This window comes from Canis lupus, chromosome 10, assembly GCF_011100685.1.
Source record: "Canis lupus familiaris isolate Mischka breed German Shepherd chromosome 10, alternate assembly UU_Cfam_GSD_1.0, whole genome shotgun sequence".
In the NCBI taxonomy this organism is placed as follows: domain Eukaryota; kingdom Metazoa; phylum Chordata; class Mammalia; order Carnivora; family Canidae; genus Canis; species Canis lupus.
Window position 1 is genome coordinate 15,705,498 of NC_049231.1, and position 72,089 is coordinate 15,777,586.

A 72,089-nucleotide genomic window follows, 5' to 3' on the forward strand; every position below is an offset into this window, starting at 1 on the left:
CCAAACCAATGTGTCTAATGTACTGACAGCACTTTTTGGTTTTCTTGGAAGAATGTATTTTCAAATTCTGTGGGAATTATTAATTAAGCAAAGATACAAAAATCCTCAAAATGAGGGCCACACTACTCTAATTAAATCGTGTGGGTCTAGACAGAAATATGCAGAAGAATATACTAGCAAGATCTTTAAAATTTCCTTATGGTATCATCCCGCCTGAATAAAAAACAACGGCCAAATATGTCAAGGAGAAGAAATTATGACTATTGCCTGACCCAAAGGATACAAGTCTTAGGTTCTGTTCTATTTCGATGTAATGAGATAGACTTTGAAAATAAGAAACATTCCACGTGCAATAGCCTTGGGGAATAGACAACTCAGGGAAACAGAGCCCCGCGCCTTGAGATCGCTTTGAGCTCAAGCAATGGACTTGGGTCAAGGCTGCAGTTCCAGGGCTGTGGGGAGATGCATGTGTAGACGGTGGAACCCTGACTGTTGCGGAGCCCGACCGTAGAGACACGTCGACCAGGTCTCTGCTGTCAGGCTCCTGCAGGAAGAAGTGATCTCATTACAAGACGAACATGAGATTATGATGGTCAGGGTCTTCCCTTGCATCTGTTATTACCCTCCTGTGGTAAATAAGACTTCACTGTCTATTTAAGTATATGCTCTAGAGTATATTTTCATTGTTCTCAGAGCCAGAGGACCACTTTGGCTACTAGCGAAAAATTCCTTGGGCCATCCGTCATGCGTGTTAAATGAACAAAGTGGAGATCTCAGAAATTAACAGAAGTTTTCATTATATGCTGCATACACAGAGGCATATTTAAAATCTTTAGGGTGAAAAATATAAATAAATAAAATAAAATCTTTAGGGTGGTGATGTTAAGATAATGCATTAAAGCTGGATTCCAAATAAATAAATAAATAAATAAATAAATAAAATTTAAAAATAAAATAAAATAAAGCTGGATTCCCAGTCCACTGCTCATTCCAAATAAATTTCACATTCATAAAAATGACGATGATAATATGAGAACACCACAAAAATATGTCAGACATATTTATATCGATGGATAGTAAACACTCCAAAAACAAAACCAGAAACAATGTAGCTGAATGCCAACATATTTGAGAATATGAATGGAAAAAAACTTTGATTAGCACAGTAAATAAAAGAAGTAAAACTAAAAGAAATAAAACTAAAATGCTAATAACTAAGTAGTAAAAGAGTCGCAACACACATATAAATATCAAAGAAAATATTAAAATCCTCATATAGAGAATTTTCACAAATGTATTAGAAATTTAACTTAGAACTGACAAAAATGGGCAAAGGATAAGACAGGAAACTTCTAAATTAAATCAATTAGATAACAGATATGAAAAGAAATTATTTTTGCTAACAGTTAATAAAGCAAGTAAAATGCGTTCGCAGAAATTTCAATTAGTATCATCTTAACGGTAGGTATTCTGATAACTTGTCTAAAAATGTAAACTGCACAGACTTTCTGAATCGGGGACCTCACCTAGGAGAATACTTTTAGGAGAATCATACTAGTGTAAAAAGACGTATGTCATACAGCACAGTCTCTTATCATAAAAACCTAGAAAATATCTAATGCCCATGAACAAAGAATTGATTAAAGAAATGAGACTGTGAAGATGCAATGGAACCATCTAAAATACTGTCCATGCAGGAATTTATGATCCTACTCGAAAAACAAGATCAAGAAAACATTTTTCTTAAAGGAATTAATGAAAAACTGGCTTTCGGGTTGTCATCTGATAACATTGCAATAAAGAGACGGCGAAGAGGAAGCTCCCTTTGGAGAAGTTTGCCTTCACTTCCAACAAGAGCAATGGTAACTTGAAAGTCCAGCATCAAAGATATTCAAGCCAGACACACCCACATGCACACTTGCACACACATTCCCTCTCCGTCTGCTCCGCAGTTCCTATTTGCATAAATTTCTGCAAAGATTCTGAATTCCTAGCTGCTGACTAGCCCAGGTCGTCTGTGGCCTGTATGTCAGCTCAGTTGCCCCTGGCCCGGCAGCTCTGAAAAGGCCCTGATTTGCAGCAGATGCCACCCCCGCCCAGGCCTTCGAGACAGGCTTGGGTGTCTGGATGCCCGTGAGGGCCTGCAGGCCTGCTGGCCTCTGCCGCCTCCTGTCGCTCCTGCACTGCCTGCGCTCTTCCACTGCACCCTCACGTCGGGCCGGAGGCAAAAGAGAGACTCTCTGCAGTTTCCACAAGATTAAATTGCAACAAGCATCTTGTGAATGTAGTGACTTGACTCAAATCTTCAAGATTCATGCGAAGGAGCCCCTTTCTCGGGGTTGGTACCGTGAGGTATCTCTGACTCGCCCCTTCCTTAAGGAGTTAAAAACCTTCTTCTGGTGCAGGGTAGTTTGGCCTCCTTGCTGACATCTGGGAGCAAATTATTATCCCAGATAGAGCACCTACTACTAAAAACATTCCTTCCCTGAAATGAGTGTTTGCACAGGAGCCACTCATCTGGATGCGGCGTGCCCATCGCTCTGTTGCTGCAGGAGGCTGCAGCTCTGGAAGCCCTGACCGGTGGCTGCCTGAGCTTGCCACGGCCGCAGGGCCTGTGCTTCGCTGCTCGGCACCAGGAGCACTGCCTTTCTCTCTTTGGCCTCCTTCCTGCAGGTGGGAAGGTAAATACCGCCTTCCCCAGACTTCCGAGCACCGACAGGCAAGCACCTGGCCCAGTTTGCGCCCTGAGATGAAAATCTTTTTTTTTTTAATGAATTTATTTTTATTGGTGTTCAATTTGCCAACATACAGAATAACACCCAGTGCTCATCCCGTCAAGTGCCCCCCTCAGTGCCCGTCACCCACTCACCCCCACCCCCTGCCCACCTCCCCTTCCACCACCTTCAGTTCGTTTCCCAGAGTTAGGAGTCTCTCATGTTCTGTCTCCTTTTCTGATATTTCCCACTCATTTTTTCTCCTTTCCCCTTTATTCCCTTTCATTATTTTTTATATTCCCCAAATGAATGAGACCATATAATGTTTGTCCTTCTCCGATTGACTTACTTCACTCAGCATAATACCCTCCAGGTCCATCCACGTCGAAGTACATGGTGGGTATTTGTCGTTTCTAATGGCTGAGGAATATTCCATTGTGTACATAGACCACAGCTTCTTTATCCATCATCTGTCGATGGACACCGAGGCTCCTTCCACAGTTTGGCTATTGTGGACATTGCTGCTAGAGACATCGGGGTGCAGGTGTCCTGGTGTTTCATAGCATCTGTGTCTTTGGGGTAAATCCCCAGCAGTGCAATTGCTGGGTTGTAGGGCAGGTCTATAAAGAACTTATTAAACTCAACAGCAAAGAAACAAACAATCCAGTCATGAAATGGGCAAAAGACATGAACGGAAATCTCACAGAGGAAGACATAGACATGGCCAACATGCACATGAGAACATGCTCCGCGTCACTGGCCATCAGGGAAATACAAATCAAAACCACAATGAGATACCACCTCACCCCAGTGAGAATGGGAAAAATTAACAAGGCAGGAAACCACAAATGCTGGAAAGGATGCGGAGAAAGGGGAACCCTCCTGCACTGTTGGTGGGAATGTGACCTGGTGCAGCCGCTCTGAAGGACTGTGTGGAGGCTCCTCAAAGAGTTAAAAATAGATCTGAGATGAAAATCTAAACAGGCAGGTGGAGCCTTTGCCTCGAAGTCTTGTTAATGGGATGGAGGGCACGTTAGCCATCAGCTCTCTCCCTCTTCCTCCTGCCTGAAAGGCACACACGGCACCTGGAGGTCAGCATCACCTGTGATGGTGCCACGACAGCCTCACAAAGGCCGCCGGCCAGGACCACGGGCCCCCTGAGTCCCCCCCGCCAGTGCTGCACCACCCGGATCCCGGGGCACCCTGGCTCCCCCCTCCAAGTGAAGGCAACAAATACCTGCCACCGTAAGTCCACAGGAGCCTCACTCGCACCATAGGCTTCCATAAAGATGTGATTATCAGGATAAATGGGTCAATATTTATAAAGCAATTCCTAGTTGCTTTTACTTCATAGTTAACCTGGATACTCCATTTATGTGTATTATTTTATTCATTTTCCTCCTCGTATCCCTAACGAGCACTGGTGGCCTTATTTCTACCAGTTTGCTTAGTTACTTGTGTCATTGGTGATGTCAGCCTGTAAAAGTATTGATAAACATATTAATGACACAAAATCACATGTGACAATTACATAATGGTCCGTTCTCATTTTCATTTCAGAATGTGATGAACTGCGCTGACCTACAGGACCTCATAAAACCGTTCCCAGCAGTTAGCATATTGTGTGTTAGTTATTCCAAGAAGCAAGGATTGTAACAGAAGCAAGAATAAATCAAAGTCTACTTCGTTATAAGATTCTAATGACATTTTACTTCTAACTTCTCAAAAATTCTGGGAGTACGAGTTATAACAAGGAGAGGCCAAAATCACAATGGGAAATCAGGCCTCCTTTTCACCTCTGGTTTAAAAAAAAAAAGTCATCATCAAAACACATATATGCACAACACAAACTATGATGAATTAGCTCAGATGTGCAATGTGTCAACGCTAGGATTTTTATCTCCTTTCAGTTGATTATATTATAATGGTTCATTTCTTAAAATTGACATTAGGAAATCATCTTTAGAAAAGGAAGTCAACACAACACTCATTTTTCTGAACTGTATTTATCAGAGGAAAAAAGCCAATATATCCTTAGAATTCATCACACAGTTAAACTGAAATTAAGGCGAGGAAGTGCATCATCAGGTCATGAAGCTGCTCTCCTTTAGTATAACTAGCACCACCCTTAACCGGATAACACTTTAACCTCCCAAAAATTTAATGTTAGGAACTATTTCTAGTTTTGTCTTTTTGTTTTTGTTTTTTGTTTTTTGTTTTTTTTTTAATCTGAAATGCATTCTAGTTGTTCCTAAATAGCTGAATCCTTAGGTTTCTTCCCTCTTATACTAAAATTTCCCTAAGTATATACATGGTGAGATACAGAGACGGAAGTTTTCACGACAGATACTAAATTAGTTTTGCTTTCCTGATCTCATTTTTTTTCTCTGTTTAAGGCAGGTAATACCCATAAAAGTCTATTCCTGCAGTGTATTCCAGGCCCCTAAGAAGAATCAACATGACTCTCAGATGGTATAGTGTGTACATAAACTGAGAACAGGAAACAGTGGTCTCTGTCCATGGAATATTGAGTCTCGAGAAGTGATTGGTTTACCGGATAATATTTTAATTTATTTTCCTATGTAGTTTTCTTGCTCAGTAATACCTTTACTGTGTGTTCCTTTTGCATTTAAATGAAACTTTGAGGTGATGCTCCCTTACACAAGGGAAGGGAATACCCAAAAAAGTATTTTCTTGGTGTCAATTTATTGGTCTTAAAGTCCAAAATAGTCTTGAAAACAGACTCAGCTTCCCAGACTTTTGTTCATTTATGGGTGACTATTTTTCCCCCCCAGGATTAGGTACTTGCAAAATATAATTACTATTTGGGATTCCAAAAGTTTGGCTTAGAAAGCAAAAGCAAACTTTAGCATTAAGTTTATATGGTAAATAAGAGCTTCCCAAAACCTTAGCAAACAACACAATTATATTCCAAAAATGGGTCATAAATATGCCAGGAAATATTATCGGCTGTAAAAGTTTTAGAGTGATAAACGACTAGTTACATTTACTTTTCAACCCATTCAAAAATTTCCAGCATTGAAATAATAGTTTTAAAAGTCTATTTAATGTGGCAATTCAGTTTCCAATTACCAAAAAAAAAATAATAATAATAATAATAACTGGTATCTCACTTGCCTTCCAACTGTAAATAACCATAAAATTGGACAAAATATATAAGGCTATTCTTTTAATGCACTGAACAATAGGTAAAGCACTGTGACTCTTAAGAGAGGGGAGCTGTACAGGGGAGTAGTTTGTTTACTTGGGAAATGGAGCCCAAGTTAAGTAGTGGCATTGTTGAGCTGGGGAAGCAGTGACCGGAGTGCACACTGTTGAAGTGGATGGGATTTTCAGGAAAAATCCTGAAAAAGGATTTTTCAGGCTCCTGAAAAGAAAGAAGTTGCACAGGAGCTCCAAGAGTCTCTATGAGGTCTTTGGGAGGGGAGGGGATGTGCTGTGCATGGTCACAAAAAGACCTACTAAAATTGGCAGAAGGCAGATGGCACTGGCCTAAGATTGAGTGGAGAACAGAGGCCCCACGATGATGAAAAATATTGCTGTCTTGGTCCATCCAGAGAGGAGAGGTATTGCTGAGGATTTCAGATGTTTAGTTGAGAGCCCAGGAAGACATACCTTTGGAATAAAGACATCACCCTCTAACGAAGGACAGATCAAAACAGGCTTACCTTGACAAAGACTAAAACCAGCACTAACAGGATCAATAAGAATCCACGAGTAATTTAACAGCTCTGCCCAAATAAAACCAGCAGCGTATTAATAAAGAAAATATAATCCAGACATGCAAATTAGCAGAAAAATGTGACCCATAGTTTTTTTTTAATTTTTTTTAGTTTTTTTTAATCAGTCTATAGAAACAGAACCCAAGACTGCCATGATATTATAATTAGCACACAGGAATACTGAAACAGCTATCTGAAATATGCTAAAAGACTTAAAAATGTGATTATAATGAGTGAAGTGATAACAGAATCACAATAAAGAAAAACAATATAAAAAAGAACCGATAGAAATTCTAGTATTGAGAAATGGAATACAATCCTTGTTCTTAAAAATAATTCTATTTGCAATGGTATAAAAAACATCAAATACTAAAAAATACACTTGACAAAAAACATTCCTTTACTATAAACTATAAAGAGACAACTAATAAACAGAGACATAATATGTTCATGAATTGAAAGACCTGATATTATTAAGAAGTCAGATGTAACAAAACTGACTTATCATTTCTATGAAATCCCAATCATAATCCTATCAGGTGTTCTCAGAAAAATGGACAAATTGATCTTAAAATTTATATGACAGGGCAATGGACACAGAGTGACCAATGCAATGTTGAAAAAAAAGAATAAAGTAGAAGGATTTATATTTTCTGATTTCTAAAATTGCTGCAAACTTAGCATAATTAAGCCCATGTGATATTCTATAAAAAAATAAAGAAATAGATCAATAGCACACAGTGGAATCCAGAAAGGGAAGGAACTCAAACTCCTAATGATTCAGAAGCCCCAAGTCCAGTATGGCACCAAAGACAAAGAAAAGTCATGGATAAGTGAGTTGTTTCAAGTGGATCATATAGAAGAATCTCAAAATAGAAGGCCACGCTTTAAGGAAGGCCACGTATGCCCCAGAAAGAGCGAAGAAGGGCTTGAGCGTGTCCGTGGAATGGAAGAAGCCAAGACATCTTGACGGGTTCTGCATCAGTAACAAAGCGTAGTATTTACAAGCCTGACCCTGCAAATCAAAAGCAGAGGCATGGACCAGTGAAAACTAGCAGGTAGTTGTTGCCAGGGGTATGGGAACAAAAGGGGAAGAGTTGAAGAGGTGAAGTACAAAGGATCTTTTGGAACCATGATCCTATTCTGTATGGTTCTCCAGTGGGACATAAGCAACTGTCCACTTGTCAAAACCCATAGAACTTTACAGTGCAACGGGTGAGCTGTATTGCATAAAAACTGAAAAGAAAAAGATGAAGTAGAGGGTGGGGGATGGAGAATGAACTACACACTGGGACAAAAGGATAATTATATGAAGGGACACCTGGGTGGCTCAGCCCCATAAGTGTCTGCCTTCAGCTCAGGTCATGATCTCCGGGTCCTGGGATCAAGCTCTGCATCGGGCTCCCTGCTTGGTGCGGAGTCTGCTTCTTCCTCTCCCCCTGCCCCTCCCTCCCACTCATACTCTCTTTCTTTCTCAAATAAATAGATAAAATCCTTTAAGAAAAGCATAACTGGATTAAAAATATATGACATAACCTGACTATAGGGGATGGATAAAAAGAGATGCTGACCTGAATACCTTTGCAAATAACTAGACCGTAAGACTAAAGACAGAAGAAAATGTACATGAACTTTAGTCTAGTTGGTGCAGTTTCTTTCCCAGGATGGCAGAGGTTAACAATTCTCTAACCACTAGACAGGCAGATTGAAAATGAATAAATAGGGATCCCTGGGTGGCTCAGCGTGATACTGGAGTCCCAGGATCGAGTCCCACGTCTGGCTCCTTGCATGGAGCCTGCTTCTCCCTCTGCCTGTGTCTCTGCCCCCCTCTCTCTCTCTCTGGGTCTCTCATGAATAAATAAATAAAATATTTTTTAAAAAATGAATGAACAAGCAATATGATAGTGGATAGTGGGATCCAGGTTTCTCATTGTTGGAGTGGGAACTTATAGATAAGCAAGGGGAGAGGTTAGAGCGAACCAAGTAGTCCTGGACTAGAGTTAGAAATATCAGTTTAAATTCATATTTAGCTTAATCTAGGTACTGATGAGTTATACGTGGGTTACTATAAGGCACATATTAGCAGTGAGCACACCTAGAACCCCGATCTCAATTTTTAATACCATTGCCCAATAAAAGGAACCAAAGCTCCTTGAAGAAATAGCTGAGTCTAACAGAACTGTGGTGAGGAATATGCAAAATGAGCCAGGAGGATCGTATAGTGCCAGAAATGAAATGCTTAAAAATCCAAAATATTGGGTTAATTCACAGGGACCCTAAAAGCTCTCTTAACAGCCAAAGATAGAACAATGTGAGCAACTAAATAAATGCTTAAAAATCCAAAATAATGGGTTAATTCATAGAGACCCTGAAAGCTCCCTTAACAGCCAAAGATGGAACAATGTGAGCAACTAAATAAATACAGTATTATATTATAACCTAAAGCATAAAATAAATATCCGTGAGTCAATCACTGAAATAAGTGATTGAATAAATACACAAGTAGAAAAGGAGAGACACATCTATCAGGAATCCAAATAATTTATGTGGATTATCCCTTCTCAAAGAGAACGGCTTACTTACAAAGAGTAATGATGCAGAAGTGTTTGCGTGCACGGGTCTGAGCGTGTTTACAGTGGAGACACTTGGCAAACACTGCCTTAGGTGAGCAACGTGAACATGGCCGGGGGTAAAGCACGTTGATAGGATGTACCCTTCACATGATGTGCTGTAGCTCCTCTGCAGAACTCAGAAGCCTTGTTTACCCATAAAAAAACCCATGAGACAAATCCTGATTGAGGGACAGTCTACAAAACAACTGACCCCCACTCCTCAGGGACACTGAAAGCAAGGAGTCTGAAAAACTGTCGAAACACAGAAAAGCCTAAGGAGAGATGATGATTGAATGCAAAAACAGGGATATATGAGAGGAGGGTATTTTGGTAGAAGGAACAGCCAAAGGAGAGACACTAACTCAAAAGTGAGTCTGGTTTGTTCAGATAACTGCAACCAGGACAGTGTGACATGAAGGGAGCAAGCAATCCTAGATAAGATCCTGTATCAGAAAAAGGATATTAGGGCAAAACTAATGACATCTGAAAAAAGCATAGAGAGTAGCTGCTAATAGCGGATCAATATTGGTTCCTTAGGCATGACAAAGGTCATATACTAATGGAAGATGTTAATAATATAGGGAGACTGGGTTTGGGATACTTGGGAGCTCTCAGCACTATCACTGCAACCTTTCTGTAAATCTAAAACTATCCAAAAGTGGAAAACATGAAAATATTAAACAAAAATGAGTACACAGCAGGAGCAGTGGCTGCCCATGCCGTAGACAGATAGGTCACACCACGGCTGAAATCAATGAAAACAGAGAATGGACCAAAAAGCAAATGTCCCTTCCCTTAGGGTCACCTCCGCAAACCCATCCTGGAATTAGATGGCCTTTAGAGAAGAAAGAAAGAAGAATAAGAGAAAATCATATCGATTATAAAAGTCACTACTTTAAATCAGGAGAATATAATTTACTTTGCTTGGCAAGATTATGATTTCCACAACTGAAGCAATGGGGAATCCAAAGCTGTTTCGTCCGCTCATGGGAGATAAAATAAGATTCGTTTTGGATTTTGTGGACAGACATCAATTTGCAAGTATATGCTTTCTACCCAGATACCGAAGGAAAAATTGATAAAGCGTGCAAAATGGAAAATGGAAGGTGACACAGAATCAGAATGCAGAGCGTTAACCCAGTCTAGCGATTCAATAAGACTCTTTCCTACTCACTGGGAGGAAGAATGTGGGTTAGCCACAGACGCACTGTAGAGACAGTAACGGGGATATATGAGAGGAAGTTATTTTGGTAGAAGGAACGGCCAAAGGAGAGACACTAACTCAAAAGTGAGTCTGGTTTGTTCAGATAACTGCAACCAGGACGGTGTGACGTGAAGGGAGCAAGCAAGAGGAAGGAGGACGAGACGACCTTAGAGCAATGATGGAGGCTAGGGACCGCAGGGTTCGGAGGGACAGAGTAGGGATGTTAGCTTTTACCCCTCGACGGAAAGCTACTGGAAAGCTTCCTCCGGAGGAGTGATGTGATCTACATTCCAACAGAATCATTTATCCCAGAAATAATTTATCCTGGAGCCATTAAGGAGATGGATGAAGAAAATCAAGAAATGACCACAGCGGGTTCCTGGAAAGAAGAGCGCATAGGATATAGGCAGTGAATATATTAAACTATATGCATACTAAAAAAAAATAATAAAAAATAATAAAAAAAATTAAAAAACTATATGCATCCTGAGATGTATAATATGTAATTTCAAGGAGGCACATTTCTAGGAAATACGGGGAGCAACTACTTCTATGGATATCACATTGCCCCCCCCATCAGTTTTCCACCCTTCTTTGACTCTACTAACCCTTTTCACTATGCAAACATTTGCGTATCATCATGGCAAATCATGCTATTAAAAATTAGATTCTTCTCTGGAGGCTGTTAGTTGCACCACCATATATGGATTATACTAAAGGAAGTTGGCAAAAATATTAAGCATATATTAGGGATTGAGATTGTACCCACATGTGATAATCACTGAAAATAATAAATAAATAAATAAATAAATAAATAAATAAATAAATAAATAAATAAAAATAAATAAATAAAATCCTCTAATACAGCCAGGGGACAGAAATGCACAGTAAATGGGTATTTGGGCGGCTCAGGAATATAGGATTACGCATTCTGAGCTATAAGGTTGAGATCGGGTTCTAGTTCCTCTTTATCTTATAAAATCCATTCCCAACTGAACTGATAAAGTCTTCAGGCAAGACGGTCCAGGACAGAGCATCTCTGCAGGCTGCTGAAGGAACCTCTGAAATTCAAATTCGAGACATAGCTACGAGTGAACAGATCTATTAAAAAAAAATACAATGAAATGATGAAATGTATTCTAATAAAAACGTTTATGTAGCACGTTAAGACCTATAAAATTTTGTTTTATATTCTGCATTTAATATCTATCACAATACCATGAGTACAATATAGCTGTATCAGATTTTAGATGATGTTATTGCCACTCTGTCTAAAATTGTCCCCTTACAAGATGAGGCTCCAAGTATCATTTATGCCCTAAAATTAAATGTATTTCCATCAGCCTAGGTGGCCTTGCCAGCTATATTCAGAAATAATAAATTTAATAAGTTTAGCTCAGTATTTTAAGTTGTCACCATAAAAACAAGTCCCAACCTCAATATCTTACTAAAGTATCTCCCTGAAGTTCCTGAGATAGCCAAGAATTATTTCTTCAGTATTTTCTCCAAAAAAAAGAAAAAGAAAAAGAAAAAGAAAAAAAGAAAGAAAGAAAGAAAGAAAGAAAGAAAGAAAGAAACCAATACTTTTCAGTGTATGTTGTTCCTTGCTTCAGTCTTAAGGCTGAACAAGGGTAATTGATATAGGAAGCAATGATCAGGATATAGAGAGCTAGATGAACCTTCACCTGAAATTTTATACAGATAAACCATCAAAGGTTTCAAAGGGTTGATATGTATGTTTCCTTGTGGATCAATTTTTAACTCACAGAGAAAATGATTTTTTTTTTTAAAATAGTGAGTCAAGTCATGACAGGCTAAGGTAATGATGCCTAAGACCAGAGTCCCCTTTTCACAAATTCTTTTCATTTAAAAAAATTCTCGGAGAGTGCTTGCTTTGGCAGCCCATATACTGAAATATTCTCAAAGAGAGCAGTTTGCAAAACGTGTAAAACACTAAAATTTGCAGCGGGATTGAAGTTCATAAGTGCTTGGAGATTTGGGCAGGCCCCCAGGTGGCTCCGTCGGTTAAGCGTCTGCCTTCAGCTCAGGCTGTGATGCAGGGTCCTGGGTCCTGGGATCGAGCCTGGGTCAGGCTCCCTGCTCAGTGAGGGGTCTGCTTCACCCTCTGCCTTTTCCCTCTGCCTGTGCTCTCCCTCTCAAATAAATAAATAAAAATCTTAAAAAAAACCTGAAAATTCATAATTGTTACAAATCTTCCTTCTAAGAGAAGAAATGTGAGCTTACAGAGCTGTTAGCATTTTCAAGAAGTAGCCAATGCACTATACAGTCTGACATGTGCTTTTGTGACAGAGTGCTTTATTCCTAAAAAATATTTTAACGTCTCATTTTCTTCATTTCTCATAAACACAAAATTGAATGGTAATAATTTTTTGGATCTAGACCTGCTTTAAAAAAAAAAAAGACATGCATTTTAATACACCTTAACCTCAGTATTACTGTTCGGTGTTCCCCATATATATTCAACTTTTTTTAATAATAAATTTATTTTTTATTGGTGTTCAATTTGCCAACATACAGAATAACACCCAGTGCTCATCCTGTCAAGTGCCCCCCTCAGTGCCCGTCACCCAGTCACCCCCACCCCCGGCCTCCTCCCCTTCCACCACCCCTAGTTCGTTTCCCAGAGTTAGGAATCTTTATGTTCTGTCCCCCTTTCTGATATTTCCCACACATTTCTTCTCCCTTCCCTTATATTCCCTTTCACTATTATTTATATTGCCCAAATGAATGAGAACATATAATGTTTGTCCTTCTCCAATTGACTTACTTCACTCAGCAGAATACCCTCCAGTTCCATCCACGTTGAAGCAAATGGTGGGTATTTGTCGTTTCTAATGGCTGAGTAATATTCCATTGTATACATAAACCACATCTTCTTTATCCATGCATCTTTCGATGGACACCGAGGCTCCTTCCACAGTTTGGCTATTGTGGACATTGCTGTTATAAATATCGGTTGCAGGTGTCCCGGCGTTTCATTGCATCTGTATCTTTGGGGTAAATCCCCAACAGTGCAATTGCTGGGTCGTAGGGCAGGTCTATTTTTAACTCTTTGAGGAACCTCCACACAGTTTTCCAGAGCGGCTGCACCAGTTCACATTCCCACCAACAGTGTAAGAGGGTTCCCTTTTCTCTGCATCCTCTCCAACTTTTTCAGATATATTCTTTTTTTTTTTTCAGATATATTCTTTTAAAGCAACTTTGAAACGGAGGTTAATGTCTAATCTCTTAACTGTATCTACACTATTCAAAAATGAAGAAAATAAGGCAAATAGATATAATTGATACACCTAAAAGATCAAAGCAATATAGAGGAAATAATATCAATGACACTTATTCATACTCCACACATCCTACCTGCCTGATTCATATGTTAGAGTATAAAAATAGGAGAAGGAAGTTGAAAAAATGAATTCCAGGTAGTTTTAATTATGCATTTTATTCATGCGTTCAGCGCTTATATTTTAAGTAAGAGGTATGTTCCAGGTATTGCTCTAGGTGCTGAAGATATAGCAGCTACTAAGACAAAATGTCTGACTTAGGTACTAATTCTCATGACAGAGATAAGAGATAAATATATAAACAGGTAGATAGTATAGTTGCAGGGGCACCTGGGTGGCTTGGTTGGTTGTGCATCTGCCTTTGGCTCAGGTCATGATCTCAGGGCCTGGGGATTGAGCCCCGAGTTGGGTTCCCTGCTCAGCGGGTAGTCTGCTTCTCCCTCCCTGTCTGCCCCTCACCCCCTCATGCTCACTCTCTCTCTCTTAAATAAATAAAATCTTTTAAAAAAATTAAAAAGTAGTATAGCTGCAGATAGAAATGGGTTATATAAGGAAAATAAGTAAGATAAGGTGAGAGCAAGTGAGGGTACAAAAAATGGTGAGAAGGCTATTCTAAATTATCTCATTGGAGATCTCTCTGATGAGATAGTTGAGAAGACACTTGAAATATTGAGAGAGAACCATGTAAAGTTGTGGGTGAAAAGTATCTCACACTAAGTAAATAAGTAGTTTAAACAATCTGAAACGAATGAATAAATAAATAAGATCTTTAAAAAAAAAAACAATCTGAGATGAAGAAGAGCTTGTCAAGAAAGAGCAAAAAGGCCTCTATGGATGGGGCATATTGGGTAAAGTCAGAGGAGATGGGATTGGAAGGGGAACCAATGATCAGATTATATGGGACATCGTAGGCATAAATAAAGAACTGGAATTTTTCACTAAATATTAAGGAAAAATATCAGAGTTTTAAGTGTAAGTGTGTGTTCACATTGGGTCTAATGAGTATAGAGAGGAAAGGATGTAAGCAGAGATACCAGTTAGGGGGTTGATGACGGGGGACAGGACGGTGGCATGGGCGTGACGGCGGTAGTGGTTCAGGAAGCGAGGAGTGATATGATTCGGGATGTATCTGTATGTTCACGTCTCAGGGATGCCAACAGATGGATACAGAAGTAACGAATAAAGAGAAATCAAGATCGAGTTCTAGATTTTTAGATTGGCTGACTGGCTGAACAGTAGTGAATAAGCGAGGATAAGAAAAATGGAAAAGCTGTTTTATGGAGAGAGTGGGGAAGAGATGAAAATTGTTTTTTGTTTTTTTTTTAAGACATGTAAGAATGTTTGAGGTGTCCGATAGATAACCAAAAGGGGGTGTCACGCAGGCCAGCAGATGCTCAAGTCTGGAACTCAGTGTAGGGGAGAAATCAGATCCTAAGTCTTTTAAACACCTGCATAAGAGTTGAATGTATTTTAAAATGCATAAGTATGAGGTATTTAGAGAGGAAAAAAATACAATCACTATTTGGAATGCTCCTGAGTTTTAAAAAAAAAAAGTTTTATTAAATTCCAGAACGGCATGTTGACCTGTTCACTAAATATAGGGGAACTGTTTCATTCAAATATCTCTGGGACACATTCTATTTCTTCCAATGATGATGGATGTTTTTCGATTAATAATAATATATTTACATTATTTTACTGTTGTGCTTCCTTATACTTCCTCAAGTAGCATTTTACCACAAATTTTAAAAGATGTTTGTGTTATTATTTTAAGACAGAAGTTCATTTCTCCACTCAGAGTCAACACAAAAAATAATCTGATTTCTATGATACATATATTTTTAATGAAATGATGTGAATATGAATTCAGGAAACATGTCTGTAGAGGAAAAGCTAGTAGGTTTTTTCCCAAACATGCTACCTTCTTCCAGTAGATCGAAAAGGTGTTAGATTACTAAGGGAAAGAAATTTAAGTAAGTGGGATTTTTGACCTGTGGACATTAAGTGTCCCATCTAGACATTCTTCTCAATAGGATAGAATCAATCTCCATCAGTAAAAAATCATGGTTCCGACACCTGTATCAAGGAACCATCACACAGAATGTTTTAGACAATTTGAACAAAACATTTGTCGAAACATTTTTTTCTCAAAAAAAATCCCCATCAGCTTTAATTTTCCATGTCACCTTACCATATATGTGAGGATATTGCTTTGTGTAAACTCCAAGAATTTAGGATATGTGCCATTCTATTCCTTAAGCCAATGTATATAGTATTTTTTTTTGGTCTCATATGAAGACTATTGTTTATTGGGTAACTGTTAGCAGACAATCAATCTTTATTTAGAAAGCTGTTTTTATTCACATCACATCTTAAAGGCTGTGGAATAAAAGGCATAAAAATACCAATGACAGATAAAACAGAGAAAACGACTCTGAGCAAACTCTTCTAGAATAGTGAGGTGCATATAAATTATGAAAACACTAAAACTTGATCAAAAAAGAAGGTCTTTAACTTTCATTTAAATGCATGAACAGATGTGGCAGGCCTAATGTCAATGGATAAATGGCCCCAAAATGTGGAATATAAGAGCATGATCTCTGAATATTTTTGAGCTCATGCCAGGCATGGCTGGATTTCCCCAACAGTAGAGGAGTCCAAGACCCAGGGAGCATGGGGGATGGTCTTCTCTCAAAGCCCATAGCACCTCGACCACCGAAGGCTGTCGCTGGCTCTACGAAAAGCATGGTTATGACTTGAAAATGGGGTCGACCCCTCTCAGTCACTTGTGCCTCGGCTCAAAAACGAACACCCTGCGAGGTGATTTGGAACCACAGCTCTAATTCTTATACACTTTACTCTTATTGATAAAACTCTATAAAAATCTATGACTCTGTTGCCTCAACAGCTCATGTGGTTTGATCCAGTTTGTGTGTGTGTGCATGCGGGCGTGTTGACACCGAATTTCTGGTAAAATGTTGAAGTCGGGTCCATCTGCCGGATGTTGTAGATACATGACAAGCTTGAGCTTTATGGAAACCACGTGTCACGGTGGCTTGTGATCTCACAAGTGTGTGAGGGTGCTAGGGACGGTCTCTGAACGACTGGAAGGTTGTATGTAAAAGGCAGTTTGAAGCCTTGCAAACTTCAAGAACAGACAATAGTTAGACTTTGTAGGTCGACATATTGATTGTGTGTTTAAAGTCATTGATTATACAATCTTGAACGCGGATAACAGCTGAAAATCATATAGAGCTTTACAGCTTACAAGGTACTTATATTTAAGTAATCTCATCGGGGCGGCCCGGGTGGCCCAGCGGTCTAGCGCCACCCTGGGCCTGGGGCGTGACCCCGGGGTCCCGGGATCGAGGTCCACGTGGGGTCCCTGCATGGAGCCTGCTTCTCCCTCGGCCTCTCTGTGTGTCTCTCATGAGTAAATAAATAAAATCAAAATAAGTAAATAAATAAATAAAATACTTAAAAATAAATAAATAATCTCATTTCATTTTGTCTGTCATTCTTGGAGGTTTTTACTATGACCCAAACAAAACCTACCAGTTTAACTTCTGTGTATTTACTGTACTTGTTTGCTCTCTTTCCTCTGTATTTCTTGTTGCATTCTTTACGAATTTACAACCTCTCACCTGGACTACAAATAATCTGTGAGTTACCTTCCTGCCCGTCACATTCCATTTCATCCTCCACACTGAGACCAGAAGGACTTTCTAATATAAAATCTCTGAAAAAAACCTTTTGCTGGGGCGCCTGGGTGGCTCAGTGGTTGAGCATCTGCCTTTGGCCCAGGGTCCTGGGATCGAGTTCCGCATGGGGCTCCCTGCATGGAGCCTGCTTCTCCCTCTGCCTGTGTCTCTGCCTCTCTCTCTCTGTGTCTCTCATGAATAAATAAATAAAATCTTAAAACAAAAAGAGCCCTCTGGTGATCACACATTTTTTTCCAGCCTCTCCTCCGTCCCACCCCCGGCTTCTACACACCTTTCCCCCACTCAGGCTATAAGGAATCACTTACCAGATCATGATGCAACATGTTATTCCGTACCTCTGTCTTCTTCATCATGCTTTTCCCTCCCCTGAAATGCTCCTCACTGCTCCTGTACGTACTACAAGCTGTGCCCCTCTTCCAAATCCTAAGTAAAGGGTCAAATTCCCACAAAAGTTGCCCCTCTCTGCACGCAGACCCCGTGACCACTCTGTGTGGGGTATGCCCACTGCGCTCACAGCTCTCGTGTTCAGGTTTGTCTCTCCCCCTCCCCTAAGCAGGTCCTTGAAAGACGGGCTGGCTTCCTTTATCACTGTGCCTCAAGTTCTAAACAGAAAAGAAAAAAAAAAACCTTCAATATGTACTGAATATAAAAATAAGAAAATCACGATCATTTGAGTTCCAAGACTAGTATTTCTTCTACATCATATATATAAAAATATGTTTACTGATTACGTATGCAACGCCTAATGTTTTTTAAAGCAATTGACGTTTTATTTTACTTCTGTAATTTCTTACAAGGATAGAACCACTTTAATGTCCATTCTACGGACCATATAACTGACTCTGAGGTGTTAATTGTCTGGGGTCATACAAATAATAAGTGGCCCAGGGTCTTACTTACTCCAGAGACTCTGAATTTAACTGCCGTGTATGTTTTTATAATAAAAGTAAATGTGGGGAAAGTTATACTTGAGTCACAGCAGAACGTAGATGTAAGGATTTACCTTTTTGAGACCTTAATTCAAGGAGTTATTAGTGTCAATCGGAAACCAACAGGATCTCTCCCTCCTTTCTCCCATTCCTTTTCTTCTATATAATGCTCCCCACTCCCCAAAATCTACAATATACAAGATTTGTGTAGAATTATAATGGACTCTGTGCAGGGAAAAGTACATCTAAAAAAAAAAAAACAAAAAAGAAAAACAATGAGTAAATCTTTGTCAGCTTACACACTGCCTAATTTAAGCCTGAAATTCTTAAGCCGACTTGTCTCCCCTGCAACCCCAAGGGTAAAAAGTCCTGTGCCAAAGATAGACTTTATCTCAAGTGTCAGAAGAGAAGTTTTTTTTTTTTAAAAGTTGACCTCTCTCTGAGCTCATCTTGATACTGAAGGGTTTTTTTTTTTTTTTTTAATTCCGTGTGGTAACCTGGTTTTGCATATAAGATTCATGCGAGCAAATATTTTGGGGCTAAAAACAGCAAAGCTGCCTTACTATTTTCTTTAAACTCCCAAGGAAAAATTAATAGGAACCAGATGTAGGCATACGGAAGTATATCTGCAGAAACACCTTTCTGAATCAAAACTGAGAGGAAAAGGCAGGCAAACAAAGGAAAAACTACAAATCAAATTAACTCCAGGAGCCTGACACCTGGTCTACAGGGTGCCAGGAGCATTTATGTTTGACCAGAAAGGATTTCAAGGCCTCGAACTATTTCAAGGGCACATGCCACTTGCATGTTTTGGGAGACAGCTTTTTAAATAAAGGCCAACAAATTCATTTATATATGAATACTTGAGATTTTGTGTGGGATTCAGACACACACAAAGAGTTAACATAAAATAACACTGAATTTACCTTGTCAAAGTTTACTCCTTTTTTTATTATTATTTCTTGTCATTTAAATCTAACTCTCAATGTATCAAGAAAATTGTCACCGTTTTTTGCCATCTGGGTCCAGGGGATCTGTTAAAAAAAAAAAAAAATTGTCACTTAATGATTCACTGAAGTAAGAATAAAGAGTGGAAAACAACTGCCAGAAATTTTGAAATACATTTAAATGTTACAAACGTCACTTTTGTGACAAGTAAATTTGGGCACATGCACATCATAAAAGGTGAAAAATATGTCACACCTCCTTTTAGCAAAATAGAAATAGTCCAGGTTTTACGGCAAAGCCTTGCCCAATGTGGTTTTCCCTGTTTTATGACTGGCTAGATGAACTTCCCATAGTCCTTTTTGTTCTTGGAAATACAGTGCTCACTAGAGATTCTAGAAAATCCATCCAGGTCCTGCATCTGAAGACTCTTCGTCTCAGATTCCACTGACCGAGATTCCACTGACAAGATCCACTTCCTATCCGTGATCCAGTTCACTATCATTAGGGTACTGCTATCCGTCCCTTTGAATTTATCTCCTGATTCATCTGATAATCGTAAAACATCTCTCTCTGCCAATTTTCTCCTCTATGCCATTAAGAACAGAAAATGAAAATTTCTGGGTTCTCAAATGTCCCCAATAAAAGCTAAACACAAAGGACAGTGATGGTATCTCCAGGCTTCCCTTACATCTTCTTAAAGATGAGGCAATATTTTGGGAAGCAGATTAGTAGACGTGAACGATAATAGTTCTTTCACTATTGTCCTAGTCATTTTTTTTTGTCTTTGTTTGTTTGTTTGTTTGTCCTAGTCTTTTAAGAGAACCATAAACATTAGGTAGACGTTTTCTCAAAGGGCTATTATAAATATTTTAGGCTTCGGAGTTACATGGTCTCCACTGCAACTACTCACTTCTGACGTGGAAGCGAAAGCAGCCGAGCACAATACATAAGTGAAACGCGCCTGTGTTCCAAAACAAGGGTTTTTGCAAAAAGAGACAATGACCTTGAGTTTGCCTCTAGTTTACATGCCTCTTTGTGCCTAGATAATTTCATCATTCTTGTTTCTTCATATTTATGCCTTTAAAAATAATCGATAATTATCAATAAAACAGTCCTTCTAATGATGAAATAGAAAAATGTTTCAAGATAAAGAAAAAATAAGGTCACCAAGATCCTATGATGTAGCTTAGATTTAGGCATATGTCCAGTGAATCCATAAGATACAATGAACTTTATTCTATTTTAGAATAATTAAATTTTCATTTTGTTCTTTGAGGAATCCTCAGAAAAAATACCTAAGTTAAGAAATACCAATTTTACTAGTAGTTGGTATTACTCAAAAATAAAATTTGATCCTAAAATTTGGTGCGGTAAATCCTGATGATATATTAAGGATCTTTTATGTATGTGTCATTGCGTTAAATGCCAGTGATGGTACATTTACTCACGTTTATATTTTTCTACAGAATGCAACATCTAGGTACCAGGCACAAGTAAGAACGATGCAAGTCAGGAAGTGTAAAAAATGTTTAAGGGCTATGTTAAGGATGTATTCACAGTTGACTAAAATTTAATATCAGTGGCGGCTGGCTTTAAAAATATAAATAAATAAATAATAATGTGTGGCAAAAATAGATGTCGATGTTCATAAAGAGTGAAAATTGGCAAAGTTAGGGTGATATCATGTAAAAATGATGTTTTAGGAAATATTTAAAAAGTGAGGTTAGCAGGCAACGTATAATACTCTGAGAATGGGGACAAATCAAGGTTCAAAATTTCTTTGAAAAATAAAAATTTAAGAGCAGTTCCAGATAAATGAAAGAAAAGGAGAGGTAAGAGAAGATGAGGTTAAGTGCAGAAAGGAAAACTAGAGTTACTTTAATAAAAAAAAATTATAATTAATCTGCAAAAGATTCTGAGACTCCCTTACTTTACTGCCTAAATTTGCTCTCACTTTTACATTTACTGAGATTTTCACAAGAAAATTAATCTCTCACTTGGTGGCAATTGCCAGATGCCCATCTGTGGAACACAAGGAGTAAAAGCATCCCACCCACCAATTTAACAGCTTGACTTAAGAAAATATGAGACAGCTCTTGATGGGAGAAGACAAACAAAAACAAACCTAATGGACATTAGTCAGATTAGGAAAAAAAAAATATGTTCAATTGAACTTCTTTATAACTTGAATGCAAAGAACTATGGGAAAAAGAAAGCAAGAAAGATGGAAAGAAACTCGATTTTGCACTAAACAACTTAAAACCAGTTTGGCGAGAACCTCTAATGAGGTTTTTTTTTTTAATTTAGTATCATATAATATTCAAATTGCCAAGGGTTTTCATTAGACTCTAAGACACTTTTCTTATCATAGGAATGGTAAATCCTAACACATTTAGGTGTGCCAGTTACAGCTCTATATTTGTGTAAAGATTGTTTCAACAAAGATGTTTCTAGAACAGACTTTGTATGTTTTGGGTTAATGTGCCATCATATATACATCTCCAGCCCCAGAAGCTCCTTGAACATAAATGCTGAACAAGACAGTCAAGAGCCTTGTGTATATAACAGTACCTAGGATCCATCTCCTTTTAATCACACAGAGGCTGCGTGGCCTAGTAATTAGAGCATAGATGCTGGAAGCTTCCAGTCCACTTCAGCTCAAATATTAGCTTTATTACTGTCCCATAATGTTTTCTTCTGTAGGCTTTATATGCTTCAGTCTCTTAAATATAAAATGGGGATATTATTCATACTTCTTCATAGGATTGTTGTAAAGAGGAATTGAGTTGATATCAAATTCCTTGGAGTTAGAACAGCCATCTGGCCCAGATGAAGTGTTTGATAATGATGATAGTGACAGCAGCGTCACCTGAGGAACTTACATGGGTTAGGAATGCGAACTGCAATGGAGACTCAAAAGAGACTTGAGGGTAGAGAGAGACATTCAAGGCTGAAAGGGTGTTATGGATTAACGTGTTTTGTTCAGAGAACCAACAACGGTTCACTGTTGTCAAAGCTTAGTTAGGAGCATTGAGAGGCAGTAAGAACTTTTATATAAAGATTTGATGCTTAAAATCCTCTCAAAATACATTTTGAAATTAGGTTTATGATCTTTCTGTGGAGTGCATGGCTTGCTAATCTGAAAAAAATTTTTTTAATTAATTTTTTTTAATTTTTGCTTTTAAAGCTAGAACTTCAAAAAATTCTTAAAAACTAACATTTAAAGATTTAAAAAATTTAGGAGTACATCGTGTAAAAGTACAGAGCTTCATTTCATTAGTAATATTATCACATTTCAGCACCTTTTCGGGCAAGCAGAGTGCTTACGCCCTATTACATGCCTTCGCCATTGGTTAAAGCTACACTGGCAGTAAGATTTTGATGTGACACATAAAAATGCCAACTCTAAAAGTGTTTTAGAGGTGCATTATGGGAGGTAGCCATTATTGATGGTTTTGCAAAACAAAAGTACATTTTGGAGACACTGTGTAACAGAGAGAAAAATCAGAGTCAGAAGCTTTGATGCCCTAACTCTGTCACCGATTAGTTGGACAATTCACTTAACATCTCTGGCCTTTGTGTTTTTATCAGACCTGAAGATATTATTTTTTATTCCTCCTTTAAGACTGGTTAAGCGTTAAAAAAAAAAAAAAAAAAAAAAAAAGCCCTGGGTTTTTCGAGTCTATGTTCAGCTGCCCAGGTTTACTCGGATGTGTACCAGCAACCCAAAGGCCTGTTTTCCTCGTCAGGACAGGTCCAAGCCAAGGAACCAATATTACTGCCATTAAATATATTTAAAGACTAACATAATAGAAGTTCCAGAAGGCATCTGTGTCCAAAGGAAACTCGAGTTGTCAGCACCGTAAACTTACTTTAGTAGATGAGCTTTCTTCGGAATCATCTGCATTTTCAAGCAGCACTGCTACAGCATCCGGCCTGATCTACTAAGATAAATTTTTACCGTAATTAAGGCTTTAATTAGAGAAATTGCATGTCTTTAAAAAGATTTTTATCATGTTGAAATTGAATGTCCTCGAATTTACGCATGTCATTATTTTCAAATCTTTCTGCGAGGTAATTGTTCTGGATTAAAAGAGACTAGATAAGGAGACATGACAAGTAAATGCAACATGTAATCCTTGATTGGCTCCAGAAAAAAAAAATGCTAGAAAGGACATTATTAGGACATTTGACAATATTTTAATATGGATTGTATATTAGACAATAGTATTAGCCAATTCCTAAACTACTGAAAACCCTAAATTTGATTATTGTATCAAGTGATGTAAGAGAATATCTGCTCTTACGGCTACATACATGGAAATATTTAGAGGTTACAGGGTATGATGTTTGTAATCCATTACCCAGGAAAAACAATAGTTCAGATTACTTTGTGATATGGAAATTCCAGCGGGAGAGGGAGGGATGGAGGGAGGGAGAGGGAGGGTAAACGTGGTAAAATGTTAAGTAAACTTGAGGAAGAGGAGATCTATAGAAGTTATTTGTTATATTCTTGCAATCCTCCCATAAATTTGAAATTTCTTTAAAATAAGGGTTTTTAAAAGTGTTAATTCTTGCCGCGTCCATATTGCCTAATCAGGAATTATTTTCTGTGTTCAAGTTTACATTTTTCTGGCCCTTCCTTATGTCCATATATAAGGCAAACATGCCCTTCTCTGCACCACCCTGCACATCCTCCCAGACAGAGAGGGTCCAGCAACATTCTTATATATATAAAATATATATACATTAAGAAATAGCTTATAATCCACAGGGCAGTGTAATCTTAAAAGTATTAAGATGTTTTCTAAAACATATTTCTGTATTATAAATATATAGAAATAACTTCAGAAAGCCTCTGGAGCCCTTCTGTAGATCAAACTGGCTCAGAACAATTGATATATAGAAAGATCCACTGTTTTAAAAAGGCTGTATTATGTTAAGCACCAAAATCTGCATTAGTATCCTACACAACTTACTAACTGTAGTTAGCTCAGGATTACAGTGTCTGTCCCTCTAGAAGATCATAAGCCAAAGTTGTCATAAATGCCAAAATTCACTGAGTTACCTTGATTCCACAGTTTAGCAGGGAAGATTAAAATTGTAAATTTATTTTAGACATTGCAATTTGAGCATGACATCCTTATCTAATATCAAACTGTGGCATCTCCGAATCTCATGCAAGGCATGATAATCAGTTTTTAAATGCAAATCCTGAAATACGGATTTTGGTAGAGAATGAATTTGAAACTTCAAGCAAACATTTCTCCTAGCAAACTGCTGGCAAGAAGGCATAGTACTACATAGCTTATTTCTGACATAAATCATGGTCCAGGGAAAGTAAGAAGACCCTACCTCCATATGTTGCCTCCTTCTCTGATTTACTATTTGCTTATTTTTAAATACCTGAGTAAGTAAAGAAAAACAAGTAAAATGCTAATTTTTATAAATAAAAGTGGATTTCGTAGGCATCAAAATCATTATAGAAATTAAAATTTTCAACTAAAATGAACATCTACAAGTAACATCTCAGATATTAGGCAAGATAATTACAATATCCAGCTGGCATTCAGTAGATGAATAATCTTCCTAACCCTCAAGGTGCTTCAACAAGATGCCCTAGGCAGTGGAGCAGATTGGTTTATAATAACAAAACCCTCAGTCACCCAGTTGAGGATCTAACATTTGAACTTTGCAGGCCAATATATATGAACTTACTTGACCCTTAACTTGAAGAAACCTATTTTCTCAGATTCCTCAATTCATGGAAATTTAGTTTTAAAAGAAACATTCAGAAAACATGAATCTAGCTGTTTTTGCAAATGTGAATTCACCTTCTCGCCCAAAGTCACCTGATAAATTAGTGGCAGAAGTGGGACAGCAGCTCAACTCTTTTGGCTCCCAGGCCTACCCCTGACGCACTCTGCTATCTCGCTTTCCTACTTTATGGGAACACAAAAAAATGTGTGACTGTTAAAAACAAAAAAATTGTTTTGTGGATTTTCAGTCCTTGGTAAAAACCATTAGATAAATGTAAAATGTGTTCCTCTTTGAAAGAGCCGGTCTCTCAGTATGTATGTTACAAGTAAATAGGAAGAAAATTATCAAATAATCAAAGACAAAATGCCTACCTTAATTAGTACAACATATATATTCTAAACCTAAATGATGTACGTATTCTTTGAAGATCACTTATTTTTGAAGAATTAATTCCTGTTATTTCCTTTGCACTGAAAAAATAGAGTATCTATTTTATTTTATTTCATTTTTATAGCAAAGGCTTAAGTATCTTCGACGCTGTGAATTGCAACAGGACTTCTAACTTCTGGTTCCTTCTAACTTCTTTTTGTGGCATGGCCCTGATTGAACAAGACTTTGAGTACATTTCAGTAAGTAAGGCCACCTAGTTAAATGGGACAAGTAGATGAAAGGTAACAAGGGGATGACGAACTTCAAAGCAAACTTTCGACAGCGTGATAATGTCTCCATTCTAAGAGTAAATATAATAAAATACGGGCAGGAAAACCCAGCTACGGTCCTGATTATTTGAATTTCAATTAATGTGATGATCTGCTTGTATATATTTTGTAGTATATTTTATTGATGACCCTTCCCCATTAAGTAGAGGATTTCGGTTCCAACTCGCACAACATAAGGAGGATTTAAGGGGCAGAGAAACAATCTCTCACTCTCTTCTGACAAAAATCAAATACGCAAAGGTTCTCATGATAATTTCCCCAGCGCAAATTACACGGGAGCCAATCACCATGAAGAACACTGTCCACCATCAGGCCCTTTTCATTCCTTGCTACTCAAAGTGGTCTGTGAACCAGCAGCTTCCTTAGAAATGCAGAAACCGGGGCCCTACTTGAGACCTACGGAACCACAGTCTGCAGTTTTAAAAGGATCTCTGAATGTTTTATATGCACATCAAGGTTTGAGAAGCATGGTCTTAAACTAGATTTTCAGACACTGTGATAAAAGATGAGTGGAAGCAATTCTATTTACATCTGTATTTCCCCCCCTAACTAAACGTATCACAATAGTAGGTATGCGATACAGTATTATACACAGTTGGATACTTTGTGAAGACTTTTCGATTTACTGTCAATGTTTAAATCTCACAAGGAATCTCTGTGATGAGAAAAGTCACTGCAATAAGAAAACAGATTTACAAAAGCTAAGTATGTAGGGCAAGTTCCCACAGATAGTAACTGATAAGAGGCAGTCTGATATCATTACATTTTATGGCTTAGCATATGACTATAGGCGGATTTTTTTTAAAGATTTTATTTATTTTTTAATGTGAGACACACAGAGAGAGAGAGGCAGAGACACAGGCAGAGGGAGAAGCAGGCTCCATTCAAGGAACCCGAAGAGGGACTCGATCCTGGGACTCCAGGATCACGCCCTGGGTAGAAGGCAGGTGCCGAACCACTGAGCCACCCAGGGATCCCCTATAGGCAGATTCTAATTTATGTCAGAATATGATATCAATTTTTGAATGGAGAACATATAATTGATACAAAGGCCGCAGGGAAAAAAATTCTGCCTATATACAAAAAAAAAATTATCATGCATGAATCTTCAATAGCGTAGGCTTTCAGAATCCTTTAGATCTGCCAATTTGTGATTTTTAGGATGATAAAATACACAATCAGAAAATCTGGATGGGTACAACTACTGGTTAACTACTCAGAAACCAAGTAAGTCTAACTGGTACTTACCCCTCTCCTCATAAAACTACGAAGGGAGCTAATGAGAATGAATCATAGTTTACGAGCGATTGATAATCATAAACATTAGAAAATACTTAATTTGTATCTGCCAGAAAGATATAGGCCCATTTCTTTCCCCCTGTATCCTGGAAAAGAAATAGAATCAGAGAGATACATATCTTTTTTTTTTTTTTTTTTTTGGTAAATTATGAAACACAAGATGCTACCGTATTTCAGAGGTTCTTGGCAAGAACCAAAAAACTAGCAACAAGTGAAGGAAATGCTATAGTGTCTTGATCATAATGTAGTGTAGCCCGGAACTAATGTGATCAGAAGGGCTGGCATTCAGTGAACGCTCGCCCTGTAAGGTGTGGCCTGGCAAGGATGGTTCGTGCATCATCACTTCATCCTCAGCGTGCAAGGGAGACTCGCTATACTTGGAGGCAGATGGACAGAGCTGCGGCGGGGCGGACGCAGGGCAGACAGGACCCTGGCAGGTCTCACGTTCATGCCACAGGATTTTAGGAGGCGATTTGACATTTCCTCCCTCTTTCACAGACGCTGCAGGTATACATTTTCTCTTCGCAGGAGTTTTGAGGTGTATCCGGTGATGCACCTGTGATCCCATGGACGTGATGCTCCTTATCTTTAGGTTCACGGATCAGTGTATGTGGATCATGTCTTCAACAAGAGTGCCCAGTTCTTCCTTAAAAACAAAAACTAGGGGCGCCAGGGGGATGGGCTCAATAGGGCGCCTAGGTTACCAAAGATTCATGCATGATAAATGTTTTTTATATATATAGGCAGAATTTTTTTCCCTGCAGCCTTTTGTATCCTTTATATGTTCTCCATTCAAAAACTGATAATCATATTTTGACATAAATTTGAATCTGCCTATAGCCATATATGCTAAGCCATAAAATATGATGATACCAGACTGCCTCCCATCAGTTACTACCTGTGCGAACTTGCCCTATGTACTTAGCTTTTGTAAATCTTGAGCACCTGCCTGCGGCCCAGGGCGTGACCCCGGGGTCCTGGGATGGAGTCCCACATCGGGCTCCCTGCACGGGCTCCCTGCGCCTCTGCCTCTCTCTGTGTATCTCATGAATAAATACATGAAATCTTTAAAAAAAAAAAAAAAAAAAAAAGGGCACGGGGGGGGGGGGGGACTCAGCGGTGGAGCACCTGCCTGCGGCCCAGGGCGCGACCCCAGGTCCTGGGTTAGTCCCACTTCCGGTCCCCGCAGGAAGCCTGCTTCTCCCTCCCGCCTGTGCCTCTGCCTCTCTGCCTGTCTCTCATGAATAAATACATAAAAATCTAAAAAAAAGAAAAAAAAAGAGGGGCGTCCAGGGATTCAGCGGAGGAGCACCTGCCTGCGGCCCAGGGCGGGACCCGGGGTCCCGGGTTAGAGTCCCGCTTCCGGTCCCCGCAGGAAGCCTGCTTCTCCCTCCCGCCTGTGCCTCTGCCTCTGTCTCGTATGAATAAATACATAAAAATCTTAAAAAAAAAAAAAAAAAAGAGGGGCGTCCGGGGGCTTAGTGGTGGAGCACCTGCCTGCGGCCCAGGGCGTGACCCCGGGTCCCAGGTTAGAGTCCCGCTTCCGGTCCCCGCGGGGAGTCCGGTCCTCGCGGTGAGCCCGCTCCCCCCTCCGCCTGCGCCCCTGCGTCTCGGGAATCTCTGCGGAAGACCTCGGCGACCCAGCAGCCGACCGAGGGCAGTGGAAGGTGCGGGGGTGGTGCCCGGCTCCGCAGCAGCCGCGCGCTCGGCTGGGGGGTCCCTCCCGTGCCCGGGAGCCCGCGGCCCGCCCCGGCCGCTCCGCGCCTTCCCGGCAGCCCGCGCGGGCCTGCGCCGGGCCAGTGCGCAGGAGTGGAAGTCGGGGGGCGGGGCTGCGGCGCTGGCGGCGGAAGAGGCCGGGGGCGCTGGCGGCGGCGGCGGCGGGTCCCGGCGGCGGGTCCGAGCGGCGCGAACTCACGGTCCCAGCCCCCGGGAGGCGCCGCGACGCAGCGAAGGCTCGGGCTGCGCGGCCCCCGCGCCCCGCGGACGCCCCGGCCCCGCCGCCCGAGGAGCCCGGCGGCCGCTGCCGGCGCGGGCGCGGTAAGATGGAGGACGTGTCGCTGGCCGAGCTGGACACCAAGCAGCTGGAGGCGCTCGCCCAGGAGATCTACGTGGACCTCATCGAGGACTCGTGCCTGGGCTTCTGCTTCGAGGTGCACCGGGCCGTCAAGTGCGGCTACTTCTACCTGGAGTTCGCGGACGCGGGCGGCGTGAAGGACTTCGGGCTGCCGCCCGTGGAGGACGCGGGCGCCCGCCGCCTGCCGCTGTGCGCCCTCCCCGCCGAGCCGGGCAGCGGCCCCGAGCAGCCGCTGCAGCGCGCGCCCCCGGACTTCCAGTAGCCGCGGCGCGGGGGCCACGGCAGCCGACACGGCCCCGCGGGCGGGACGCAAGGGCCCACATCGCCGGGCGGGGAGGGGGCCCCCGGGGGACGCGGACAGACGCGGCAGGTGACACGGCCCCGTGCGCGCTGAGCATCCCAGCCTCTCGAGGCCCCGCGTGCAGGACCCAAGGGCCCGGATCGCCGGGCGGAGGTGACCCCCGGGGGCCCTGCGGGAGACGGGGACACGGACAGACACAGCAGGTGACACGGCCCCGCGCGCACTGAGCATCCCAGCCTCTGGAGGTCCCGCATGCAGGACCCAAGGGCCCGGATCGCCGGGCGGAGGTGACCCCCGGGGGCCCCGCGGGAGACGGGGACACGGACAGACACAGCAGGTGACACGGCCCCGCGCGCACTGAGCATCCCAGCCTCTGGAGGCCCCGCATGCAGGACGCAAGGGCCCGGATCGCCGTACGGGGGTGACCCCTGGAGGCCCCAAGGGAGACGGGGACACGGACAGATACAGCAGGTGACACGGCCCCACGCGCTGAGCATCCCAGCCTCGAGGCTCCGCGTGCAGGACGCAAGGGCCCGGATCTTTGTGCGGGGGGGACCCCCTAGAGGCCTCACGGGAGACGGCGGGCAGCCCAGTGCAGAGCGCAGACGGGGACAGACGCGCAGACGCAGCAGGTGATACGGCCCGGCGCGCGCTGAGCATCCCAGCCTCTCGAGGCCCCGCGTGCAGGACGCAAGGACCAGGATCGCCGGGCGGAGGTGACCCCCAGAGCATCCCTGCGAAAGACGGGGACACGCACAGACACAGCCAGTGACACGGCCCGGAGGGGAGCGCAGACGCGGCAGGTGACAGGGCCCCGCATGCTGAGCGTCCCAGCCTCTGAAGGCCCCGCATGTAGGACGCAAGGGTTGGGATCACTCTGCAGGGGTGACCCCCAGAGTCGCCCCGGAGTCCCGGGCGGGAGGAGCCGCGCTGTACCGGGCTGCCTGCCTGGGGCCCCAGGCTCCCCAGAAGACGACGAAGACGACGCGCTGCTGGGGCGCAGCGGGTGCTCAGGTCCCCCAAGCCGCCCTGGGGAGGAGCCCGGCCGGGACTTCTTGCGGCGCTTCCTCCCGGACGCGGGACGTCAGCGGGCGCGAGGTCTGGGCGTTGCCAGCCCCAACACAGGGCAAGCCAAGGAGAAGGACCGCCGCGCGGTCCCGGAGGGGAAGCCTCGCGGCCCCGGCTGTAGGCGGGAGAGGACGTCCACGCTAGCCACGGCCTGGGGTCCCCGCGCCCGCAGCTCCGCGGACGCCGTGGGGACCAGGGCCGAGCGCTTGCCCCCCGTCCGGTGGGCAGCCTGGTGGCCCGGCAGGCCGAGGCTCTGGTCCCGGTGCCTTGGGGAGGTAGCGGGGCCTCTGCAGCGGTGCACGACCCTACCCCCCCACCCCCTCCGCAGGTTCGCGCCCGGATATGCGCTGCTGTGCGCGGCCCCCCTGTGCTCACTGAGCCCCTGGCCGCCCAGCCCGCCCGTTCGGGTGTCTGGCCCGGGCAGCCCACCAGGTCCCCACCGGGCTCCTGCGCCCCCGGGGGCGGCCCGCAATGACCAGTGCCGCAGAGGCTGTGCAGCAGACCGATTGGACGGCGGGGCCCAGGGTGGCTTCTGCCAGCGGCCCTCCAGGTTGACGGCGTAGTCCCCGGAGCCGGGGGGCAGGAAGGGGTCGCCTGGCCTCCCACTGCAGCATACCCGGGATGGGGGGGCAGGGAGGGGTCGCCTAGCCTCCCACTGCAGCATCCCCGGGCAGCCCAAGCCGTGTGACTGCGAGCATCTGTCTAGACCCTCACCGCCACCCCTGCCCCTCGGGAGGGGCGGCCCCTTCCATTCAGTCCCTTTTGGACATTCCTGACAAGAGCTGCCTTCTTGTGGGCAGTCGGGGTCGGGACAGGCCAGGATGGGAAACGTGAGCCACGCCTCAAAGCCACCCTCCACTTTGCTCCCTGCTGAGGACTTAGGAAGTGTAGAGGGGCGAGAACCCCAAAGTGAGCGGGAACGGTGCTGCTTTATTTGAAATGTTTTCTTACCTCATTCTGTGCCCCAGCACGGGGCCCAGCCTCATCCGTCCGGCCCGCCCCGTGTCCCCACTGTCCCCTGCTCCCCTGCCCGTCCAGTGCAGCTGGACCCCAGGTGCTGCCGGCTCCCCTGCTTCCACACCGGCCAGCTGCAGTTCATCTCTCCATGCTCCCGCTCCAACCTGCCCAGGTGCCCTCTCATCGGCTTCTTTCAAGTTTTTCCTTTCTTTTTTTTTTCTCTCCCCTTCCTTGTTCTGGGAGATCCAGAGAAGAACCTTTCAGGTGGTTTCCTCTGTGGGGATGAAGATGGGAGAGACGGTAACGATTTGTGCAGGAAAGGCAGGGCCCCGCCTAGGCATCTGCCTGCAGGACTGCCTTGGATGCCTCCCTGCGGGTCTCCTTTCGGGGGCCCCTGCACCTCCCCCCTTGCACTGGGATGCTGCCTCTCGGGGCCTAAGCGGAAGAGCAGGGACGCCTAGCGACACGCAGGGGTGGAGCGGGGCCTGGTCTGGTTTGCCAGCCCTTGCTGTGCAGGTACCGTTCCTCATCCCGGGAGGACCTGCTTGGACCCTGCGGCCGATGGGTGTCACGCAGATCCCTCGAGGGAACCGTAGCGATAGGGCCGCGAGACTGTCGGTCATTGCGTTCCCCCCAGAGTTGTCCTGGCCGAGGTTGAGGTGTCCTTACCGGTTGGTCTTCAAGAATTTTGCTGACTTTTTAGGAAGTTAAAGCTCGGCAAGAGTTAAAACGATTTGGGGTTATCTGCCCTTGGCTTTGTAGCCATCTCCTCGCAGGGGGCTGCAGAGGGGCAGAAGGGAAACCAGCTGTGGGTAAGGTGAGGGGGGAGCTCTGACGGAGACCCCTTGTACCCTTGCCCCTTGCCGGTCAGCCTCCTGGTTAGGGAGGGAGAGGTGGAAAGCAATCCTCAGTAACCGTTGCTTCGCTTTCCCTCCCTCTTGGTCATGGTTTTCGTTCTCTGCCTTCCCGTTATTGGGGCAACGGCCTGGGTCCAACAGGAGCCCTGCGGGGACACACGGACCCCTTCCTTTTCTGGGGCAGGAGTGCTCCCGGCCCGTAGTTGACCGTGGTTAGGAACTCTCCCTTTCCCTTCCTGCCTTCCCTCGAACAGCAGAATTCCTGCCCTTCCTTCCTCCCTCAATTAAGTATATCGATCACCCTGTAATTCTATTACGTATCCGAGTGTGTGTGTGTGTGTGTGTGTGTGTGTGTGTGTATGGGGGGGAAGGGGTCCTTTACAGACGTCTGTGGTTCGTGGCTTTTTCTTCCGTACATTAGTTCCCGCCACCGCATGTGCAGGGGCCAGTGCCTGGCGTTGTCGCATGCTGGGGTCATGGGAAAAGTGTAGTGAGGCTCACCTCTGTCCCTTGTTTTGGAGATTATTATTTTTGCATAAGTGGTCCATCCTATACAGATCGCTGTGTATTCCCCTTGCCCCTGTGGCTGCTGGTGTAAATAAACTGCATCTCCCCATTGGTAAACAGTACTAATAAAATTTTAAAAAAATGACTTTACTTAGACCCAGTATGTTCATCTTTCAAGATCGTACATGTTCTCCAGGAACTGGCATAGTAAAAATGTTGAATTGCTGTTGAATCCCAGTCACTGTCTCCTGAATGGAAGTTTTTATCAAAGTAGAGGAATTTTGCCCAACTTTATTTCTCCATCTAGTCCTGCAAATTGAGCTTTCTGCAACCTCCGGTGAGAAACAAACTAGGTGGTAAAATAAATATGATCCGAGCCTGTCACTAAGACCAATGTGAAAGCTACTTCTATTTAAGTGGAACTCAAGATACCTTAATATATACATTTTGCCAGCTTTTCAGGCTAAGATCCTTGCTCCCAAGACAAAGGGTTAAAAATAATAATAATAAGACACAATTCATAGAAAATGAGGCAACCTTTCTAAAGGCGATTTTTCCTTAATACTTTTCATTTTTCTTTTACCCCAATTCTTTAGATCTCTTAGTTTGTCTTAGAGTAATTCTGAGAATTTTTATTCCTCCCAATTCCCAACCCATAGCTGAAGCATTTCCCTTAGAAATTGTACAGTTGCTGAGTACTGTTCAAAATCATTTATTTGCTACATGTTCTACTTAATTAAAGAAGCAGTCTCCAATTGGAAGTAATATTTAGATGAATAAAAATTATCATATAAGTGAGACCAGCAGGAAAACCACCTCAGCACAATACCCCACGACGTTACAGACCTGCACCATGGCCTTGGGTCCCCTAATGTTTAAGTGCAGCTGTAGCAAATACTTCTGGATGGTACTTTTTTTTTTTTTTGTATGTTTAGATTTGAATTAATGTATTTGGTGCTGATCTGGTTTTCCGAGATGAGGTACTGGCAAGGTCTTCTCAGTATTTCACTAGGCACATAGGAATTTGAGACTTTAAGACTTTCATGTTTTCTAATTAATGATCTTTAAATTTAAAAGCAAAAAAAAAAAAAATGCATGCCTCTTAACCCCCTGGACACTGCGTCCTAACTACAGCGCGTAGCATGAGGTCAGGAACTTGATTAATTATTTAATGATGCCTTACATGGGGATCTACCCGAGGTACTTTAACAGGTTTCTATACTTTTTCAAACGGTATTTTATGAAATGAAGAGAATATATTAATGTGCTAATGCTAAAATCCCGACATTTATACTTTATTAAATACCTTTTCACATTAGTCTTCAAAACAGTTACTCTAGCTAGTGAGTGGCTGGTTCTCCGATGAGCTACAGGCAGCTCATAACGTCAGACGAGAAGTTTCACTCCGCCCCAGAGACTGCCAGCCATTTAATTCTACTTCATGTTCCAGAAGATGCACGTGATGCTTTGGATGATAATGTTTGTTACAAGCGATGCACTTGTTCAAAAAGGTCCTGCAGATAAACTTGCAAATTCTTGGGTGGGTTTTTTTTTTCCCAATTTTTTTTTAGTCATATGTTGCATAAGCCTCATTGAACATAAGTGAACTGAAAAGGAAATATTAAATTGATTTTAGAGATAAGGAAATATGTTCAATATTGTGATTTACTAAAAAAAAATAATAAACACACACAGAAGCAATAGAAGCAGAAGTAGAATTCTGATGCTAGGCCAGGACTTTCTGTTGAAGCCATAGAAATTTTAAATTAATAAAGGACTAAAAGACAAAATAACAAGAATTAAAAATTGAGATGCTAAAGGCCATGAATTTGAAAACATTGAAAAAATGGAAAACATTTAAAAATATAACTGCAAGGAATTTTTGGCTTTTTAATAAATGAATACATCTGGAACTTAAAGCGGATCCCATCTCTACCCAGATATACACACAAAACACTAGGTACTTGGAATTTTATAGACAATACAGCAAAAAATAAATTATTATAAGCTAAGTGTATTATGAAGATAGATTAAAAAAAAAGACCTTAGCAAACCCCAACTCCTTTTGACTAAATCCAGATCCCGTGTATTATCATTGGTGGATTATAAGCCAAGATAATGTTCTGGAATGGGTCACCCATAAATAAAATTTAAAAACTTATGAGAATTATCATGTGGATTTAAGACTTAGTATGGGAAGATAAAACATCAAACTTTTACAGAGAAATATAGGAGCACATGTTTATAATTGTAGGCAACGGAAAATTTGTTAAACCAGTAAAAGCACCAGAATGAAAGACTGACATATTGGACAATTATCACAAATGTAAGACTTTCTGTGCGTTATACTACAAAAACAAAAAAAGCAGTGAATGCTACAGCTCGCTGGAGAAGTGCTGCAGGTCCTATCACTGGAGAAGACTATTAACTAATTTAGTATACAATTGACAAATGGACAGAGTTAAAAAAAAAAAACTCATTTGAAGAAATTCAAATGGCAAAAAAGGGTGTTAAAATCTTAACATTCAGAAAAATACAAACTGAAATCGAAATACCAACTTATACCACTCCGATGGTTAAAATTTAAAAAGTATACTAAAAAATGTCAAAGTAGACTCCTCCCTCCGGGGGCGCAGAGCCTGGGTATGGGGGGCACCTGCTGCTGGGGCGCAGAGGGAGTCGCAGCAAGGACCCTGTGAGCGCCGCCCCCCCCCAATAGGTCCCGCGCAGCTTCCAGGATAGAGAGGCGCAGGAGCCGCCCGCAGGAGCCGCCCGGGGGGGGGGGGGGCGGGGGGGGAGCGCACTTTCGTGGACCCCGCATCACCACGAGCTGAGCCCATCACACCCACATCAGGGCGACACACCTGGGGCCCTGGTGGCCCAGCCGAGGAGCACCTGCCTGCAGCCCAGGGCGTGACCCCAGGGCCCGGGTTCGAGTCCTGTGCCCGGTCCTCGCAGGGCGCCTGCTTCTCCCTCCGCCTGGGACCCTGCCTCTCTCGCTGTGGCTCACGGATAAATGCATGAAATCTAAATAATGGTAATAACGGTTCTCCGTAGTGGGAGGCAGCGGTTGTCACCCCGGAGGGCGTCTCTTCTGCTGAAGCTCTGCAAACGCAGAAGCTCTGCAAACACACTCGCGTGTCCGCAGCAGAACGGACCTGGGGGTAGAGGCCGCATCGAGTCCCCAGGGCGCGATGGCAGCACGGACGCCGAGGAGGAGGGGCAGGGGGGAGGGGGCGGGCGCGGTACGGACCTGGGGACTGGGGCTCTGCAAACCGAAAACGACGTGCGCCCCCAAGTCAGAGACGCCCGCGCAGCAGCCTCCGAAGTCCTCCCGGCAGTGGCAAAGGGCCGGGGAGCGCAGTCGGGGCGCACCGTCACCCCCATAGCTTGCCTGGGGGCCGGGACACGTGGGCTGTGGGCTCCCGCCTGGCTGCACCTGTGCAGTGGCCGCGGGTTGTGGGGGGGGCTGTGCCGGCGGACGGGGGGGGCTGAGGGCCTGAAACCCCGGAGGCCACGGTGCGAGGCGCGGAGGGGCCCGCCCTGAGCAGTGGACGGGACGGAAGGAGCGCAGGGGCGGGGCGGGGCGGGGAGCGGAGGGCCTGCAATCCCGGAGGCCACGGTGCAAGGCGTGGAGGGGCCCGCCCTGAGCAGTGGACGGGACGGAAGGAGAGCAGGGGCGGGCCGGAGAGGGGGCAGAGGGCCTGCAATCCTGGAGGCCCGGTGGAGGCGCGGAGGGGCCCACCCTGAGCAGTGGATGGGAGGGAAGGAGCGCAGGGGCGGGCAGGAGAGGGGGGCGGAGGGCCTCCAATCCTGGAGGCCGTGGAGGTGCAGAGGGGCCGCCATGAGCAGTGGACGGGACCAAAGGAGTGCAGGGGCGGGCAGGACGGAGGAGGAAAGGGAGGGGAGGGGGAAAGGGGGGCAGCTGGCTGTGCGGGCGGAGGGCCGGCAACCCCGGAGGCCATGGTGCTAGGCGCCGAGGGGCCCGCCCTGAGCAGTGGACGGGAGGGAAAGAGCCCAGGGGCGGGCAGGAGAGGGGGGAGGAGGGGAGGAGTGGGGGGGGAGGAGCAGTGGAGGGAGAGGGGAGGAGTGAGGTGAGGGGGGAGGGGGGGCGGAGGGCCTTCAACCCGGAGGCCCCGGTGGAAGGTGCAGAGGGGCCCGCCCTGAGCAATGGACGGCTCCCCCCACTGCCCAGTGACCCCGCGGACGCCCCGCCACATGTACCCGCCTCCCCCCCACAGCACCGAGATTCGCGGGGATACCTCGCAGCCCCGAAAGTGACAAGTGGGGGCCCAGCCCTAAGGGCCCACCCGCAGCGACGGCCACGCAGCAGGATGAGCCCACGCAAGGCCACGACGCGTCTGGAAATCGGGCGGGTCCGTTCTCTCTGACTTGGACTTAGTCCAACAGGAGCCGAAGCGGCTTATTCTCGGGTGTCCGAGGTCTAGGGTCACGGCCTACTAAGTAGACACTGGTTTTCCCATTTTTTTTAACTTCCCCGTCCATTTATTCCCTGAAAATAAGACTTTCTAATATTCCCATAAGAAAGATGTTTTTCAAGCTATTCTTTTTTTTTTTTAAAGATTTTTTATTTATTTATTCATATGACAGAGAGAGAGAGGCAGAGACCCAGGCAGAGGGAGAAGCAGGCTCCATGCAGGGAGCCCGAAGCGGGACTCGATCCCGGAACTCCAAGATCACGCCCTGGGCCAAAGGCGGGCGCCAAACCGCTGAGCCCCCCAGGAGTCCCCAAGAAAGATGTTTTTAGGCTCCCGGATGACCTGAACGCTTCCCCTTTCCGAGGCCCTTCCCCTTCCCGGCCGCACAGCCGGGGAAGCCCCCGGCCCGCCCCCCTGAACCTGCCAGCAGGTGGCCGGGCGTTGGGGGTGGGGGGGAGCGCAGAAGGCCAGTGGCCCGGGGCGGCCACCTGGGGGCTGCGGCCTGGGGCACACAAGTGCGGCCATCAGGAGCATCAAGCCCGCGGGGAGGAAGGGGAGCCGTGGGCCGGAGGCGGGACACACAGAACTAGTGGCTCAGACGTCGGGGAGGTTTAAACAAGACCCGGGGTTGGGGTGGAGGTATGAGGTATGGGGGGGGGGGGGGCGGGTGTCCGCGGCAGGGCACCTGCCCCTGGCTCAGGTCATGATCTTAGAGACCCGGGCTCCCTGCATGGAGCCTGCTTCTCCTTCTGCCTGTGTCTCTGCCTCTCTCTCTCTCTCTCTCTCTCTCTCTCTGTGTCTCTCAGAAATAAATAAGTAAAATTTAAAATAAATAAATAAGTAAATAAGGCCCCGGGGACTGGGGGTTCAGCAGTGGAGCACCTGTCCCTGGCTCAGGTCATGATCTTAGAGACCTGGAATCAAGTCCTCCCTTGGGTTCCCTACAGGGAGCCTGCTTCTCCCTCTGCCTGTCTCTGCCTCTCTCTGTGTGTCTCTCATGAATAAATAAATAAAATTTTAAATAAATAAATAAATAAATAAATAAATAAATAAATAAATAAAGCCCGGGGGCTCAGCGGTTGAGCACCTGCCCCTGGCTCAGGTCATTATCTTAGAGACCCAGGATCGAGTCCCACTTGGGCTCCCTGCATGGAGCCTGCTTCTCCCTCTCCCTGTGTCTCTGCCTCTTTCTCTGTGTCTGTCATGAATAAATAAATAAAAATCTTAAAAAAAAAAAAAGCGCCTGTGTTGTGTCTGCTTGGTATTGGATTTAACAAGGACCCAGCAATTGATTCAGACTTTGTGTAATAGTTTCTTGGGGGAAAAAACCAAACCCATTAAGCTCAATCTTAACTCGGTGATGCACTCCGGGACCCCAATCACTAGAGGTCTTTCCTTCGTAAGTTAATAAGCGTGGGGGAGCCGCCCTGGGGGAGCCGCCCTACTGGCTCCAGGCCCCCTGGAGGCCCGCAAGTCTGCAGAGTCCACCCGGTGCCCGGGGGCAGCAGGTGCAGCCTCAGGTGCAGCCTCAGGTGCCTGCATCCCTGTGCCCCAACCTAGGCCGGCGGTTAGCCCGCGTGAGTGCATGTTCCTGTGCAAGCCGGACCCTGGCTTCGAGCTCCCACCGGCCAAGTCCTGGTGCCACTTGCTGCAGCCCCTTCCCTACAGCCCGGTCTGCACTGTCTGACCTCTGGGTCGTCCCAGGGGCACGTGCCTGCTTCTCCCTGTGCCTCTGCTCCCCCTCCCTCCCTCCTCCCTCCCTCTCAAACACAGAAATAAAATCTCAAAAGAACAAATAAATAACAATTAAGAAAAAAAATACCTCTCCGTTGTTCCGTGGGCTTCACGTAGGTGATGCTGCGGGTTACTGCCCAAAGCCTGAGACTCCTGAGCGGACAAGGAGGTCGCGTCGCTAACACCTGAGCTGCGGCCCTAAACCAAGACTCTCCCAAGAAACCTGGAGCCTCTGGCACCTCCAGGAATAACCCTTGGGGCTTGTGAAGACGCCAGGTCCCAAAAATACTTTCACACACTCGCAGGATAAAGGAGCATAGGGATGTTTTTCAGTGTGAACCTAACCACCGTCCCTACTATCCCCCTCCCGGTCCTCTGGGCCCCAGAGGCCTGGTCCCCAGCAGTAACCACCATGAGCACTGCAGACCAGCCCCTGCTGTCCCTGGGGTGGGGGTGGGGGTGAGCCCACCTGGTCCCCCGGCTCACCTGGATCCCCCTCCTGGTCGTCTGGGCCCCGGAGGCCTGGTCCCCCAGCAATAACCACCATAACCACTGCGGACCAGCCCCTGCTGTCCCTGGGGGTGGGGGTGGGCACTACTGGTCCCCAGGCTCACCTGGTCCCCCTCCTGGTCCTCTAGGCCCCGGAGGCCTGGTCCCCCAGCAATAACCACCATAAGTACTGCTGACCAGTCCCTGCTGTCCCTAGGGGTGGGGGTGGGTCCACCTGGTCTCTCAGCCCACCAGGATCCCCCTCCTGGTCCTCTGGGCCCCAGAGGCCTGGTCCCCAGCAGTAACCACCATAAGCCCCTGCTCTCCCTGGGGGTGGGGGTGGGGGTGGGCCCACCTGGTCCCCAGGCCCACCTGGATCCCCCTCCTAGTCCTCTGGGCCCCGTAGGCCTGGTCCCCAGTAGTAACCACCATGAGCACTGCGGACCAGCCCCTGCTATCCCTGGGGGTGGCAGTGGGCCCTCCTGGTCCCCAGGCTCACCGGGATCCCCCTCCTGGGGGAGCAGAGGAAGCACCCGCCTCGGGAACAGCTCCGTCGGCCTCCTCACGGCCCCTTGGGTCTTCTGCGAGGAGGCACCTGTCCTGGGACCTGAGCAGAGGGTCAGGTGCGCTGCTCACCCCGGGCCTGGGTCCTCATAGGCCTCCAGAGGTGTTGCTAGGATGCCCGTAAGTGAACGAATGGATGACGTTGTGTTAGGTCATCACGGGAGTGAAATGGATTCGTTTGGTTCTCAGCAAGGGATGAAGTCAATTCTCTTAGGATTGGGCGCCGGGTGGCTCCGTTGGGGAGCGTGTGGGCCTTCAGCTCAGGGCGGTTGCCAGGGTCCTGCCATCGCGCCCACATCCCCCGGCGGAGCATGTGTCTCCCTTTCCCCCGCTGCTCCCCTTGCCTATGCTCTCTCTTTGACAAATAAGTAATTTTTTTATATCTTAAAAAAAGAATTCTCTTACCATGATTTCCATTATGAAATCAGTCTTCTTTCTAGATAGTTATATATTCCAGGTTTTCATTTATATTTTTTTAAATGTAACATCTCAGTCTTTTATTTTTTTTATATTTTTTATTTTAGAGAGAGAGAGAGAGCATCATGCGATCGTCACCTGACGATCAAACCAAGAGTCAGCCGCTCAGCCAAATGCACCACCCAAGATCTCATGCCTTTAAGCAAGTCCGATATTTCTAAGAATCAAGAATTTTTAAAATTATCTTTTAGAAAGGTATCAAGCTATTACTTGTCCCTTTTTTTGCCTCGTACGTTGTTCATCCAAACAGTGAAATGGGAAGGTTTGATGTTTGGCTGCAAAATGCATATAAGATGGATTAATATTCATTTCATCGCGTCCATTTCCTAGGAAGCACCTTGGCAATTAAAGTTTGATTAATTTACTTTCTTTCAGAGCAGCATGAATGAGGTCATCACAATTCCCGTAAAAAGCTAAGATGCCCAGGTTTGAGGGTGGACTATTATGTGATGATTTAGTCACAAATTCTACACCTTAATTTTACACAGAAAAGCAGTCCTATGAGCAGGTAACTTAGCATAGCAAAACTAAAGTTTATGACAAAACATAAAATACCACAACAAGAGCATCCAACAAATCTTAGAGAACTGCGGTTAAATTTAGACTCTAGAACAGAGAAAACCCTTCGCTTTGAGACGTTTCTCCATTTGTCTGCGTTGCTCATATATTCCATCATTTATTTTTTCCCATTGTGTTTGCTAAAATTAAATTCATCCACTCTGGCATATCTGTTCTCGCTGTGACGGACACTGAATAAAATTTTAAATCTCAATTAGCGTCTTTCAGTGACCAAATAATGGTGGCCAGATCTCAGGTCTATTCACAGCAGCAGATGATTTCATGTGCTGGATACGCGTCCTGTTTGAGCAGAATTTTTTAAACAATAACTTCTCAAAAGAGTCCACACACCGGAAACGTCAGTTTTGTGAACTGACGTGTGTCAGATACAATTCATTGGCTAGGCAAATAACAACTGGATTAAAAACCACTTAAGCTATAATTTAGATGCCAACCGCTTTCCCCCAGCAGTTTTGCTCTTTGTTTCTATGTCTGCGGGTTTGCTACAGGTCAACCAATTACTCAACAGTTGGGCTAGGGAATCGGAGAAATGGCTTCTGAGTGTCATTGAATGAAAAGAGCCTTGGGTCTAAAAAATAATAATAATAATTCAAGAGCAACCTCGCAGAAGGACCAAATCAACGTATTAGATGACTGTAAAAGCGATTGTGATTTATTTTGAACTAATTTGTGATGGAGTTCAAGCCTCAAACTAGAAAACAAGAGCGGATGGCAATGCCAGTTGTGCCGCAGAAGAGCCCTGTGATCGTCAGTAAATCGTCTGGAAACTCAGATCTTCTCACATTTAAAAGAGGAGCAATGGTTTCTACCATTGTACTGTCCCAGTGATCTGTCAGGGCCACTCAGTGTCGGGGGGTGGCATGACCGATCTGAGGCAAAGAGGAGCAAAACAGTGACGAGTTTATATCAAGACACCTACTGAGCACCTACTGTAGACACCTACCAAGTTTACATTAAATAAACTTAGGTGTTTTAAGATAAACCCGTAGGTGTGTTTTACTCCTATTGCCTCAGATCAAGGCCCCTGAATATGGCCACTGCGCACCCAAGGTCGGTGAGACCTTCAGGGGAGACCTCGTGCAAGAGTCCTGGGTCGCCCTCTGTCGAAAGTCTTGTTATCTGTCATTGAATTCTGATTCTACCCACAGGATACACCCTGATTGTGTATTCCACGAGGAAAAAGAAGCCCCTCCTCTGCACTGTGTTATTTCTTTGTTCATTTGGTAATTTAAACATGATGGGTCCAAGTATTGCAGTAATTTACAGAAAGTTGCCAAAAAAAAATCTACAGAAAGATGCTTCAGCAAAACTAAAATCCTTCAGGGTAGTCGGTGGCACATTTCACTCTTAAAATCTTTTTTTGTTAAGTGTACGTAAATGTACGGATATAATCATAAAATGATCGTTACTGTGTGACATGCAAAGGAGCACAGCTGACATAAAAGAGAGCTTCCCCAAGCACCACACCTTTACCTTAAAAGCTTTGCTTATTCTTTTTTTTTTTTTTTTTTATATATATATTTTTTTTTATTGGTGTTCAATTTACTAACATACAGAATAACACCCAGTGCCCGTCACCCATTCACTCCCACCCCCCGCCCTCCTCCCCTTCTACCACCCCTAGTTCGTTTCCCAGAGTTAGCAGTCTTTACGTTCTGTCTCCCTTTCTGATATTTCCCACACATTTCTTCTCCCTTCCCTTATTTTCCCTTTCACTATTATTTATATTCCCCAAATGAATGAGAACATATAATGTTTGTCCTTCTCCGACTGACTTACTTCACTCAGCATAATACCCTCCAGTTCCATCCACGTTGAAGCAAATGGTGGGTATTTGTCATTTCTAATAGCTGAGTAATATTCCATTGTATACATAAACCACATCTTCTTTATCCATTCATCTTTGCTTATTCTAACGGCCTAGACCACTGTTACAGGACAGCCAATGCTGATTCAAAATAATACAAAATTTCAGCAAAATATAAATATTTGATTTCTTCTATCATGATTTTTGTCTGTGTATGTGTGTCTATATATAAATATTTGCATATAAATATATATTTATTTTATAAATATATTTTTATATGCAAATATATATTTTTTATTTTTATGAATATTTTATATACAAATATATATTTTTATAAATATTATTTTTATATACAAATACATATATTTTTAACATGGACAAAACACAGCTACACAATTTATATAGCTTCTCCCTTCTGTGTTTTCTGTCTTTCTTCTCTATGAACTTGGTCTGTGAAATGATTGCCTTTATCAGGAGTTCATTCCATTGCCATCTAACAATATGAGAAGTTAGTGGCCTCTCATGACCAAAAAAATGTAAATGTACATACAAACCATGCTTCAGAGAACTAAAATATAATGTCTCCTACATACACAGTCCAGTCAATCCACTTAAACATTGCATAATATTTACTGTAATCCTTTGTGATTGAAAATATTGTGATCATGATACATCCCTAAGGTACACCTCAAAAATAAGTTTTGTTTTCCAAGCCTTGCCCTTTTTTGAGGGAGATCAGGAAACTCAATTTAACCTTCTAGGCTGAGGTTTAAATTAAGGAAAACCATGGGGATATAAATATCATAGAGTGAGAGCATCTCATTCAAGATGATGATATTCTTGTTCCATCTTGATTTTTGCTATGGCATCGTTCAGTTATTTTGCAAATAATTTCCTGTCCCATCACTTTTTGTTTAATGACAGAAGTCATCCTTTCTGCGCTGCCAGTCTTAATAGTTTTTTTTTTTTTTTTTTAACAGTTGTCAAGATTGTTTTGGGGCTGCTCCAAGATACTTGGTTGTAAATATAATACGAAGTAAAGAATTCGATAGCATATCGTTTTATACAAAACTCCTGGCCTACCCAACACAATTAGAATTGGCGACTCTTGTTCAATGTACCTCTGATGCTCCAAGTATCTCTGCCCAAATAAGGAGCAATTTTAACTTCTCAGCTTGAGTCACCAACATCAGTGTTTCCAAAAATAGGTCATGGTGTGGGTCTCCTTGCGTGGGCAGCCTCCCAACCTCTAGTTATATCTCTCGTAGACTGTAGGATAACTGTCTTGTCCCTTAGGACTTCTCTCACAGGTCCTTGCAGGAATTTGTGTATGCTAAGCCATTAGATGTGTACTTTCCAAATTTGGGGAAAACCATCTGGCTCTTTTTGCCAGATGTGATTTACAGACGAGCAGACGAAAACTGTATTTGTAACAGAGATTGTATTTAAGTTGAATGGTTCTAAATTAGCGCGGCTTTAAGATGTATGAGCATTCCGCCATTAACCATCACGGGTAAGCCCAGGAGGTCCAAGCGCTGCTCTCTGGGTGGGATTTCAGATCTTACAACAATTTTTTGGTTCAGTCTACCTGAATCAAATTCCTCCGGTGAGTCACCTCTATAAATTCAAGAGGAGCACCGGGTTATTGTCTACAGATACGAAAGAAGAAAAGAGATTCTCATTTAATCGTTTTCTCAAAGGCTCGTTCAGAAACCATGTTGAGTCTTTAGGGAGACGGGCAACAGTTTCAGGATCTTCAGATTAGAGAAATCTGGGTTTTAATCCTAGCTTCATGATCAATCATCTCGCCATTGTACGCGATAGGTAAATTCTCTGAGCCTCGATTTCTTTTTTTCCACATGCACAACGGGATTTTTAAAACCACTTTTGATGTTGGTTGTTCAGATTAAAAACCACACGCACAAACATGTGCACACAGACCTAATTAGTGTATAAGGACTCCATCAAAGCCACATGTCTGTCCTCTGCAGCAGCAACACTATCGACCCACTGATTTCCTCACTTTATCTGCCCCATAAACTGCCAGAGTCATCTGCCTGTGGCAGAGATCCTTGTTTGAATGTGAGGAACCCTTGATTACGTCTGGAAACAATACAGCCCAGCTGTCGAGATTATTCTAGGGGATACATCACAAGGAAATGGTATTGTCATAGGCCAAACCATGTCTCTTCAAAATTCATGTGTTCTCTTCTGACCCCCGCCCCGTACCTCAGAATGTGACTGTATTTGGAGACAGGGTCCCTAAAGAAGTAGCTAAAGTAGGAGGAGACCATATGGGTGGACCTCAAGCCAATATGACTGGTGTCCCCTATAAAAGGAGATGAGGACACAGACTCAACAGACAGGACGACACGGGAAGGAGACAGCCCTCTGCTGCCGAGGAAAGAAGCCTGTGAAGAAATCAAACCTGCTGACACCCTGGGTCTGGATCTCTAGGCCCCAGGGCTGGAAAAAAAATTTCTGTTGTTCAGGCCACTCGGTCTTCGGTATTTTGTGACGCCGGTCCCCGCAGACTATACGCTGCAGCCACGGGATTTGATTTCAGGGTGACAAGTGCTCACCTGAAGGGATGCAGGTGGAACTGCCAGCGTACAGCCTGGTGCTCCTAACTAATGACTCGTCCCGCGGATTCTCATGGAATTATGACCGATGCCTGCTGATTGCACTGAAAAGTAAAAGTACATCAAAATCGAAAAAAATCTTGGCCACATTTTGTGCCAATGTCCGGCGGTTTTAACACGAGTAAAACCGCGGGTGAAGGAATCACAGGGTGAAGGAACACGAGACATGCCTAGAGCAGCGGTGAGGTTGAGAAGCATCAAAATAGGAGGCAAAATGGATGTCAGGCATTTTATTTGCGGATTTCCAGTAAATCTGTTAGTTCTCATATCCCAGAGAGCACAATTACATATAATTACAGTTTATACTGAAGACAGATTATTATCTAACATAAAACTTGAGTTAGTCCAAGCGCATGTCTGTAGAGCGGGTAATGAGGGACGCTGAAGTTATTACAGTGTATCTGTAGCCAATTTGACAATTATTTGAGTTTGATTTAGCTATCAATCCAGAATATATTTAGAAATAAATGATCCTAATAACTTTTACATAGATGAACAGCCGATGAAATGAAGTTGTCAAATATTGGCATTATTCCCCATTCATTCGTGAAAGGCTAGAAATGGCCTTTGTAACGAGCAGTATGTTTGTCTGGAAAAACACAAGGTCTCTGAAGCCAAGTGAACAGCATGAGGCTACCGGGTACAATAAAATATGAACAAAGAAGCGAGGCTAATCATGAACAAATTCGTGAATTAAGAAGTTTTCTCATTTTAAATGCTCAGGCCGTCCCCCTGCCCAATGCCGATTCGGTGGGGTTTGACGTCTGTTCACCAATACCCAGGGCCCAGGTATTGCTCAGTTTTCATTCATGCTGGTTTTTTTTTTTTTAAGATTTTGTTTATTTATTCATGAGAGACACACAGAGAGAGAGGCAGAGACACAGGCAGAGGGAGAAGCAGGCTCCATGCAGGGAGCCCGATGAGGGACTCGATCCCGGGACCCCAGGGTCACACTCTGGGCCGAAGGTGGCACTAAACCGCTGAGCCCCACTAGGTGTCCCCATTCATGCTGGTTTTCATGCATTCGTGCAAGCATGGCTACGAAGCCCTCTCTTTGTGTCAGTCCCTCTCGGTTCTGAGGTCTAGGGGTGTGGGAACAGCACGGACAGGGTCTCTGCGAATGGAGCTAAACAGGACCCCAGGCGGAGACCAGAACATGCCAGACTCTCTTCTCTCTCGGGGCATTTATGTTCCTCGATATCTGCCCTTGGGCTCCTCCCTCCCCACATCCTCCTGTCGCGTGTCTCATTTTCCAGGCCCGTCCCCACGTTGTTTTGAGCAGGCTCCCACGAGCAAGCGCCAGGGCCTGGGAGCCAAGGCAGGTGTCTCAGGAGGAAGAGGTGTTTCACGGCCAGGCCTTAGGGGAACCTGAGTAATGAGTAAAACTGATCTCCGCGAAAGCAGCTGCTCCCTGCTCCCCATTCCTGCTCGTTATTAGGGCTCGTTACTCTTCCCAGCGCCCTTCCACTCGGGCAGGTGTTACTGGACCTTCGGAGCCGGGGTGACTCGGGAGCTGTGTGATCCTGGGCTGTCTTTAACCTCCCTGCACTTCAGTTTTCCATGTCTGTCGGGTTTGGAAGGACCGTCGTGATGGTTGGTGAGCTGGGGAGGGAGAGGACTCCCACCTCTGGCCACTTCCGACGGCAAGTGTGCCCGCCCTTCTCCAGTGCTCTGCCTGGATGTCCCTTGGCGGCCCCTGCTGCTTCCAGCACACACTCTCCTGCCACCCACGTTGCTCCTATTTATTCCTAAAAAACAAGAGATGGCCTTGGTTTAGGCACCTCTGGGCACATTCGGTCAGACTTTGGTGAGAACTGGGGCGGGCGCTGGTTTCGCCTCCTACTCCCAGCCTTGGGGCAGCCGGGACTGCAGCAGCAGCAGCAGCACTACGCAGCCTGTGTCACCTGGACCGAGGCCCTGGGGCCCCAACAGGCGGCCACCCCTGGAGCTGGAACGCATCCCCAGAGACCCAGATGCGGCCTCCATGCCCTGGCTCCTGTCGCGGGGGAAGGCGGTGGGGACGGTGGGGATGCTCCCCAAACGGACGTCTGGAAACTAAGGCAAGGGAAGATAAGTAAACCGCAAATGAGATGGAAATAAAACCAAACAGGAAGTCTTCTTTTTTCTCCCAGAAAAAGTAAGTCGTTTGCACAGCTGGAGGCTAAAAACAGCTGCATTATCTAGAGCCCAGTACATGGAGAGGAGTCATTAATATTTTCCTCGTGCACACACTTCATTTTGATGCAATCTCCCCTTACAGGCAGCCGCATCATTTGCAGGATATTTAACAAAAATGATGGAAATGCTCAGCCGCAGCTGCTCGTGGCTTGGCCGCCCATATTTTTGCATAACTTCACCGCGGGCGGAGGCCCCCACATTGCTGTCCTGGCCCGGGTCACTCCCCTGCTCACCTGCACGCGGGGCTGGTCACACTCAGGTTCCCGTCGGGCCCACACGGCGGGCATATCCCACAGCTTTGCTGAGCGAGCGGATGCCTGGCTTCCCTGCCCATCCTGCGCGGTCCGGAGCATCCCGGCGGGGAGGGGACAGCAGCCAGGGCGCCCCGGGTGGGCCCGGTGACCCCGGCTGGCACCCAGGAGGAGTCTCCAGGGGCGCCCCGCGCAACGATGCGCACAAGTCGCGGCTGCCTAATGGGACCCCGTGCAGGTTGGGGATACGGACTGAAATGTCACTTATTCTCCGAGGAAGAAATTACCAGCACATATTCACGGAAAATACTCTGGGGCGCCCCGGGTAGGGGAGAGAAGGAGGGCTCAGGGGAGGAGCAGCTGCGCGGCCCAGGGCGTGACCCTGGGTCCCGGAATCGAGTCCAGTCGGGGTCCATGCAGGGGGCCTGCTTCTCCCTCGGCCTCTCTGTGTCTCTCCAGGAGAAATAGATAAAATCTTAGAGAAAGAAAGGAAATGCTCAAAGTGGAACATCTTACCTTAAGGGAAGAGTAATTGAGGGTCAGTGGAGGGCAGGAACACCCAGGGCTCTCCTACCAAGTCCCAGAAGCTTCTCATTCATGGAAATACGGAATTCTTACAAACAGGGTTAACAGGCATGGTCCATCCTTTTTTATTTTTATTTTTTAGGATTTTATGTATTCATGAGAGACACAGAGAGAGAGGCAGAGACACAGGCAGAGGGAGAAGCCGCCTCCAGGCAAGGAGCCCGATGTGGGCCTCGAACCCGCGACCCGGGGTCATGCCCTGGACTGCAGGCAGGTCCTCAACTGCTGAGTCCCCCAGGGATCCCCCTCCTCCCTCCCTTAAACACGGTAGCCGAAACACGAAGTCTCAGCTTGTGAGGGCTCAGGCAGCTTTTGACCATACCACCCAGATGCTGGGCCCTCTCCACCGCCCGCAGGTAGCAGGTAGCAGGTAGCACCAGAGCAGGGCTCTTGGAAAACTGCCACATGAGGTGGGGAAAAAAAATTGCAAAGGAAAACCTCCTATGATGTTAATAAATAAAGACGTATGGAATGCCTTCTTTAAACAAAGCTAAGGACTTATTTGATAAAAATATAAGGCCTTTTGGAGTTCCGTGACTTACTCACAATTAGCTTTTAAAATCTAGTAGATCAGTACAACATCACCCAGGGCACCCTCCCCCCTGACCCCGCTACAGTCGGTCCCCACATGGACCCACCTGACCACCGCTGTGAACCCACGGGACGCGAGGACACGGCTCCACCCGCGGGAAGCGCTTCTGGCAGCTGCCCCGGAGCTCTCCGACACACCTGCACCAGGTCGTGCGGGGCTCCCCCCCCCTTACACCCCGAGGCCCCCTGGCACCCCGAGGCCCCCTGCGACGTGACACTGCAGCCGCCCCGGAGCTCTCCGGCACACCAGGCTGCGGGGGGCGGGGACACAGGTAGAGGTGTGCGCTCTGTGGACACGCGGGGGCATCACGGACACGTCCTTCCGTAGCAGGGCGCCAGGCGGGGGGGACCGGTGCCTGTGCAAGCCCTCGGGTGCGGGGGGTGGGCGACTCGGGATGCCGGGGGCCTCGGGGTACTGGGGGGCATCAGGGTGTAAGGGGCGCCTGCTGGGAGGGGGCACCAGAGCCGCAGCAGCGCCGGCCAGGCTGTGGCATCCGTCCCCGGGCTCCGGGAGGCAGCCTCCTCGTGCACAGGGCGCACAGAATGCGGGGCCGCCCGCGGGAGAAGAGACGGGGCCGCCCGCGGGGAGAGGGGCGCGTGGAGAGACGTCCCTCCTGATACGTGGCGGGAAGGGAGACAGGCCGGTGAGCGACCGTCCAGGGAAGTCCCCCCACCCCCAAACCCGGCTGACGGCACCTGCGCAGGGATGACGGAGGGGGGGTGTCACAAAGCTCAGCCTCCCCAGCTGAGCTGACCAGGATGGGGGGGGCACAGGAGCAAATCCCAGAGGGCCCCCAGGGACCCCCTCCAGGTATGGCCAGGGCCTCAGGGGCTGCGACCTCTCCCAGGAAATACGTCCCCGCAGAAAGACACGGGGCGGGGGCTCCGAGAAGCTGCTGGCACGTCGTAGGCAGCAGGTGAAACCCCGGCGCCTGCCTGCAGGAGTGAACAGGTCGGTGGGAAAGCCCGTCAGTGGGAGAGACGGGGGTGGGAGAGCCGGGGATGGGAGAGCCAGGGAGTGGGAGAGCCGAGGGTGGGAGAGCCAGGGGGTGGGAGAGCCAGGCAGTGGGAGAGCCCGGGGGTGAGACAGCAGGGCGGTGGGAGAGCCGAGGGGTGGGAGAGCCGGGGGGTGGGAGAGCCGGGGGGTGGGAGAGCCGAGGGTGGGAGAGCCAGGGGGTGGGAGAGCCGGGGGGTGGGAGAGCCGAGGGTGGGAGAGCCAGGGGGTGGGAGAGCCAGGGAGTGGGAGAGCCGAGGGTGGGAGAGCCAGGCAGTGGGAGAGCCGAGGGTGGGAGAGCCAGGGAGTGGGAGAGCCAGGGAGTGGGAGAGCCAGGGGGTGGGAGAGCCGGGTGGTGGGAGAGCCGGGTGGTGGGAGAGCCGGGGGGGTGGGAGAGCCGAGGGGTGGGAGAGCCAGGGGGTGGGAGAGCCAGGGGGTGGGAGAGCCCGGGGGTGAGAGAGCCGGGTGGTGGGAGAGCCGGGTGGTGGGAGAGCCGGGAGGTGGGAGAGCCGGGGGGGTGGGAGAGCCGAGGGGTGGGAGAGCCAGGGGGTGGGAGAGCCAGGGGGTGGGAGAGCCCGGGGGTGAGAGAGCCGGGCGGTGGGAGAGTCATGGGGTGGGAGAGCCGGGCGGTGGGAGAGCCGGGGGGTGGGAGATCCCAGGGGTGAGAGAGCCGGGTGGTGGGAGAGCCGGGAGGTGGGAGAGCCGGGGGGTGGGAGAGCCGGGGGGTGGGAGAGCCCGGCGGTGGGAGAGTCGGGGGGTGGGAGAGCCGGGGGGTGGGAGAGCCAGGGGGTGGGAGACCCGGGGTGTGGGAGGTCCCGCCTACAGCCCCCCCTAGGCCGCAGGTGGCTGGGAAGGAAAGCTCTACACCCCACACAGAAGTCAGGTGTCGGGCAGCTGGGATGGCCCAGCGTTTTAGTGCGGCCTTCGGCCCGGGGGTGACCCCAGGGGTCCCGGGATCAAGTCCCACCTCAGGCTCCCCGCAGGGAGCCTGGTTCTCCCTCTGCTTGTGTCTCTGCCTCTGTGTCTTTCATGAATAAATACATAAAATCTAAAAAAAAAAAAAAAAATATCAGGTGTTACTCTGGACCGAATCGGATGCTTTCTTTTCTTTCAAGATACTTATTTATTCATGAGAGACACACACAGGCAGAGGGAGAAGCAGGCTCCATGCAGGGAGCCCGACATGGGACTCGACCCCAGGTCTCCAGGATCGGGCCCTGGGCTGAAGGCGGCGCTAAACCGCTAGGCCACCCGGCTGCCCCGATCGGATGTTTCCATACGTGCCCGGACCATGCCTGGGAGGACGTTCCCAGAGGGCCAGGCGGGCGGCGTTTGCAGCATGTGATTGCCGGCACGATAAAGACAAAGTCCTGTCTACACCGGCCCGGTCATGAGTGGGTCGCGCGTGGAACGCAGAGAGAGCAGCTTGGGCTTGCATGGACAGGATACTCGCTGTGCCCTTGCACATCCACTTGTCAATTCGCGCGCTTACCCCTTGCCGGCATAGGGCTGTGTAGACAGCAGGGCGGGACGGCTGCCCCCGGGTATGGGTATGGGGCCGCGGGGAGGACCGGCCCAGCCTCAAGCGGGGAGGGGACACGACGCTGTAAGAGGCGGACCCAGGCCCCAAAGCCCGTCGGGACCCGGAGTGAGCACCCAGGCAGACCCCGGGAGCCCCGCCGGCCTCCCTCCCCCACGCGCTCGCCCACGAGGTTTCTGGGGAAGCGATTCACCGGCTCCACAGCAGCCCCGGAATCTTGAGCTGCTTTCCGACTGCTCTGGCACAGATTTGGCCTTTTTTTTTTTTTTTTTTTAAGTTTTATTTATTCCTGAGAGACCCAGAGAGAGAGGCCGAGACACAGGCAGAGTGAGCAGCAGGCTCCATGCGGGGATCCCGACATGGGACTCGATCCCAGGGGTCATGTCCTGAGCCAAAGGCAGACGCCCAACCTCTGACCACCCCGCCCCCCCAGGTGTCCCTGTTATGCTCATTTTAATATACGTTTTAATATTCTAAGTAGTTTTTGGATCAATGAAAGAAAATAATGTTTATTTCAAACCTAGAAATTCAATTTGAAATCTGCTACCGTTTAGCAGATCAGTTAAAAATCCGTTGTTCTGGTGTAAAACTGAGTGGGTTTGTCCTGGGTCCATCACTTTCTGTGTTTCCTTGGAACCTTACTTTTCAGTGCTCCACTTGCCCATCTTGAAATGGGTTTAACCCCCAATCCAGACCTCATAGGATTGTTGTAAGAATTCAATTAAGAAAGGCAGTTAGCATACTCAGTGCTGAGTGTCAGCATATTTTAGACAATGAGTAAAACTTAATGATTAAGTAGAAGATAAAATACTTGTAAACAAGTTCTACTGAGCATGTTCTCCTTTTGGGTATATATGGGGGCTTTGCTTAAATTGTTTTCTGTTAGCACCATTATCGTATTTTCAACACAATTTGACTAACAATGAGATTTTTTTTAAGTGTCCCTTGCAGCCTGCGGGCCATGCACCCCGCCCACAGCAAGGGGCCCTCATAGGGTCCCCAGAAGGAGGGGCTGGTGGCCTCCATCCTGGGGCCTGGCCTCCACGGGGTCTGACAGGTGGAACGACCTTGTGCTCACTCATGAATCAGCCAGGCTCCGTCCCCAGGACCAACCCGTCCCCACGGAACCGCGCCAGCTGGAGAACCTGTTGACCCTCCTGGAGGCGGTGCTCATGCACCCGGGACCTGCCAGAAGCGAGCCACCTGTGGGCGAGTGGGAGCTGAGCCAGGTGCAGTTGTCTCTTCCCATCTGACGGGAGGACCGAGACACAGCGCTGGCCTGCGGTGTGGGCACTCGGCAGGTGTGCAGGTGCACAGGTGTGCAGGTGCAGGCGTGCCCACTGGGGCCTCGGGGCAGCAAACGGGCCCCTGAGGGAAGAAACCCAAGCCGGCCTGGCCCTGGCCCTCACAGTTGTCCTGGTGCTCTCAGACTGCTGCCCCTGCTTCCCCACACAGGCCTGATGGGGAAACTGAGACCCAGAGGGAGCAACAGAGTCCTGAACCACCGAGGCGAAGTCACCCACTGCCCATACCTGTCCCCATTCCTCTGCCAAGTACGGCACAGGGACCCCCACCAAAGGTCCTCCCAGGGGCCGGCCCCCATCCAGCAGCATCAAGAGATAAAGTGGAATGTCCACTGTGGACCAAAGGCAACAAAACCTTTTTTTAGGAAGAAAATAACAAGAGGCTCCCTTACAAACTCTTCAGTAATAATCACTTGAGCTGTGAATTGTGAACCCATTTCAACAGCTTGATGCCAAATATTTGCTCTAAAATGAACTCTGTGAATGGTCCTGTGTCAGTGGTTTCCTAGTTTTCCTTCTATTTCCACCTCCCTACCCCATCCATCCCTCCTGCCAGAATGTTTTCTCGCCATGCAGGAGTGAGCCTGTGTGGGATTTCTGCCAACGTAGTGCAATGATAATCCCTCAGATTCTTCAGAAACCTGTTGAGATTAGGCTTTGCCCAATTGACCAGAAAATGCTATTAGTGTAAAGCAATAACGTAAAGGCTAGCAAGCAAGCACACATACACACAAAAACTAAACAAGAATATTTATGAAACATTTAATGTTAATTCCTAATACAAAGTAATGACAGAAACTTGGAGTAAGATATGAAGTTTTTCTCAAAGTAGGTATAAATCAGTTGCTCCACACAATGTCTTGTTTTCTTTTTTTTTAATGTCTTGTTTTCTTAATCTTACTCATTTTCTAAATGCCATAATCACTTCTAAGTTTTTTCTTTTAATGTTACATCTGTCTTATTAGAGACTTCGTAGGCCTCCATTCACATTTCATGCATCCTTGCATTTATGAGGATTATAATATCCATAGCAAAAACTAGGTATCCGATGCTGAATTACAAATAAATATATTTAGGATAAGCTTTAAAAATTGATCAAATATTTATGACCTCTGTCCTAGGAACAGAAGTTATAATATAAGAGTAGGTTATTGCAGTTCACTGAAATATTCACTTGAACTTGAATAATCAAGATATCTGATTTATCATAGTGGATTTCTGCTTACTTAATACTAAAATATCAGTAGTTTTCAGAATAAGGTGGTATTTTGAGTAAGGATACACTCACAGCCTATGGTCTGAAATATCCTATTGAAATGTCTCATCCCTGGTTCGGAATGATGCAGAGACGGCTAATATGGGCAGGCGGGTTTGTAAAGCATGAACGTAGCCACACAATGATGAATTTTCTCCCTTTTAATTGTACAAAAGTCCCTCTCTTTGGCTAGTACAGAATTCAAAATATCGCCTCTGCAGCCTGGATTCGTGTCTACCTACATGTCTTCATCTTCACATATTCTCCATATACATCAATGAGAATTTTTCCTTTTCATTCTCGCTTTCTTTTCTTCTTCTTCTTCTTTTATTTTTCTTTTACTTTGCATATGTATGTTTGTACGTACACAGAAGGCATGACATTGCCTATATCATAAGCCAAGTCTGTGAAAAGATTCATGAAATACATGAAATTGCCATTTGAATAATTTTTTTAAATGGGAAGTATTTGGGCTGGATCATTATACCTTTTTATTCACTCACCTTCTGTATCTCATATCAAATACGACATAGTCCTAAGTAAGTGTACTGACCGTCTCCTCAGAGCTTGGTTATTTGCACATTCAGTTATATTCCAAAGGATGATGGAATATTCTTCATTAAATAATACTCTCCAAGATAGATATCATGTCTAGGCAAATGTGCATTTGAAAATGCTGTAGTGTTAATGATTTCTTTTGAGAATGAGTAATTATGTGTCACCGTTTTGGCCAGAAAAATAATTTTGCTTTTCACTTCCAGGCAGGATGCTAAGATACTGGTTCATATCAGCTTATTAAATTCCACAGTAGAAAACGTACCTTGCATTTTCGGAGAGAAGGAAGTTTCCTGTCTTCAAATGAGGCTTCACACTTCTCTCTCAAACTAGATTTTAACTTACAGTTGAGTTAAAGTTTCCCTAACAAGAGTCATTTAATTTTTCATTTTTCTACTTTCTCAATTATTTGCATGGAGATTTCTTCAAAAGGCGTCAAAGGATTAAACATGAGACAGCGTATATTAACAAGATCAGCTTACCTCTCTGGAACTGACAGGCTGTCCAGTAGATCTTAGACTGTTTGTAGGGATGTGTGTGTGTGTGTGTGTGTGTGTGTGTGCTCACATGCACACGAGGGCAGACACACACATCTCTGTGTTTTTTTTTTTTAACTAGTCAGTATTTACCAAAAGTCACCAAAACATTTAACTGTATGTTACAAATCCAACTGAAATACAAACTATCCTTATTCCAATTGATAGATATTTTTGAAGAATAAAGAAAAAAATCCAACATTTCCTCAAAATATTAATAAAACAAAACACTATGTGAAGTATTTTAAGTGAATAGCATGCAGATAAAAACATGAATAAATTATTTTATAAACTGGTATCATGCTTAAAATTAGGAAACTTTTTCTGGGAAAATAAAAACATTGTTACTAAAAAAATAAATAAAAGAGTTGAACAAGGTGACAGAGAAAGCAAAAAGTAGCAACCTAATGTTCCTCGAAGGCCCAAGGGTGGGTGATCATCAGCTTACATGCCATGTATTTGAGATGGTCGAGTGGAGCCCATGAGGCTATTCTCTTTGTCATTTCCAACAAAGAATAAATTCCACAGACAGTGTCATCAATATCACTACTCATGACTTCCCCTATCAGCAATCTGATCTTGTTGCGATTGCTGCTGCAATTTACCTTTTATGCCTCATTAATTGACTTAGAAAATGAACACATGCTTTTAACCTTTGGAGAAAGGGACTGTGTCATTTTCCAGTTAGTGTGAGCTGGAAGGGGCAAGGTGACAAATGTACCTCAACCTAGAGAAAGATGGACTGTGAGGTTGAAAATAAAGCTGGGCATGGGGCTGAGACTCTGAGAGGAACATCACACCATCTGAGTGGAAGTAGTTGAGGAAGGAGCTGGGAGGTCCATTCAGCTCAGATTTTAAAGGCATATTTTAGGAGATTTTTAAAAGTAAGTCTGAGTTGAAGACTTCTAGACTGTTTAATATTTCTTAAAGCTAGGCAGGTTAACCTAATGGTGAGACATGTAAATTCTGGAGTGAATTCCCTGGGTTAGCAGCTTAGCTTTGCCTTTTGCTACTTTGTCTTAAGCAACTGAGCAAACTCTTGAGTCTCATTTGCTGACTTTCCAAACTTCTCCTTTGGCATCACTAGGAAGATATATGAGATGTAAACAGCTTGACAAACAGTGGTACCATGAATGTTACTACTGTTTTTAAAAGGATAGCTTGACTTTTTTGTAATTTTCAACGGGTTGTGGCTAGGTTGATGTTGCCAAAGGGAAACAATACCAGACAAGGAGGACTTTATTTCAAGACTATTGCAATAGGGAGAGAGAGTTCATTAACTTCTGAAACAGGAGGCAAACGCCTGAAACAGGAAGCATCTAAGGGCTAGGTAAACAAGGGAAAACTACTAACCCATGATAGCAGGGAGTTTGGTCACTGTGATTTGGCCATTTGTGCTTTTTTTTTTTCTCCCCACAAAGACTGGAAGATAAGGGTGCTATCTTTCTTGATGATTGCATTTCAAAGAGACAGCTCCTAGGTCCTTGGGAAAGATATTCCTGGGCTGTGGAACTGGTGAAAGGCTTGAGAAAGATTTACATTTCAAAGGGACAAAGGAAGAATTTACTGTTACAAGTTTTCTAAGGTAAAAACTCTGAATAAAAGGGAGGTCAAGGCCCAGGAGTCAGGAAGAAAACTGTCTAAAGTTTAGTCAAGCTGAGAACATTGAGGTCATCTTGGTCAATAGTAACTAATGATGAAATGACAATGTCCCACTTTTCAGTCCCCTGTTTTGTACATTTTTCTTCCTCAGGAATAAAGACAGACTGCCATTTTCAGTCTGAGGATACATTATTCAGATGGAATTGAATTCCAGGATGAGTGCAGAATTTTAGGTCTGCTTCTAGCTGTTCTAAATGAAATTTAAGTTTTCTTGTCTGGAGAAATTAAATCCCAGGGCACTGAAAAAAAATACATGGAAAGTTATTATCCCCTACTCCAATGTTTGCATAATTATGTGGAATGTGAAGATTAGAGATGGGAAAAAAAAAAGAATCGTATCTTTCAGGAAGGTAGAGAACTTAGATCCAAAACTAGTGACATTTAAGCAGGGATGTATTTATGATATTTAACTAGGGGAAAAAATCAAGAATTAATTTTCTAATATCAGCTCATCTGTGTGTGTATGTGCATGTACTTGGAATGGAGATAACTGGTAAACCCCAGATGAATCCAAAAATTGCTGAGACTTCTATGGATACAAAGCTGATAGATGAGAAGAACCATTCAGTGATCTCAAATTCAAATGCTTTTAGGGGCCACATCAGGAACATAGAAGTGTGGAGCTGTAACACTAAATCCATATGGAGTGCAGAAGCCAAGGGAAAGTTAAGAATGCATGTCCCTCCTAAAGTCGCTGAATTTTTTTTTTTAAATCCTTGAGGTCCAAAAATTCTGTGACAACTATGAATTCCAACTGTGCCTATCAGTTTGGCATCCCTGATTATAATCTGGATTTTGTCAAGGATTTTACCAATGTCTATCAAAATATTAAGTGGCCACCAATGGAGAAATTTAGATGTGGAATAAAGTTAGGAGAATTCATAACTAGTGGAATACTGCCTCAAAAGAAGTTTACTGAATAGTAAAACATGTCTGATTATGTGTCCTAAAGTGCCGGTTCAAAAATCTTAATCAAAAAAAAAAAAAAATCTTAATCATTTGGAAGATGTTGCTTTTTCTTTTTTTTTTTTTTTCAAAAAAAAATCATTTGGAAGATGTTGCTTTTGAGGAAACAGCGAACAATTTGGATAAGACAAAATATTCATATCAAATTTGAATTATGGAGGAAGCCTAAGAAGAAAGCGGGATAAACACAGAGCCCCAAAATCAGGTCTAAAAAATGAACTGACAAGTACGAAGAAAGAAGCTACAGTTTAGCTGAATGAAAAACAAATAAGAGCCAAGACTCCTAGTTGCTGGTAAGCTTGATAAAAATCAATAGTAGAGGCAATTGTCTCAAGTTTAGGTAGTCATTCTTACACAGTTGTATAAGCATAACAAGTAACAAAACAAAACAAAAGTCAACTTACTAATTACTTGCAAAAGAAGAACAGCGACTTCAGGATCATAGTTGTGTTTGAATATCAATTCTGCTACTTCCGGTAATTAAATCAGCTTAATCAAATGTGAATCGGGAATAAAATGTATCACATGATTTTTGTGATTATTCAATTACATAAAAACCATCGCATATGTTACTCTGTCCCTGAATATCACTTATTTTCAGTAAATTAAATTTTTTTCATAGAAAAATTTTTTATTGTGATCCCCACATTGGATAATTGAGGCTGAAGGAGGCACCCAGGACTTTAGGTCTGCTAATAAGAATGGCCAGAACTAGAACTCAGATTTCTGCCTCCTGTCTTCTGTTCCTTCCACGCCACCATACATTTTCATTCATTAGGAAAAATAAAATAAATCAAAGGGAGCGAAGCTGATTGAAGAGGTAAAAAATATAGTTTGTTGCTGGCATCAATCACTAAGTCAATCCCTCTCTATTGAGAACAAGTAGTAGCAGCAGAAACCACTGTCTAAAGGACGATTTTCATCTAAAAAATCACAAAAATCATGATTTCTCCTCTGTCACATATTTTTTTCCTTCATGTGTATTTCACCCTTTATAACTGCAAGATACCATTAAACTGAAAACTGAAGCAGCAAATTCCTTTTAATCCTTATTTCCCCTGTTGCTTCACTGATTTACAACAATCTTGGGCATCAATCTGCCTTCCAATGTAATCCTGTCATAACTATAGGATTATATTCTTTTCTATTGAACTAATTTTAATGCCACTGGGCTAGTTATTGAAGTAAGAACAAGAATAAATGTAATATGGTCCTTACTGTCATTATAAATTCAGTAAGGGTTAGGAAAACAGGAGAGTTACATAAACACTTGGCACAGCTACAGACGGTTGGGAGAAATGATAGAAAATTAGATAAGATAAATAGTTGATGGAGGATGGATAGATAGATACATATATAGATAGATGATAGATAGATACATAGATAGATAATAGATGATAGATACATTGATAGATGATAGATACATAGATCGATGGATAGATAGACAACCATGAGAAAATAGGGGAGAATTAAAGTTACTGGACAATGAAAATAGTTGGAAATAATGTTCCAAACTTTAACACTAGCAGGAGAGTATGCACAACATTTTTATCTTATTCCTGTGATCCAGAGAATGGTAATGGAATATTTGACGCCCAGAAACAGCATCCTGTCACCCAGTGTAAAGTATTAATATCACATAAGATAAAATCGGGCATTCTACAGGGTACTAATGTGGGATGAATATGGACTTTAGATGAAAACAGGCCAAGATATTAATCCTGGTTGTGGCACTCATGGGTCATGAGAACCAGAAGAAGGTAAATAATCTTCTATCCTCATTGCCTTCATCTACAAAACAGACGTGATGTCTATTATATAGATTATTAGGAGATTAATTGAGATAATATTTGTAATGTACTCTGCCTGGCATGAAGATTTAAATGCTTGACTTTCCATATATATTTTTTTATTGTCTCAATAGCTATCACTCTGGGGGGACATGTTGAGTTCAGATTTTATAACAGTACAAGTTTTAAAATAGAATTAATATCAATTTTCATTTTAAATTAATAGTATTTTATATTAAAGCTCATAGAATTCCTTTTGTCGACTCTATGCATTTAATTTGTTCTATCCAGAGTCCCTTGGAAGAGTCTATTTTTAGTAAATGAACTCCTTATCAATGCTTGTATCACTGTATCCATAAAGTCCCATATTAAATTTCAGGTATTACAACTTTTATAAGAATTCCAAATTAGAGCCAACCTGTGGGACTACTGTGTTGCCAGACTTAAAGTTACTGTGTATTCATTCTCCGATTCTAAGATTCGTGTAAAAATGACACAGAATTATTCCAGTAGTTGCTATATCATTTTCAATTTTCCATTTTTTTAATGTCCTAAAAAACCTTTAAAAATCAGGAAAAAAATTTAAGTAAAAAATAAAAAAGTAGATGTGCTCAGACCCACCATATCCAAGTTAAGTTATTGCCTCCAGAAGTCATGTCTCAGTGGCATTTGAAGGACAGAAGCTTTCAATATTCATGGTATTCATTTGACAAAATGAATTAAAGACAAGATAAAATGGAGATGTGTTATAAGCCTGGAGGTCTTTGGAATGGCAATCAACTAAATGACTAGTCAAAGGGAAGACAAAGGGAAAAGGAAAGCCTGGCTACAGCTTGTACTGGGTGCTTCCTCTAAGTCTGGCAATAAAGTGAGAATATTGCTTCTGTGCTCATTAATTATTTATCACTAGCTCTTCGAACTTCTGAACAATTTCTGTTGAAGGAGCTACAATACACATGGAGTTCCTCATCACACGCAGATGTTTGCACATTCCCTGTAAGGCTATAAACACGGATGCCAGCTGTCCAACAAGAATCAGCAGAGCTCTGATCTATTAAAAGTCGTGAATTCCTCCATAGATTGAAAACAGCAAAAATATCAGGTTCCTTTCAATTAATAGGAATAAAATACATATATTGCCACTTGTGGAAAAGGTATGAAGATATTATGGGTCAGGGTGGACGATGTAAAACTGTGTCTATTGGAGAAACGAAATAAAGACCAGTAGAAGAAAACCTATCCTGGTGCTTACGTGTCGCAATGTAACTCGAACTACTACGCCTTTGGCTTAGACATAGACTTGTCCCACTGATTACACAGAGTTAAAACAAAAACCTTTGTACCAAGAGTTAAAAAAAATAGATTCTCTAAAAGAATTTTGTTTTCTGAATTAATGAAAGATTCCTGAATGCAATGCACAGTTACTAGCATAACAGCAATTGCCTATCTCTTTCCTCTTTCCTTCAAAATTTCTCCATACAACTCTGGACTTCCTTCCTCGGTGTTTACATCTTTTCGTCACTCCTTCTACTACTACTAAATGATTTTGCCCCTAGATCCTTACTAATACTGCCCTCAAAAATAATGATTTTCAAATTTACTGCACATAAGAAGCATAGAGAAAACTTGTTAAAATGCAGATTCTTGGGGGTCTATCTTGCCAAATTCTGGAAATTGAGAGCAGAGGTGGTGAGGAAGAATTAGGATGCAGCATTTTAAATCTAGGTGACCAATGTTCCAGATAAAATTAACAACTTTTATCAAAATCTACCTTGGTTTTAAATTTTTTAGATTAATTTATTTGTATGTGCAGGTGCATGCAAGCAGGGGGAGTGCAGTGGGAGAGGAAGAGAAGCCGAATCCCCAGTGAGCACAGAGCCCCATGTGGGGCTTGATCCCACAACTCTGAGATCATGACCTGAGCCAAAATCAAGAGTCAGACACTTAAATGACTGAGCCCCTGATTTTAGTTCTTTAAGTAATACAGTCTTCATTTTTAAAAAAATTCAAGCAGTATAGAGGTATAACTCTCTTCCCACATTTTCCCACTATTATAACCTAAAGTTAATCCATGTTAACATTTGGATGACTATCCTTATGCATATATTATTTTAGTGCATGGAAATGCATAAGATGATTTAATTTATGTAAAACATTGCGGAAGCTATATAGCCAGTCCATTTCTAGCATTGCTGGTTAACTTACAGATACTCAACTGATGACCCTGACTTTTTGCTAAATATGAAAATATCTGCAATTTATGAAAATGTGTATACTCTCCTTCCATATTTCATATAGCTTTTCAAGAGCAGCAGTAATAGAAAGGCTTGGATTTTCACTCACAATATTGTATGCACTGTAAGATTTCATAAGGAAACTTCATCTGTAGGGAGAAGACCCTCCAAACCACAGGGCCATTCCCAAAATATTCCCTAAGGCTGAATATTTTCAGTTTTCTGCTTGACATCGGTATGTGGAGGTTATGTCAATACAATTCTCATACGTCTAAAGTGAAACTCACCCTTGTGGGGAAGGATGCAAACAGCAAGACTCCTGTCTTCCTTTGTTCTCATGAAGTACGATCCTGCCTCTCTCATTCGTCTGTAAATTCTATCCATTTCTTATATTCAACCAAACCATAATCTCTTCCGTCCTCCATTTTTCTACCTTGGAAATTTTACAACTTTGAGAGGCCCTGTGCTCAGTAGCTCAGTCCCCATGATGCCATGCTGCTTCCATGAGAAGTGGACTACTAGAATCTTTGTTGAGTTTGATGCCCCTGTAACTGAGGGTCAGGTCACCTTGGGTTGACCTAACAGTTACACAGTTTAAGTCTATCAAAAGCCTCACCACCCCTCTTGGCCTTTCTGTCTTGGCTCCTGTTAAACAATACAGTACATTACAGGAAGTGTAGTTGTGATGGCCAAGGGACTGGAAATATTGCTTGAACCTAACCCTGACTTATCTGTGCCTTTGTCCACATTATTTAGCCTTAATCTTCTCATCTTTAAAAGGAGTTGATATTGGGGCAGACCTAACTTATAAGGTTGATAGAAACAAAAGCAATAAAGCACGTGATGCCCTTAGAATTGTACCAAGCACGGAGTTGTACACCCGTGTTTGTTTAGTGTTTATTGTCCTAGACACTGAGCATAATCATGGAACCTCTACGAAGAAAAGAAGTGCCAATGACCTCAAATAACACCTGATTTCCAACATGCTGCAGTGTAGGCAGGGAAAGTCAAAGCAGAACTTGCAGCTTGAGATACAGTTACAGAATGTTTAGAAAAAAAGTACAGATTAATATATTTGGAAAAAAAAAACTATCCTGACATACTAGATTACGAGAAAAAGAGAAACATTAACTGCCGTGTCCAAATTAGATAATTTGTGGACCTCACAGCAAACAGAAAGTTAAGGACTCAGAATAAAAATTACACAAAAAGAACATTCTAAACATTTAGTAGCAGGACAGTGAAAGTACACAGACTTTAGTAGAATAGTATTTGATATATTTGGTTCTAAGCACAAGACAGATGGAAATGCTTAGAACTGCATCTAGAATGATATTTTGTGAACTTTTTAATTCCCTCTCAAAACAATGAAATAGTTCCAATTACTTCTGTCTCTTGGCATATATTAATTCAAGACATAAATCTAAAAGGTAGATGCCTAAAATAATCATCTCTTCCATCATGAATAATTACTTGGGCTTGCTGGAAAATGTAAATTCTCTGAAGAATAGTTATAATGTAAACTGCACCATTCAACTAGATATTTTTTTCCGTAGTTAATTTTTCAAGGTCATCATGAACATTCAACTGCATAACAATTTTGGAATTAGTTGGAATTGAAACTTGGCTTTATAAGAAATGATAGCCAGTAAAATATAAAATCTTACGTCAGATTTAAAATCATGCATTAGTATTTTAAAACCTTGATAAATATCAAATACTATCTTCTATTATGCAGGGATTAATATTTTGTAGCCTCAATGGACCTAAATAATTAGGACTGATTTATGAAAAAAAAAAAAAACAGGTTTTAAGATGACTGTTGTTTTCTGCTAGTTCTATTTGATTGATCTATGACCCATTAAAAGCTCCAGAATTTCTTTTCCAGTTCTCAAATTTCCATATAATACTACATAACAAAATTGAATCTTTATTAGCCCAAAGAAAAAGGCCCCCAGCTACAACAACAGAAACAATTTAATAAAGTGAACAACTGTACCTGAATCAAATCAAGGGAAGAAGCCTCCTGTGTACAAATTGTCTACATGGGATCTAACCCTGGAGGATACTCATTGGACCCAGGAAATGACCTGTGCTGTGTTTCCTAGGACAATAGATCACCATATATTAGGTTTCCAGCATGATTGATTTAATCATTCGCCTTGTAAAAATATTAAATTTTAGAGTTGAGGGAGAAGAAAACAATTGAAAAATATTTTTACCAGATTTAAGAAGTGAAAATATGCTGAACCTGGAGAACCCAGTGGTTTAGTCAAAATTACGTAGACAAGAAATGAGCCTGGGCAACTCCCGAATCTTAGTCCAATTATGTTTCCTTTTCAATAAATTATTACATTTCAAGAACGACAGCAATGAAAAGATTGTTTTGAATGTCTGACTTAAATCTGTGCCATTACAGAAGAAAACACTAAGCCATCTGATTCATTTAGCATAGGTTATGTCTTCAAAGTCAAACCACGAAGAAGAAATGAATAAAGCAGCAGTTGTGTTATTATATCTGTGGAAGAAAATTTTCATGAAAATCCATTAAAATCCATTATGCAATACATTATACAAAGAGCTACTTTGAAAATAAGGTAGAAATCTGAGCTGAACTATCATCTATTTCCAGAAGGGTTATGAAAAAATAATTGCTTTTCACAGTTTAACATTATAAATAAAGCAGCTGTGATACGTACACTCCATTTGTCGACAGAGAATTTATTTGCTCGTGTCCTTGTCCGAGGGTTGATGGAAACGAATGATTCCAGTGCCCTCTCATTTCACCAGCCTTCAGATTTAATTGAAGAAGGCCTCCCTGCTAATCTCCATCTCAGGGACTCTGTGAAATTGCGTATTAGGTTATCTTTCAATTTTAATCACTTTCCAGAGTAAAAAGGCTTAAGCACCCAGCGCAAGGATTGGAAACCCCAGCATTCCTGGCCCGTAGCTTCCCCGTGAGTGTGTCTGCAAGGCACACGTTTCATTCCCACCGAATTGCACGACCATGCTTCTGATTAGCCATATGTGGTTTCAAATGGAAAAAAAAAAAAAAAAAGAATAAAGCCATGATAAAATTGGTGGACAGTTTTGCTAAGTCCATGAGGGGGAGAATCACAGATCTGATGCCCTGATAGGCGAAGTACCCCGCAGGTCGCAGGGTGCTTGTCAGAAAGCTGCCAGGGTGCTGTTAGCAAAGCTTTGGGCCGCCTCTCCCAGCCCGGGGCGCGGGCTCTCCTTCCTCCATCTCGGGTCACTGGGCCTGGAAACCACATTTCCACGTGTACAAAAGATCTTCTGTTACACCCCGACGCAGAAACACAACATTCTTCCACAGTCTGACATCGAGGGGCCGTATCCACCTTGAGTCACAGAAGTGCACGTGTGTGGGTGTACATGCACCTAGAGGAACATTTTAGGGCAATTGTTTTCCATAAGTTAATTGTGTAAATTTCATAATTTGCAGTAGTGATCATAATCGCAGTAATTTTCTCAACGCCACTAGATAGAAGTTATTTTTTTTCCCTCTACTTAGAATAAAATAACCTGTTGTCGGCCACCCATAATGTGTCAGAACTCAGACCAAGGCAATCAAGAATTCTGTGATTGGTATCCTCCTCATACTTCCTTTCTTTCCATTTGTATGCAAAGTAGAGCCAATGAATTTTCAAGAAAAAAAATTCCATAGAATGATAATAAAGTAGCTCTCACGTTTGCTCCCTTAAAATATTTCGCACATTGGCTGAAATTATAGGGCTCACTCAACATACCGCCTCTCATTCCGCAGGTGCCGCCTTCTGTGCAGCAGCATTAGGCCCTGTTCACAGGTGATGCAATGGGAACAGAGGCCTGAAGTCGCCTCCTCCAGGACGCAGAGGAGGCAAATGATGGAGCTGAGACTTCAGGGCAGGTTGGGTCACCGCGCGGCCTGCGCTCTTACCCTGACCGACACCGCCGGCCCTGACCTGAATCAGGGGCAGGTGCTTCCAGGTAACCTGTGCAAACCTGAGAAACAGCCGCATAACGTGTGCCACATCTCAGCAACAGCTTCACAGCGTCCCCTGGGCGGCAGCTCTGGGCTGAGACACACAGGCCACGTGTGACACGTTTCTACGACTTCGGTTAAGACCCAGAAAAGGGCAGTAACGAGATCACATGAACCAGCAATTGGTCTCCTTGTCAAGTTTCACATGAAGAAGCCCAGAGGCGCTTTAAAGCTGAAATATCATGATTATTTTTTGTAATTATAAAGTAAATATCAGTTTTTATAGGTAACTTAAAAAAACACACAGAAAAATAAATAGCAGGGAAAAAACGATCGGCCAAAATTCCATAATCCGGGAGCAATTTATATAAGTTTTCTGCATATTTCCTTCCGTATGTATGAAATATATGTCACAACTCCATATATATTCCATGTGCTCCAAGTGTATATCGTAATTCCGTGTATATTAGAAGTTCAGAGCGTCACACATCTTTGCGGATTCATCTATGGGCTCCTCCAACGTTTTATTTATTTATTTATTTATTTATTTATTTATTTATTTATTTATTTATTTATTTATTTTTATGATAGTCACACAGAGAGAGAGAGAGAGAGAGGCAGAGACACAGGCAGAGGGAGAAGCAGGCTCCACGCACCGGGAGCCCGACGTGGGATTCGATCCCGGGTGTCCAGGATCGCGCCCTGGGCCAAAGGCAGGCGCCAAACCGCTGCGCCACCCAGGTATCCCCAACGTTTTAAATCACAAGTGTGATTTAGGGGCATCCGGGTGGGGCTTGGCCAGCTTAGCACCCGACTCTTGGGCTCGCGCAGGTCATGATCTCAGGGCCTTGGGATGGAGCAGCCCCCCCACACCTCTCCCCCACCCCCCATCACCCCCACCCCCCACCACCTCCCCCAGCACTCCCATCACCCCCACCCCCCATCATGCCCCTCAACACCTCCACCTCCACCCCCACCGTGCCCCCCACCACCTCCCCCAGCACCCCCCATCACCCCCACCCACCCACCATGTCCCCACCACCACCCCCCACCTCCTACACCCCCACCTCCCTGGGCTCCAGGCTCCAAGCCCCACTGTTCAGCCCTTGACCTGAGACTCTCCCCGCCACCCGCTCCTCCCCTACTGCTCTCTCTCTCTCTCTTTTTTTTTTCTCTCTCTCTCAAATAAATAAATCTTTTTTAAAAACTAAAGTGTGTTTTAGAAACAGATACTTATTTCATTGTTTTATGGCCGTCTTTTTTTTCAGCAATGATTTTTGAGAATCGCAGCCCTCTATCTTTAGGTTGTAACCCCTCTCTAAACTCCTCTTCACAAAGTCAGGACCCACTATTTTACGCCACGACTTTCCTTTAAACAGAGAATGTAACGTTTACACAGATTTTGCATGTTCGTTACAAAATGCTCAGAAAAATCACAGCAAATAACAGACCATATTGTTGCTGTTATCCTGTGCTCTGATTCTTTTGATTTTTTTTTTTTTTCTGTTCTGGGTCTTCAAGTTTGACAAATCCCATCTTTCCATACCTCCTTAAAAAGCTCCGTTAACACTGTCAATCAACCATGAAATATTTAGGTAAATCTAATAAAATGTGAACAAGATCTTTATGGAAAAAAGCTATAGAACTCTGATGAAAGAAATTGAAGACCTTACTCCAAAATTTTTTTTTTTATTTAAATTTTTTTTTTTATTTATTTATGATAGTCACAGAGAGAGAGAGAAGCAGAGACACAGGCAGAGGGAGAAGCAGGCTCCATGCACCGGGAGCCCGACGTGGGATTCGATTCCGGGTCTCCAGGATCATGCCCTGGGCCAAAGGCAGGCGCCAAACCGCTGCGCCACCCAGGGATCCCACTCCAAAATTTCTATGTTGTTACTTTTGATGTCTTAATTTAGCTGCAAGATTGATTAAAAGTATTGCATAATTATCTTAAATTATGGAGGTATACTTCTCGACCTGAATAAACATTTATTTTTATTTTTTATTTTTATTTTTTAAATTTTCTTTGAATAAACATTTTATCTGAGAATCTTTCTTGCATAGTTGTTTCTCCTTTGTCTTCTGCAAACCACCCTAAAATGACCTATAATTTATTCCCATCTAGGAAAAGGCTTTTTTTTTTTAATTGAATGCTTCTTTATAAAGCTTTGTTTTATTACATTTGTCATTCAAAAAAATTCCAAAATATTTTTTCTTTGATCTTGTCCTGAATGGGGTGAAACATAGGTTGAATACACAGCCTATTTCATTTCAAAAATGTTGAATCCATGTCACATAGATTTTATTCTTTGTTTTCATTTCTTCTTGGAACATTTTCCCTTCTGTCTCTTTCCTGTATTTAAAATGAACTCCCCTCTGGCTTCTCTGGCTTTTTCCTTTGCGATTTTGGAGAAATCTTCAAGTTTGCCCAGTGGTCAGTGATTCAATTTTCTTTCTTTTTTTTTTTTTTTTGACATAACTTTCACTTTGTATTGATTCCAGTAGGGATTCAATTTTGTCCTTGCATTTGTTGGTATTCTTGCAGGCTTTCAAAATCACGTCAAATTCTTGTTTCAGGTCATTCTAAAGCATCTTTTCATCTGTTTGACTTTTCAACTCATCTTTAGGAATTTCAGTGTCTTCCATCCTAATAATTATTTGCTCTTATTTTATAGAGGCCAAGCCATTCTTAATTCTATTGACAATGTAAGGAAAAATGTTCCTAATGTTTCCCTCTAAATTTTGCAGATTATTTTCTGGACTGTGCTCTTCTTCCTTTTATTGTCCTTGGTAGTTAGTGATTCATTTCTTGCCTGTTCATCTGCTGACTCCACAGTTTTTTCTCAAAGGCGCATTTCTTCTTTCATTCTTTTCCTTTTCCTTTTCCTTTTTTCTCTCTCTCTTTCTTCACCCTCTCCCCCTTTTTTTTCATTTGTCCATTCTCGGTGTCACCAATAGAAAACATTTCCCCTTGTTTTAGGGTTTTTTTGAATTTCAATTTTTCTGGTACTAAGGAACTCTGATCCAGTCAAGTATACAAGGACATGCTAAGAATTACATTTCTTAGAAACATTACAATCAGATTTTTCATCTCTATTCCTTGCCTGTAGTATTTTATTTTTGTATAAGTCATTTTCTAGGATGTGTCAACCACATATTAGCCAGGTTATGCCTATTTATTTTCCGAGAATTGTTGTCCTTTCCTACATTTGAAATAGCTGTTTGAAATGAAGGAAATTGATATTTTGGGTTTTTAAAAAATTTCTCCCAGAATAAAAAGCTATTTGTGCAAATTATGTTTTTTACTCTTACTGGTTCTATGACTCAAATGATTGACAATAGCATATGTCTGAAATAATTTCCAATATGTAATTAGGTGGTACTGATTTTATAATAAAAATATTGGACGTTCTTTGGTGAAATACTTAGGCAAGTATTTATTATGGTCAAGTTTTTCCAGTCAATAATGAATAAAAATCCTTCCAGACAGTTGCTTTTGATTAGTTAATAATATATCATATTATGAGTTCTAGTGCTTTAAGTCTACCCAGATATTTATTAGGATGTTGACAGTAACAGATGGTAGCTATCTTATCATGGGGATCATTTTACAGTGTCTAAAAATATCAAATCGCTATGATGTACACCTGAAACTAATAAGATATTATATGTTAATCATACTTCAACAGCAAAAAAGATTAGATTACTTGTATATTGTGTATAATAAGGAAAAAACAGCAAAATTCTAAGGAAAAACAACATATCAGGGTAGGTAGCTAAAGGAAAGAACTCTAAGGAAAACGAAAAGGAAAAAAATCACAAAGAAAGAGAAGTAAGGGAAAATAGTGTCTCTCAAGCCAAAGGAAGAGAGATGTTTTTCCAAGAATCAGTGTCCAAGAGAGCAGTTGGCACAAAGACAAAATGAAATAAGGGTAAAGCATCTACTGAGCCTGTCAATTAATGCATGAACAACACTGTCAAGGAACGACTGTGAAAAGATAGCAAGCAATCGGGTATGTGGAGGCAATGAAACCTAGAGGTCTGGCTGGCTCTCCTTTCTTCCCTCTTCTCCCCATCTCCCTCCTCCTGTTCCGCCCTCTCTCCTCCTCCTTCTCCTTCTAGCTGTGGAATGGGGGTGAAACCATAGAGAGAGAGGAAAAAGAGAGACTGCTAACCGTGAACAGAAAAGGGGATACCTCTTTTTCAAGAAGGAGGATGTAGGTGAGAACACCTTCAGACCCCTTGTTAGAACAGAGCACAGGAGCCTTCCCGTTGGGGTTATTTGCCTTCAGCATTCTGAATGCACACTGAGCACCAGCGCGGCACTAAGAGCTGCCACTAAATCTAGTGAAGGACTGGAAGGTAATGCCACAGTTGCGTTCTCAATAGCTCATTGAATGGAGACTTTTATAAGAAGCTGCACATGTGTATTTAGTTCAGTCATCCCATGATTCTTTGTCATCTGAGAAAGTCTCTAGTAATAACCCCACTAGATTTTAGATAGATAAATACAATAGTGGGGGGAGGAGGGGGGAAGAACCAGGTAGGTCATAATGGGCCATCAGAGACATCTGTTTCCAGAACATCTACGTCAACTCCAATGACAAAATTCTTTCATCATGAAGTTGATTTCCGTATGAGCTTGGCTAAGTGTTCGCAGAGTGAATTTTCTGTCCTTCACTTATTCCTTTCATCTAAACTACAGAAGTAAAGCTTGTAATCATGGAGGAATTTTAATTCCTAATTGAATAGAAAAATTCCTAAGAGAGAGAGAAAGAGAGAGAGAGAGAGAGAAAGGGAGGTGGGTCTCTGGTAGTTATTTTCTTATAATATTCTTATAATGCAGGCACATAGAAAGATCTTGCTTGGAACCTGCAAAGAATCTAACGGGAAGACAATGAAGCAGTGACACAACCAGGGAAGTTAAACAGCCTCGACTGAGTCAGGCTGAAGTTTAAAATCCTGGGCGAACCTACACAGTCACCTTGTAAGTCAACGGGAGGGGCCCTAGCCATGTAGTCACGTGACCAAGTGTTTTATGTAAAACTTGCAAATTCCGATATTTTCATTGCAATTGGTTAAGGCCACTATCACCTTCCACTCTGACCTCTCTACATCACTTGGCTCTGGAGTGACCAGAGACTTTTTTTTAGGCTCCTGGTGAGAGTTAATAATACTGACTTTTAACTGTCATTTATAACAAACTATTTAGAAAGTCTCAATACAATAATGAGAAGTTGCAAACTCCTCGTTTGGATACTTGTAAATGATTTCTCTTTTGTTATTTTAAATATGATTATTAACAACTAAAAAGGACCAAGAGAAATAACAAAGAGGAAAAGAAAGATGATGAATCTGAACACTTAAATCGATTTAAAAAAAAAAAAGTATTCTGACATAAGGGAACAAATGGCTGTAAACGGTCGTATTAAACAGGGATGCAAAGGATAGATGAAATGGAAAATAATATAAAACCTCAAAAACGAAAGCCATAATTAAAATTTACGTGAGAAATAAGGGAGGAAAATCTATTTAAAACACTACATAGTAGTAAATAAGTAATGATACAGGCAAGTTGTATTAATTAGGGAAAGGAAAACACACGTGTGATGGAGTCTGAGGATCTATGTCAGCATATTAGAGATCGCCACACAGGGAGCTGGACGTTGAAGATGACTTATGGGCGCCTGAGTGGCTCAGTCTGTTGAGTGGATGACGCTTGATTTCAGCTCAGGTCATGAGCTCAGGGTCGCGAGATGGAGCCCTGGGTGGGGCTCTGACTTCGCGTTCCCTCTCATCCTCTTCCTCTGCCCCCACCCCGGCCCTGCTTGGGTGCTCACTCTCTCTCAAAATAAAATACAATAAAATACAATAAAATAAAGACAATGACATGCAAAGGCACAACTGAAGAAAACTGACCAGGAAACTAAAGCATAAATGAAAGCAGTGACAGACCCAGACAGTAGAACCACCCCTACGCCCTGACAGCCCTGAGTCCGTAGCTAACATAGAGGAGAAGCTGCAAGTAGCCTCGCGTGCGGGGGGGAAACGAAAACCTAGCAGTGGACAGAAATCGTGGCTTCAGGGACAGACTCGGTGACAGCAGGTTCTACAGACACAAGACGAAAGGCACGCGAGGTTCATGGCAGGCTTCTAGGTACAGGACGTGACTGCCGGGGGTCCCAGGTACAGACGGATGCTTCTCAGACAGGAGAC

At 44.0% G+C, this 72,089-nt stretch overlaps 1 protein-coding gene and 3 long non-coding RNA genes across 4 annotated transcripts; 1 reads left to right on the forward strand and 3 right to left on the reverse strand.

Moving 5' to 3' along the window:
- Window positions 1-15,912: 15,912 nt before the first annotated feature.
- LOC111097603 lies at window positions 15,913-24,494 on the reverse strand. Its single transcript, XR_005365148.1, has 4 exons — window positions 23,047-24,494; window positions 19,153-19,260; window positions 18,301-18,471; window positions 15,913-17,899 (listed from the first exon to the last, which is right to left on the reverse strand). It is a non-coding gene; the product is annotated as an uncharacterized LOC111097603 (long non-coding RNA).
- A 4,431-nt stretch (window positions 24,495-28,925) lies between these two features.
- ATXN7L3B (ataxin 7 like 3B) lies at window positions 28,926-32,861 on the forward strand. Its single transcript, XM_038550025.1, has one exon. It carries the CDS (start codon window positions 28,995-28,997, stop codon window positions 29,286-29,288), a length of 294 nt encoding a protein of 97 aa, XP_038405953.1. The 5' UTR covers window positions 28,926-28,994; the 3' UTR covers window positions 29,289-32,861.
- A 1,140-nt stretch (window positions 32,862-34,001) lies between these two features.
- Window positions 34,002-40,123, reverse strand: LOC119876718. Its single transcript, XR_005365431.1, has 3 exons — window positions 39,878-40,123; window positions 38,978-39,187; window positions 34,002-34,323 (listed from the first exon to the last, which is right to left on the reverse strand). It is a non-coding gene; the product is annotated as an uncharacterized LOC119876718 (long non-coding RNA).
- A 6,493-nt stretch (window positions 40,124-46,616) lies between these two features.
- LOC119876717 lies at window positions 46,617-49,685 on the reverse strand. The gene is made up of 2 exons (XR_005365430.1): window positions 49,100-49,685; window positions 46,617-47,195 (listed from the first exon to the last, which is right to left on the reverse strand). It is a non-coding gene; the product is annotated as an uncharacterized LOC119876717 (long non-coding RNA).
- Between the last annotated feature and the right edge of the window lie 22,404 nt (window positions 49,686-72,089).

What these genes read in the sequence shown, in the direction of transcription:
- ATXN7L3B (XM_038550025.1), top strand. Translation starts at nt 28,995, where the DNA reads ATGGAGGACGTGTCGCTGGCCGAGCTGGACACCAAGCAGCTGGAGGCG.